At 39.8% G+C, this 72,089-nt stretch overlaps 1 protein-coding gene across 1 annotated transcript; it reads right to left on the reverse strand.

The window, feature by feature from the left end:
• Positions 1-22,582: 22,582 nt before the first annotated feature.
• On the reverse strand, positions 22,583-41,674 carry GPR83 (G protein-coupled receptor 83). The gene is made up of 4 exons (XM_021000550.2): positions 41,108-41,674; positions 33,489-33,614; positions 28,521-28,654; positions 22,583-26,259 (listed from the first exon to the last, which is right to left on the reverse strand). Exons 1-4 carry the CDS (start codon positions 41,492-41,494, stop codon positions 25,635-25,637), a joined length of 1,272 nt encoding a protein of 423 aa, XP_020856209.1. The 5' UTR covers positions 41,495-41,674; the 3' UTR covers positions 22,583-25,634.
• Positions 41,675-72,089: the final 30,415 nt, after the last annotated feature.

Consider the following 72,089-nt stretch of genomic DNA (forward strand, 5'->3'; position numbering starts at 1 on the left):
AATCCTGTCATGTTCTGCTGTGTACGTGGAAAAAGGATGGATAAGGAAGGCAATGGGAGAAATCTTTCTTGGAAAAGGACACACAAAAAAAGGAATTTTGAAAATGAATGAAGGGTAGGGGAGGAAGAGGGGAGATTTACTTGACTAACTGAGAAGAAAAAAGAAATATAATCAGATAAAATGAGGAGTGAGAAAAGAACTAATAAAATCCTAAAAGAAAGGGGTAATAAACAAGAAAAGGGAATCAGGAATGAGGGGAAGAGAGCCAATAGGAATACGGCCATCTTTAAAAAAAAAAAGGTAAACGAAGGGATATAATACTATGTTTATAGCAGAAGAGGGGGGGAAATCACAACCTCAAAAAAATTTAGAAACAGATGGAGGAAAATATAAACTGAATTTTATAACTTTAAATATAGATTGATGAAACAATCCAATAAAATGAAAAAGATGAAATGAATAAGAAAACAAAATCCTACAATCTGTTGCTAATAAAAAAAATATTTAAAAAACAAAGACATATACCAAATAAAACTGAGAGCATGGAACAATTTTACTATGCACCAAGTGAACCCAAAACAGGAGGAGTTGCCATCATGCTATCAGACAAATGGCAAAGTACATCCAGGCCTCAAGCTGTATTATAAAGCAGGAATCATTTAAAAAAAAAATCTGGCATTGGTTAAACAGTAGAGAGATAAATCAGTGGAATAGAATACTCACAAGGAAGATTCAGAAACAATAGAACTCAATAGCCCAATATTTGATAAAGTGAAAAACATAAGTTACCTAGGGAGAAATTCCCTAGTTGATAAAAACTGCTGCGAAAACTGGAAAGCAGTCGAGTAGAAATTAGGCATAGATCAATTCCTATTACCACACTCCACAATATATTCTAAATAGATTATGTAAACTTAATATTAATTATAATACTATGAAAACAATTAGAAGAGAAACAGATGATACACCTCTCTCAGCAGGGGGTAAGCAATGTATCCTTAACCAAACGTGAGATAGAAACAATTACAAAAGATGAGGTAGGTAACTTTGATTACTTGAAACTAAAAAGCTTCTGCAAAAACAACATTAATGCATCTAGTAAAAGAAGGGAAATGGGTGAATGGGAATAGACCTGTCTATCAAATACATTATTGGAGGAACTGTGAAATGGTACAATCATTTTGGAAAGCAATTTAGAATTATGCAAATAAAGTTACTAAAATGTTCATACCCTTTGAACCAGATACCCCATTACTGAATTTATACCTCAAGAAAGCCATCAATAAAAAAAAAATAGTCTCCACATCTCCAAAATATTTTTAGCACCACTTTTTGCAATGGCTAAGAATTGAAAGCAAAATAGATGCCCATCAGCTGGAGAATGGCTAAACAAATTATGATACATGAATGTAATGGAATACTACTGTGGTGTAAGAAATTAGGTATGTAAGAAATACAAAGAAGCGTGGAAACATCTATATGAATAGATACAGGGTGAAGTAAGCAGAGACAAGGAGAACAATATATACAGTAACTACAAGTAATTGGAAAGAACAACACACCCAAAAAAATAGTAAATGGAACAAAACTATAAAGATTAAATAGGACTGTAATGAAGAGATATGAAAACACATCCCCACACTACTCCTCTGTGGAGGTGGAAGGTCCACAGGTGTTACACATTTTCAGACTTTTTCAATGTATCAATCAGTTGAACTGACTTTTTTTTCTTTAAAAAAATACCTTTTGTCATATGAGATGTCTCTCAAGGAAGGGTAGGGAAAGGGGGAGAAAAACGTGGGATACTACGATGATGTAAGAAACAGAAAATACCAATAAAAATGTTTTTAAAAAAAGAATAAGGGGGTCAGGAAGAAGAGCTGCTTTATTAGATAAAATAATAATTTAAGTTTCATATTCATTGGGTTTGAAATGTGATATGAAGCCTGTTTGAATATGAATTCCAGCATGCTCAGGACCTTTAAAGGAATGGAAGCTGAACCCCACAAAATAAAGACAAATGGCACTTGCTAAAGGCAGAAGTGCATGGGTTGTGGTAGAAACTCTTCAATAACAAGTAAGTTAAAACTTATCAAGCACATGCATTACTAAGGGAAATTCCTATATCGGTATAAACATACAGCTTGATCATAAATGACTTGAAAATAGACCTTTTGAGAATAATCCTTTTTTAAAATTTTTAACTATTTAAAAAATTTTTAATTTCAAGTTCTCTTCCTCCCTTCACCCCCTCCCCACTAAGCAACATATATCAATTATACATGTGAAGTCATACAAAACATATGTTCATATTAGTCGTGTTAAAAAAATAAATAAAAATAAAGTGGAAAAAGGTATAGTTCAATCTGTACTCAGAGTTCATCAGTTCTCTTTCCGGCGGTGGTCAGCATTTTTCATCATGATACCTTTGGAACTGTCTTGGATCATTGTGTTGACTAGAGTAGCTAACTCTTTCACAATTGATCGTCATGACAATATTACTGTGTACAATGTTCTCCTGGTTCTTCTCACTTCACTTTGCAGTGGCTCATGTAAGTCTTCCCAGACGTGTCTGAAACCATCCTGCTCACCATTTTGTATAGCACAACAGTATTCCATCACAGTCATATACCACAATTTCTTCATCATTCCTCAATTGGTGGGTATTCCCTCGATTTCCAATTCTTTGTCACCACAAAAAGGACTATAAATATTTTTGTATGTATAGATCCTTTTCCTTTTTCTTTGTTCTCTTTAGGTCAAAGACCTAGGAGAGGTATTGCTAGGTCAAAGGGCATTTACAGTTTTATAATTTTTTGGACATAATTACAGATTGTTCTCCAGAATGGTTAGATAAATTCATAGCTCCACCACAGTACACTAGTATGCCTACTTTTCCACATCCCCTCTAGCATTTCTGTGAGGGAGAGTTGGGAGAAAGAGAATTTGAAACTGAAAATTAAATTGAATTTAAGAAAAAGAAATAATGCATATGATGAATTCAGAAAAACAGAGAAAGATTTGTTTGAACTGATAGAGAACAATGTAAACAGAACCTGGAAAGCAGTTCACAAAATAACCACAATGATGTAAAGAATATAACTTTCAAAGATACCGCAGTTCTAAACACAGAGAATAATCTTGACTCTACAGGACTAATGGTAAAACTTTCTTATGCCTTCTCAGTGGAGAAATGGTGGACCTAAACTACAAAATAAAGCATATGCTGTCAGATATACCAATGTTCTACCTTCTTTTGCTTAGCTATACTTCTTTGCTATGGGTTTTTTTGAGGGAGAGAGAGGAGGATAATTGGGAAGTGACAATAATATAAGAAAGAAATAAACATCAATACAACAATTGTTTGAAAAGAAAAAGAAAAAGGATTGATAACAATGGACTGATAGTTGATACTTGTCCCAAGTGGGGCCTGCTTTGATTTTGGATCACTTGATTTCCCAACTTCTAGCAGAGAGAGAGGAAGGGAAAAAAGGAAAAGGAAAGAAAAAGACTTCTAAATATGCCTACTACTCCTTCTTTCATAAAAGAACAGAACTAGAGAAAGAGAGAGAGAAGGAAAAAAAGAGAGCACTCTTACTTCTTTTCCCAACATGAAAGAAAAGATTGGTGCCAGAGAAGAGCCAAGAGATACTTAGTCCCCCTGTTTGATCAGAAGAGAAGAGTTAAAGTCAAGAGAAAGACCCAAGAAACACCATGTCTTAAAGCCCTACCTACTATAACTGTTCAAATCATGTGACAAGCTAATAGTGTCATGTTTCTTCTCACTAGAATCCATGCCTTCTCCACAGCATCTCTTTCAAAGTTGAGTGACTATCTCTTACCTTCAACATTCAGAGCTCTGCCAGAAATTTTTAATTGAGAGAGTCCTGCCTCATTAATAAACAGAAAGCCATTCCCTCTGTCTATGACCTGTTAAAGGCCAATCCCGTACCAGTCGAAGACAACTGAGCTAAAGGAACCATTCTATGCTGTCACTATTCATTTAAATAGTTACAGTCTGACTACTAATTGTAAGGGCAGCTAGATGGCACAGCACCAGATCTGAGTTCAAATGTGACTTCAGATGCATATTAGCTGTGTGATCCTGGGCAACTCTGCTCGCCTCAGTTTCCTTATTTGTAAGCCTCAATTAGAGAAGAAATGGCAAACCACTCCAACATCTTTGCCAAGAAAACCCCAAATGGGGTCACAAAGAGTTAGACATGACTTAAAAACAACTAAACAACAACAGCAAATAATTAGCATACCTTTGATGAATATCCCACATTTCTTAGTCTATCTTTGATGATAGCCTATTGGTTTTCAATGGAGTTTAAATCAGTTGAGTTCCCAGGCTATTGAAGCATGTTTTTAATCTTAATCCCTTCAATAAATTTCTTAATTTTTATTAGCATGTAACACGCTGCAAGCCCATGTCATAGTATTCTATCTCCATATGGGAACTTCTTTCTATAATGCCAGAATAATTCTGCTTCTCAGTATGGCAATATATTGATCAGAAATCATCATTCCTCCAACATGGACAAGACTTCCAGATGCACTAGAAGTAAGCCAATCCCCAAAACATCTTTAGGAAGAGAATTTTTACAGCCTGCTGAAGATTCCCAGATCTTACAGGCTCGCCTGAACTTCTGACAACAGCTTTGGTACAGCCTTGAATAAAAACAGAATTTCATCTTTTCCCAATCTTCAGTACTCCACTGTTCATACTGTCTTTCCCATGGCAAACACTTTATCTTTCCAACAACTGTTAGCAACTGTTTTGTTTTGTTGCTGGTCTTTTCACTATTATTCCAAATTCAAGAAGCCTATGCCATAGAGGAATCAAGAACAACTTCTCCAGCTGCCAAATCCCTCTGGAGATCCTCGTTTACTTTCTGAAGATTAATGAGCACTAGCTTGTAATTCTTGATGTTTGTTTGTTTTCATTTTCAACCATATTTTCTTTTTCCCTCTATGCAACCCATCCTATTTCATTAGAATGGTACGTGAAATGGTATTGTTAACCATGTTGCCTAGGCTAAGAAAGCTTATAATGTGTGGAAGTGGCTTACTGCAGTTCAATCTGCCCCCAATCCAGCAAAGACTTCATATTCACAGCTTGCATGGTGCCGCCTAAAGACTTGCCATGATGGAGGAGAAGCATGGGGGACAGGTTTTAGCTAGGACATTCTGACACAAGGCCTTAGAGCAAGAGTGAGGGCAGAACTGTAGTAGAAATACCCAGAATTTGGTAGCTAGGAATAGAGATCATGGGACTAAGAAACGCAAGCAATAGTAATGTCTGAAATGGAAATCAAGGTCAGTAGCTAGATTTGTCAGGATTAGTGTTAAATAAATTTGAGGTGATAGCAATGTTCAAAGAATGTCAGGTTAAAACCAGGAGTATAGAACCACCCCACAGGAACAAATGGGAAGCAGAGCTCAACATTTAGAGATGAAGAACATCAGGGTGTTCAGCTAGACCTGGATGAGTACAATTTGTTGCCATTGAAATTCAATGAATGCATTCAAAGCCCCTCTACATGTAGCCTCTTCCTGTCCTTAGGTTTCCCTGGTATCTCATTCAACTGGTGATCTTCCACCACCATTGTAGACCCTCATTATCTTCCATAGCAACCATGACTATGCCATGGCAGACAGAAACAAAGATAGAGAATTCCAGAGAAAAGTTGGTGCTAGGCCAATTAGTTTATATATGTAATTCAACATCAACTGAAATAATAAGGTATTATTTAATAGGATTGAATAGGGTGATTGCAAAATCCATAAGAAAGAAATTAATGGATAAAATATCAAAAGGAGTTATGAAAAAAGGAGTAAGGGAACTTGTAATATCAGGTGTCACTGCTATACAGTTATAATTATCAGAACTATATGGTACTAGATTTTTTTAAAAAGAAAGATCAATGGAACAGAATTGAACACCCAGTGTTAGAGGCAAAGATATACAATAGAATAGGGTTTCATAAATCTAAGATATCCCTGGGAAAGGAATTCATGATTCTATTATCTCTCATAGTGCCTAGAACATAATAGCAGGAGTGTTGTGCAGCTTAAATGAAATAATATATATAAAGCACCTTGCAAACCTCAAAGTGCTATGGAAATGCCAGTTATTATTATCATTATTATTAACCTGCAGTTACCAGTCTAGTATGAAGAAGACTTCATTCCCTAAGCTTTCTATTGCCCTCCTGTCGAGCTCAAGCAAAGTTATAGAACATTATAAGGGTGTCCTAATACATGCTTAACAAGGGAGTAGAGGCAGCTAGGTGGCACAGTGGATAGAGAACGGCCCTGGATTCAGGAGGACCTGAGTTCAAATACAGTCTCAGACATATAACACTTACTAGCTGTGTGACCCTGGGCAAGTCACTTAACCCCATTGCCTAGCAAGAACAAAAGAGGGAGTAGGGGGTGGAGGTGGTGTATGCACACACACTTTTAAGTTTAACCTGCATTATTGACATTTTCCCCATAATTTTCTTAAATCTAGACAATCAATAAAACAATAAATCAAGCTCAATTTCTGAAGTATAAATGCTCACATAAGAGCTCAAACGAGCTCTCCCAAACTGGTTAGAGCTGGCTCCAATATATTCTTGCATAACAGATGCTTAACAAGGCTTATTGATTGATTAATTGACTCAGTAAAAAAAATTGTTGGGAAAATTGGATAGTAATTTGGTTAAAAAAATAGAACTGTATTTCATACCTCATATCATAATAAATTCCAAATTGATCAATAATCTAAATATTTTTAAACAAAAAAGACTGCAAGAAAAAAAGATACATCTTTTACACTTAGAGAAAGAAGATTCTTTTCTAGTCAACAAATAGAATAAATTTTAGGGACAAAAGAGATACATGGAATTATAGTAAAAGGTTTTTACGTAACCAGAAATCCATCCATAATCAAAAGGGAGGGGTGTTGGGGCGAGTGGGCAATCAGAATGTGAAAACAGATTTGCCATAAATGGGTGGCATGTAGTTTATGAGCTACTATTGCTGTGTGGCACACATATCTTGCATAATATATGCATTTTTCTCATTCTTCTTATTTTGGCTTGACAAAGAGACTAGTTAATATAAATTTCTTGCAATACCTTGATTGACATTGACATTCTTGAAGAATTATCATTTACTTAAACTACATTGCAGTCAATATTAACTAACATTCAGAGTACAAAATTAATTAAACTTACCATATGGGCTCTAGAAATGTAAAGATTAATACTGAAAATTAATACTTAAAATATTTAACAATGGGGAAATGATTTATGAAATCAATCGATAAACAAATATGTATTAAATGGTTACGATGTACCAGGTACTGTGCTAAATTCTTCACATAGGAAGAAAAATCAAAATTAGTACCTGCCCTCAAGGACCTTACATACAAACCATATAAATAGGTACGTACAACATACATACAGATTAGAAATAAGGTTGCCTTAGAATGGAAGGCACCAACAGGTGAGAAGACCAGGAAACACCTTCTTCAGAAGGTGGTATTGAAGCAAGTACTGAAGAATGCTAGGAATTCTAAGAGGCAAAGGCAAAAAGGGAGACATTGGAGACAGACAAAAGTACAGAAACAAGATAGGGAGAATTAAATGTGAGGAAGACCAAGTACGCTGGTGTGACTAAACCATTAAGTGAATAGAAAGGAGTAAGGTGTAAGAAGACCAGAAAGGTAGGAAGGGTTCAAGTCATAAAAGCATTTAATGCTAAACAAAGGTCTTTAATTAATTAATCCTAGACATAATAGGGAGCCACTAGAGTTTATTGAGTTAAATTGTATACAATAAATATAAAAAAGTTTCATGTAGGAAATGACAATTGTGAAAACACTGAGGGATCTATCTATTCATGAGGTATCTGGAGGAAAGAGTGGTATAGAAGACACAGAAAAAAATTTCAGACCTTACTACTATTACTACTACTACTACTACTACTACTACTATTACTAACTACTACTACTACGACTACTACTACTACGACTACTACTACTACTACTACTACTACTACTACTGCTACTACCACCACCACCACCATCACTACTACTATACTACTACTACTACTACTATACTACTACTACTACTACTACTACTGGAATTTATATTGTACTTTTAAGATTAACAAAGCACTCTACAAATATTATCTTGTTTAATCCTCACAAATAATCCTGGGAGGTAGATGCTATTATTATTGCCATTTTTCAGATGAAGAAACTGAAACAGACAGAGGTCAAGTGATTTGTCCAGGGTCATGCAGCTAGGCATTTAATAAAACTTTATTGACTGACTGATATCCTTAATAAGGGCATTGGTAGGAAATAGGAAGCCTTTTGCAAATATTATTCTACAGAAAATCACATTTTTACCTTTGTAAAACTGACTGAAGGATGAAAAGAAGACAAGATGTCACTGTGATTATTTCTGTTTGGTTATATAAAAAAACATTTAATTTGGTACAACAAAACACCAACTTAAAGTTTTTCTTCTAATAAAGCATATCTCATCTCCAGATCAAAATCACTTAAGATTCCTTGAAAGATGTAACAACAGGAGTAATATTTTCTAATGATCTCCACATCATGAATATCAGGTAGTATAAGAGACAGAGATATTGAATGTATTAGGGAAAGATAGTACAAATGGACAATGCACAGAACTGAACAGGAGGAAAGTGGCCTGGATTGCCTTTAGGAAAATGCAAAACTCTTTTAATGATCCCAAACTTTTTCCAGAAACAGAGGCTCATCTTTTCAATCCCAATATTCTGCTGGTGTTGTTATGTGGCTGTGTGCCTTAGAATATAGCTATCTCTAAAGAACTGAAAGTTAATTCACCCCTAAGGAAGATGGAGAAGTGTGTATTGGACAAATATATAACAAACAAGAAATGCTGAAGAACAGGAGTAAAGAATGACATCATGATTGAAAAATAAGATGAGTTAGTCGTGGGTCAAAGGCTATTGGTAACAGGTGAACAATTCAAATGCCCTTTGGCATCCTCACAATAAAAGAGGAAATCAAGAAAATCAATTTCCAGAACATTGGATAGACCCCATAGTAAACTTTTGGAGGGACATCAACTAGGAGGCATTAATAGGTTGCTATCTGTGTGATTGGAAGGAATATCCACCATAGCCAATATAGAAATGTGTTTTCATTAGCTATCCATGTTTGTAGTGGGTTTTGTTTTTCCTGTGTTTTCAGTGAGTGGGGAAACTGGGCAGATAAGAAGTCAGATCTTAGCTGATTAAAATTTGGAAACTCTGATCAACACAAGGGCCAATCATAATTTCTGAAGACTTATGATGAAACGTGCCACCTCCTTGTGACAGAGAGGTGATGAACTCAGAGTGCCAATAAAGACATATTATTTTTTCTCATTGGTCACTGAGAAATTCTGTTTTGCTTGACTACACATGTTTGTAACAGCACTTTGTTTGTCTTACTTTCTCAGTGGGAAATGAAGGTGGGAAAGGGAAGTGGGAGGGAGAGAAGGTTGATCTTTATTTGGAAATGAAATAAAATTTAATTTAAAAAAGGAAAGAAGATCCACACGTAGGAGTTGAAAGATCGATTTGACTTGGAGTATTTAAGAAATTGGCAGGCAGGTAGCAAAGAAGTGGAGGAAGCTGGGTATAAACTAATGCTTTGGGGGTTCAGGCTCTGTCCTTGCACTCTCATTAGTTAATTGGGTCCAGTAGAATAGCTTGCCATGGGAAGTAACATCTTTAAGAGGGAAATAAAACAAACCCAGCAACTGGCTGAGTTGGGCCCAATGAGAAACAGTAAAGAAACCTCTTGCCGTCATTTCCCCATACATGTTTTGTAAAGAACATCTGGCTTCAGGTTGATTCTCATGACTCATTATTCCTGTTTCAGGAGTAAACTTAGGTTTCCAGGAAATCTCAAGCATTTAGAAGTTATTTTGGTGAATTTAATTGCTCTAATCTAGGATTTCCTGTTTTACTAATGGGAAGGAAAAGCTTGTGGTGGGTCCTGAGCTAATGCTGCATCCTCCATTAGAGGGAAGTAGAGAGATGAGTGAGCTATTTTAGATAATTCTAGCTCAATGCATGCTTTTTACCTGAAGTTTCCAAATAATTGAAGCAAATGGAGGTGATGATGTCTCAACCTTTTTCTTAGTCACTCAGGCTGAAAAGTCTGTTTTTTGCTTTTGATTCCCCCTCTCTCATATCCTTTACATATAATTATACTACTCCCATCACCAACTTAGCTAAGCAGTTTCTCAACTATAACTCTGCAATCAATCATCTCTGGGATATTCCCCAATGCCTGAGCTGTTTTTTCAGACTCTCACCAGAGGTGTTATTGGGATACAATATTCAAGCTATGTCCACACATGGTGAAATGTGTATATTGTCCTTATCTGAATAATTTGATCAAGGTAGATGGCTAAATCAACTTTTTTGGGGGGTGTGGGGTAGTATAGATCAACATTTTCCCTCTTCAGACTGGCTTTCTTCCTCAGTAGTTTTGTTGAATTGTTTTTCAGTCACTTCCAAGTCTTCATGACCCCATTCGGGGTTTTCTTCGCAAAGATGGAGTGCCTTGCCATTTCCTTCTCCAGGTCATTTTACACATGAAAAACTGAGGCAAATAGGGTTAAGTGATCTGTCCAGGATCACACAGCTAGTGTGTGTCTGAAGCTGGATTTGAACTCTTCCTGACTCCAGACCCAGCACTCTATCCACAGCACCACTTTAGTTCAATTAGCTACATTAGAGTTACGTAGCATCTATCACCATCTGTCATGAAGATACGATGATGCCTTCCACAAAGCAATCTTCCTGACAGTCAAGAACCAAGTTCTAGGGAGAAGAATCATCTAAAAGGCTCTGTGACTAAACCTGCAAAATATGTAAAGAGCTCAGGTCTTCTCTCAGCTATGTTCCATATCATAAAGTCATAGATTTGGAGCCAGAATGGACCTTAGAAGTCAACTAGTCCAACTCAAAGAAACTGAGGCTCAAAGCATCTCCCCAAGGTAGCAGAAGTAGAAATGGCAAAGCCAGGACTTGAACCCAGGCCTTCTGATGTCAAACTGAAGGATCTGTCCATTGCACTGTTCTGCCTCTGTCTTTTGTCCTAGCTCCAGAGCATTACAGTATACAACCATAGGCCATACAAAAATACCCAGAAAAACAAACATAATGAGCTTCCGCACTGCCATTCCCAGAAGTGTATTTAGGGACTAGGGACAACTAGGGACACCTTCAACAAAACCCTTGCCCTGGGAGAACTGAAACCATCTCTAGTAAATTCCCTCTTCTCTGCTCAACATCTGAAAAATCCCCATATATTTTCACCAATCCAATCCATTGCTCCAGTCTCTGAGAATGAAGTAGCCATTCTCCTTGCCTCACCTCACCTTTTTGCTGGTGCCCTCTGTCATGTATGTCTCCTTCTGTCTCCTCTAGGAAGAGTTACTCCATCATCTGTTCCTTCTTTCTTTCTCATCTTCAATCTCTGCTTCTTTATTGTCTTTTTCCATGCTTCTTACAAACACCGATTTCTCCCATCCTTAAAAATCTTCAGTTGACCTTACTGTCCCCTCAAGCTACTGTCCTATATCTCTCTTCTCTTTCAGAGATAAACTATAAAAAGCTTTCCCCAAAGATTGCCTCCACTTACCTCTCTGTCACCTCTCAGTTTCTTGTGATGTCTTCCACTCGACTGAAACTGCTCTCTCCAAGGTTGCTGATGATCTCTTAACTGCTAAATCTAATGACCTTTTCTTCTCAGTCTTTATACTCCTTGGTCCACTATAACTCACTGGCCCCAGCCATGCTCACCCAGGCCAGTCATCTTCTTGGTATCTCTACTGCCCCTAACCCATATAGAACCCTTCACCTCCACAGCCCATGTCCTAAAGAGTTTAATTCACTCAGCTTTGAACTCTGGTGCTGATCCACATGCTTCTCACTTTTCTATCTAGGCAGCCCAAGCCATTGCTTTCTACCTCAGCCACTTCCTTGACATCCACCCAGTCACCATGCATGTTCCACCCCACTTTTCTCCCACTTCTTCATCTGAGAGCTATAATAAAATCAAGGCTGCCATTGCTATGGAAGGAGTATGTCAGTTACTTCCCCATGTCCTCACTCACCATCTCTATGCCTTTTCAAACCAAAACTCCCATTACAGCCTTCTTGATGGATGCACTGAAATGGAATTCCAATTGACAATAAAGTTTTGTTGTTTCATTCTTTGACAAGCTGTTGCAGAAAGGGCAACATTTTTTTTTTCTTGGAATGTATTTTTTAGGAAGTGATAGTGAGCAATTAAATGTATTTTAACTTCAGAGTATTGGATGGTATTGAAAACACTTTCTGAAAATGAAGCTATGGATATTTGTGGGTAGTAGGAATGAGGTGGAATGGAATGGAGTGGAATGGAAACTGTTTTCCTGGAATATCCAAAAAGTACTGTTGCAAATAGCCTGGAGGAAGGGTGGGGGAGATTCAGTCTTCATTGTCCATGGTCCCATAACTAGAAATTTTTGCTCCAGAGGCAAATACCATAAACTACACTTGGGGCTGGGGTGAAAAGAGTCTATGTTGGGGAGGGGAGAATAGGGAGCATGATTAAGAGTGTGAAGCAGGGCAGGGCATGAGAAAGAGAGATTACTCCAGGCTGACATCTTTTCATTCAATTCAATTCCAGGGTCACACAGCTAGTATGTGTCTGAGGCTGGATTTGAACTCTTCCTGACTCCAGACCCAGCACTCTATCCACAGCACCACTTCAGTTCAGTTAGCTACATTAGAGTTACATAGCATCTATCACCATCTGTCATGAAGATGCGATGACACCTACACCATGCTAAGTGCTGGGGATACAAAAAGAGACAAAAGACAGTTCCTACTCTCAAGGAGCTTACAATCCAACAATTGTAATAATTACAACCTAATCGTTTTAAGAGATGATTCTTTTTATGTAGATACTACTCTCTGTTGTTTCTCCCTTACTGAAAGAGGCAAATGCTAACAGCAATGTTGAAGTTCCACATTCTCTAACTCCAGTGCTTGTAGGGCTAACCTCAGATTGCCCTGCCCCAGTTGCAGCTGCGCTCATCAGCTCCAATGACTGTAATCATCTCTACACAGAAGACTGCCAAGTCTAACACCCAGCCTCATCTCTCACATGAATTCCAATCCCATTTCACTGGAACTGTTCTCATTTGTTTCCCTGGCACTACCCTTTCAGTAGATAACAACTGAGGCTACTTATCTCCTTCACTCTAACCAAAGGGCATCATGGCACAATGGAAATGTCTCAGGATTTGAAGTCAGAGGCCCTGAGTTCAAATCCTGACTCTGCCTGTATGACCTTAGGCAAATCACACTTTACCTTTCTGGGCCTCAATTCCATCTATAAAATGGAGAGGTTGGACTTGATAACATCTAAAATCCCTTCCAGCTCTCCATGAGCCTATGATCCCACTAAGAGATGGCTGAAAATGGTGCTGGGGAATTTCAATTGAAAACATTCAATTAAATGCAGATGGACGCTGATGGATGCAGCCTAGTATAGAGGGCAGAGTATTGCACTGGCAGTGAGAAAATACAGAGTTTGAATCTCAAATTAACGACTTATTAGTATGTGAACTTGAGCATGAGACAACCATTTTAGGCCTCAGTTTCCTCATTTACAAAATTAGGAGGCAGGAATTAATGACCTTCAATGGCCATTGCAGGCCTTAATCTGTGATCCATATTCCTAGGTGGCTAAGTGGCTAGAGCACTGAGCCTGGAGACAAGAAAACCTGAGTTCAAATCTGACCTCAGACACTTATTAGCTGGGTGACCCTGGGTAAGTCATTAACCTCTGTCTTCTGCCTCAGTTTTTTCAACTATTAAATGGGGGTAATAATAGCATCTACTTCTAAGGGTTGTTGTGAGGCTCAATGAGACAATGTGATTTGCCAGGCTTGCTCACAATAGACAATTTAGGGGGAAATTAGGGCATTTTGTCTGGCTTCTAGACCTGTGCACAAGTGCTGATGTAGGTGGGAAAGACCTGGGAATTGGGGGAAATATGGCATCACAATGTGTTGATTTATATTGTTTATCTGTGTTTATTTGTTACAAAGGAGAAATCTATGGGAAACTGGGAGTCATTTTGAGGTGACATGAGGTTATTTCAAAAATGCATTGATAAAACTATTTTTTAATTTATTTATTTTAATTTGGTTTTCAACATTCACTTTTATGAGATTTAGAGTTCCAAATTTTTTTCTTCCTCCTCCCTCCCCAAGATGGCACGCAATCTGATATAGACTATACATGTACCATCATATTAAACATATTTCCACATTAGTCATGCTGTGAAAGAAGAATCAGAACAAAAGGGAAAACCATAAGAAAGAAGAGAGAGAGACAGAGAGAAAGGGGGAGAGAATAGTATGCTTCTATCTGCATTCAGCCTCTGTAGTTCTTTCTCTGGATGTGGATAGCATTTTCTAACATGAGTCTTTTGGAATTGCCTTAGATCATTGTATTGCTGAGAAGAGCTAAGTCTATCAAAGTTGATCATCGCACAATGTTGTTGTTACTATGTACAATGTTCTGGTTCCACTCACTTCATTTTGCATCAGTTTATATAAGCCTCTCTAGGTTTTTCTGAAGTCCTCCTGCTCATCATTTTTATGGAACAATAGTATTCCATTACATTGATATGCTACAACTTGTTGAGCCATTCCCCAGTTGATGGGTATCCCCTCAATTTCCAATTCTTTGCCACCACAAGAAGAGCTGCTATAAAGAATTTTGTACATTTGGGTCCTTTTCCTATTTTTATGATCTCTTTGGGATACAGACCTAGTAACAGTATTGCTGGTTCAAAGGGTATGCCCATTTTAATAGCCCTTTGGGCATAGTTCCAAATTGCTCTCCAAAATGGTTGGATCAGTTCATAACTCCACCAACAATGTATTACTGTTCTAATTTTCCCACATCTCCAACATTTATCATTTTCCTCTTCTGTCATACTAGCCAATCTGATAGGTAAAGATGGTATCTCAGAGTTGTTTTAATTTGAATTTCTCTAATCAATAGTAATTTAGAGCATTTTTTCATATGACTATAGATGGCTTTAATATCTTCATCTGAAAACTGCCTGTTCATATCCTTTGACCATTTATCAACTAGAGAATGGCTTGTATTCTTGTAAGCTTGGCTCAGTTCTCTCTATATTTTAGAAATGAGGCCTTTATCAGAAATACTGGCAATAAAAATTGCTTCCCAGCTTTCTGCTTTCCTTCTAATCTTGATTGCATTGACTTCATCTGTGCAAAAACTTTTTAATTTAATGTAATCAAAATTATGCATTTTGCATTTCATAATGTTCTCTATCTCTTGTTTGATCAAAGAGCTGACAAGAAAACTATTCCTTGCTCTTCTAATTTGTTTATGGCATCATCCTTTATATCTAAACATGTACCCATTTTGACCTTATCTTGGTATACAATCTAAGATGTTGGTCTATGCCTAGTTTCTAACATGCAATTTTTCAGTTTTCCCAGCAGTTTTTGTCAAATAGTGAGTTCTTATCATGGAAGCTGGAATCTTTGGGTTTATCAAACAGTAAATTACTATAGTCACTGACTACTATGTCTTGTGTACCTAATCTATTCTACTGATCAACCTCTCCATTTCTTAGCCAGTATCAAATAGTTTCAATGATTTCTGCTTTATAATACAGTTTTAGATCTGTTATGTCTAGGTCACCTTCGTTTGCACTTTTAAAATTAATTCATTTGATATTCTTGACCTGTTCTTCCAGATAAATTTTGTTATTATTTTTTCTACCTCTATAAAAAATTGTTTCATAGTTTGATTAGTATGGCACTGAATAAGTAAATTAATTTAGGTAGAATTGTCATTTTTATTATATTAGCTTGGCCCACCCATGAGCAACTGATATTTTTCCAATTATTTAGATCTAACTTTATTTGTGTGAAGCATTTCATAATTATGTTCATATAGCTTCTAGGTTTGTCTTTGCAGATAGACTCCCAAATATTTGTGTTATCTACAGTGATTTTAAATGGAATTTCACTTTCTATCTCTTGCTGCTGGGCTTAAGAAATTTTTTAAAGGAGAAAAGTCTGTATCAGCAGAGTGGCAATGAAGGAGGCCTGTTCCGAGATAAGCAAGGTGGGCTGTCTCCTAGATTGCTGGGTAAACTTTTTTGTGAGCCCAGAGACGAGCAGGGCCCTTAGCACAAGGCAGTCTTGGAAATCAAGGTGCCCTGAGTCTGGCCTGACATTTGAGCTATAATGCCACAATGATAGGTGAATTCTGAAAGTCTCCCCTCTGCTGAACTGGCACCTGGTAGAGAGGATTCTCCTGTGGAAAGAGGTGAAATAATCAGATTGATTCTGTCTCTTTTATTTATCCTATTTATAGTTAATTGATTGTGTCATATAACTGCTTAAGTCAGGGTTCTTTGTTTCTGAACTTAGTTCAGAAATTCAGCGGGCCTGTAATGAGTTAAGTTTAGAAATCCAGTCCTCCTCTTAATCACTGTTCTATTCTTGTGTCAAGGAAATCTTTTACCCTTGAAGGAGGCGGGTGAACACTAGGGAGTCTGGTCTAGTATCTTGACACCACCAACCTATCCTTCAAGAGTATCTGGTGTGTTATCCAAAGAAGGCTGGTTTGCTATCTCTGTCCTTGCAGATGCAGCTGGATTCAAACAGTGAACATTTCTTAGTCACAAGAGAAAAGGAAAGGGTTGTTACTAGCCTTCATTCCTAATTTCCATCCAATCATAATTTATTTCATCTATGATACTAGCCTTCAGATTTTCTATACTCCTCAAAACTAAAAGAGAGCTGCGTCCTCATTTGGGTTCTTAGCTTTGCTAAGGAAGCTGGGATTTTATTTGATAAATTCATGCTTTACTAATAAATTGATGGTGCTTGGAACTTTGTGCCTCAGTCTACCTTAATTATAACTGTTACGGAGGACTAGCAATGCCACTTGCTGGGAGCTGCCAAAAACTGGAGGCAAAGACAATTTGAGAAGCTGCTTGGTGCAGAATTTGACAAGCGGGGAGGAAAGAGCCCCAGAGAGTTGTAGGAGTTATGTAGAGAGGTGCTTCCTTTAGGGAGCCTTGGAGATCCCCAGCAGATGCTACATGCTGAGGGCCTACCCTAATCATTCCCTGCTGGAAGACCTAGCTAGTGCTTATTTGTAAGTGGCTAAAGCTATCTAGTCCTCAGTCAAGGGATTTCTTCTTGGTAGGTGTAGATATTTTCCAGATGAGCTCTGTTCTGGGCACCACACTAGGCAGCTGGATATAGTGGGTAAAGAGATGGCCAGGTACAGCCACAAAGACCTGGGTAAACCAAAGGTGCCAACCTGAAGTGGTAGAGGGAATTTCCTCACCTGGGAGTTCCTATAGAAATAAAATCTCAGGTCTAGCCTGTATTTCTATCTGAGCATCACATTTTAGGAAGGACATTGACAGGCAAGAAAGCGTCCTGAAGGGGAAACCAGATGGTGAAGGATCTCAAGCTCATGCAATATGAAGGCCTGGTTGAAGCTATCTCAAATGCAACATGTCCAAATCAGAAGTTATTATCTCTCCTCCCAAAAGCCTCCCTGCTTCCAACAATGTTTTGTTGTTCAACAGTGTTTAAATCTTCATGACCCCATTTGGGGTTTTCTTGGCAAAGATACTGGACTGGTTTACCATTTCCTTCTCCAGCTCATTTTACAGGTGAGAAATTGAGGCAAACAGGGTTAAGTGACTTGTCCAGGATCACACAGCTAGGAAGTGTCTGAGGCCAGATTTGAACTCAGATCCTCCTGTCTTCAGGCCTGGCACTCGATCCGCCATGCCATATAGCTGTCCCCACTTCCAAACTGCCCCACTGTTGTTAAGGCCATCACTATCCTATTAGTCACTCAGGCCCACAACCTCAGTGTCATCCTCCACTCCTCTCCATTCCACTCCACTCCTCTCAGTCACCCCAACTATCCCAGCCATTGTCAGATGTTGTTGTTTAGACCTTTATAACATCTTTCAGATGCATCCCCTTCTTACCACTCACACAGCCTAGTTCAGGCTTTTATTACCTTTCATCTGGGTAACTGCAATACTCTTCTAACTGGTCTTCTTGTGTAAAGTCTCCACACTGCAGCCCATTCTCCACTTAACTGCCAAAGTGACCTTTCTAAAGCATAGTTCTGACCAGGTTGCTCCCATCCCTGCTCCATGAATTCCAATGGATTTCCTCCAAGATCTGATTAAAAAGTCCTCTATTTTGCACTTAAAGGTCCTCCTAACCTGGCCCACTCCTACCTTTCCAACCTCGCACTTTACTCTTTTCCACACACTCTGCCATCCAGCTATACTGGTTTATTCCAGTTGCTTGAACTCTATCCCCCATCTCCATGCCTTTGCTCTAGCTGCCACCCATGCCTAGAAAACTCTGCCACTTTGCCTCTACCTCTTGGTTTCCTTCAAGATTCAGCTTATGGCCCAGTTTCTTTCCTGGTTTCCATAACTTCTAATGCCTTCCCTTTCTAGTCGCCTTTGATTTGCTCTGGTTGCCGATGATTTGCATAGTGGATCTTTTGCATGTACCTAGTTATCTGGCTATGGCTTTCTTCCATTAAAGTATGCCCTTCTTGAGGGCAAAAGTTGTTTTTTTGGTTGGTTTAGTGTGGTGTAAGTTTTGCCTTTCTTTGTATCCTCTGTCCTTTGCACAGTGCCTGGCATGTAGTACTTTACAAATGTTTGTTGACTGACTGATTGAAGGAACTATAAATGCCTATGCTGGAGAAGAGACTATATGGTGAAATTCATTATAGCTGTCTTCAAGTATTTGGAGGATTGGCATATGAGAAAGAGATTAAATTTGTTCTGTTTAACTCCAGAACATAGAACCAGGAGCAAAGATTAAAAGTTGAAAAGAGACAGATTTGGACTCAATATAAAGAAGAGCTTTCTGACAATTAGTGTTCTCCCAAAGTGGAATGGATTGCCCTTCAATGGAGGTCTTTGAGTAAAGGCTGGATGACTACTTGTTTACTATGTTGTAGTCCACTTGTCAAGAAAGGATTGGACTAGATGAGCTCTGAGGTCCCTTCCAGGGAGTGGATTCTGCAGAAGTGAAAAATCTCAAACACAATCCGTCAGAGATTTTTGCCCAGTAGGCAGAGTTTTCTTCAGCGTTCTCTCACCTGCCTTTTCAGTGCCTCTGCCCGTGTACTTTGCCCAAGGTAATAAGTGGTAGCTTAAATTCACAAAGGTCTCCAGTGGTCACACATCTTCTCTGCCCACCATTCAGCATTCCACCTCCCCAAGCCTGTTCTCCTAGAGCAATGCCCCATTCTCTGGAACTAATCTCTTACTCCTTTCATAACTCTTAGCAAAACTTATCTCTCCAGTGTGCCATTCTTAATGGCCCTGGTGTTATCTGGCTATACTTTTTGAAAAGCAATTCCAAAAAAACTCAACATAATGATGCCTTACTTTGTTACTCCTCTACATTAACATTTCCATTTCATAGGGGCCTCTAGAGACCTAGCACTTTAACTCAAAGAAATTTATCTGTAATAGTAGATTTTCAGGTACTTAGGAAAGAGCTACTGTGAGATTAATGTAAAGGCAGGATTTGGAGGTAATGATAGGAGGATAGAGGGAAAGAAAGGCAAGACAATCTTCTCAGGGCGCTTTAAATTATACCACAGGACTAGCAGTCACCTTTTTGCCTACGGGGTAAGGCCTGCCCTGCTGCTGCAAAGAGATGGGAAAAAATAATAAATGAAATAACCAATGCTTGTATTTTTCACATTTCTTTCCATGTCTCATTCCAAAACTCCCTGTGGGCTGGGCTGTGGCCTATCACATCAATCAATCCTTTTGTGAAATTACTCAGAACCAATTTGCTGAACCAATTTGTCTTCAGTGGAAGTTAAGAAATGCAAGAACCAACTTGAGCAGAAATAAAAGGAAAACAAAATAATATCCAAATACCTACAACATGTTGCTGATTGATTACAGAGGGTAGAAATTATTGCTGAAGGACAGGTCCTACTTCTTCCTAAATCTGAGTAACAGAAAATTTCATGTTAGAAACCCAAGTACATATTTCAGATTCAGAAGTCTAAAGGGGAAGAGAAACACATGATCATGGGATTTAAAGTTGAAAGGGACTTTAAAGCTCATCTAATCCAACCCATTCTATTTTTACAGAAAAGGAAACTGAGACCCAAAGGCTTGTCCAGGATCTCATGGGTAGTAAGTGGCAAAGCTAGAATTTGATCCCAAGTCTTCTGACTCCAAATGAGCTCTAGCTCCTTGCTGGGCTTCACGGTTTGTTGTTGTTGTTGATGGTGGTGGTGGTGATGATGATGATGATGATGATGATGATGATGATGATGATGATGATGTTTTAAGAATCAGAATAGCAATGGCAAAAAACTGGAAATTGAGGGGATGTCCATCAATTAAAGAATGGCTAAACAACTTATGGTATATGATTGTGATGAAATAGTACTGTGCTGCAAGAAATAATGAGTTGGTCGATTTTAGAAAAACATATAAAAGCATGCATGAAATAATGAAAAGTGAAATGAGTAGAACCAAGAGAACATTGTATACAGTAACAGCAATATTATTCAAAGAATAACTATGAATAACCAGGTTATTCTGATTATTATAAATATTAAATCATCTACAAAGGATCTATGAAGGAAGATGCTATCCACCTCTGGAGAAAGAACTGATAAATAGAAGTATGTATAATATGGTTTTACATATATTTCTAAATATGTGTCAAATGGTGTCCTTCTTTAGTGCGGGGTGGGGGAGATAGTTCAGAACTTAAAATGTAACAAAAAAATTAATTTAATTAATTTTTTAAAAATAACCATAATAACAGAACTAAAGAAAGTGAGAATTGGAAGCTACTTCAGCAGCCATCTAATCCAATCCACACGCAGAAGGAATTTCCACTACAACACATCCAACGTGTGGTTGTCCAGCCTCTGCATAAAGATTTCCAAGGGCGCAGCTAGGTGGCGCAGTGGATAGAGCACCAGCCCTGAAGTCAGGAGGACCTGAGTTCAAATATGGCCTCAGACCAAAGACTTGACACTTACTAGCTGTGTGACCCGGGCAAGTCACTTAACTCCAATTGCCTAAAAAAATAATAATAAAATGAAATTTAAAAAAAAAAGATTTCCAGGCAGGAAGATCCCACCATCTTTCAAAACACCTCAATTCATTTTGAGGCAGCACTAATTGTCAGGCAGGTGTGTCATGGGGTATTCAGGGAGGAATAGCATCTCTGGTGTGAGGGCTTGTGAAGCCCTTTTCAGGACTGCTCATCCACCTTCAGTGTCCAACTGACCACCCACCTCTCACCTGTGGCTCCACAAAACTATAACATGCCCAGGAGCCACATCCCCGTAAACCCCCTCAGCAGACAGGACAAACCAGATTGAGGGTAACCAATGGTCCTCTAACCCAGGCGATGAGTTAAGGGGATGTCTACACCAAGCATGTAAAGACTTATTCTTGCAGAATGGACAGATGAGAATAATTTGTTCCAATGGCCATGAAGGCATCTGAAATAGGTGCTGTGGAGTACTTAGCACTTGGTCTGATATCAAAGTCGCCTAGGTCATCCACTGATTTCTCAGGTTGTCCTTGTCATCCTGACCTTTGTCCTGCCACTGGACTTCCATGACTGTGGAGGAGAGAGAGAGGCTAACAACTTTCTGCCACTCTGCCTCACTTAAATCCAATTCACAGGCAAGTCAAAACATCACCCCATGATGTCATTAGTCCTCTTCAAAAATGAAGGACAAACAATATTTGTTAGGCCTGTTTTTACTGATATCAAATCTAAATCTTCCTTTTTTGTAACTTCTGTCTTTTTGCTTCAGTTTCTGCCCTTTGGGGCCAAACAGGAAAAACCCTTTAAATACTTGAAGATAGCTATCATTTCCAGTACCCCCACACATACATACAAGTCTCCTCTTCTCCAGGTGAAAAATCACTAGTTTCTTCAACCAATCCCCATAGAACATGGAGTCATGGCCCTGCCTTCACCATCCTGCTTGCCTTCTTCTGGATAATCTCCAGTTTATCATTCCTTCTTAAAAGGCAGTGCCCCAAACTAAAAACACTACTTCATATACAGTCTGTGGAGTACAGAGTATGGAAATCTATCATATTCTTATTCCTTGAAGTTTTCTGTGCCTCCCAGTGCAGCCCAAGATTACATTAGCTTTTTTGGCTGCCCTGTCCCACCACTGTCTTTCTTTGAGTTTGCAGTCTAATAAAACCACCAGATATTTTTCAGACAAAATGCTATCTATTCATGCCTCCCCCATCCTATACTTGTATCTAATTTCTTTTTGTTTTCCTCTACAAAATTCAAGGCCAAGACTAGCTGGTTCCTTTCAGCTCTGACATTTTAAGCCATCCCAATATTCCCTGTGAGGATTATCTGTCAATATTACATTGTAGAACACACAATGACACCATGGCCAGTGCATCTCAAATAAGTTTTATTGTGATTCAAGTGACTGAGTTTAAATTACATTTTACAATAGTCATGTAGCACTTCTGTGGGAAACTCAATTTCTGCTGAGATCACATTTACAGACATTAAATGGGTAGCTTTTGCTTGGCCAAAATGGGGACCCACAGAGAATTCAGGCTCCTTTTCCAGGAGCAAGGTTTCTCTGCAAAGACTCATCTATACACATGTGCCAACATGCGTGTAATCCCCCACAACAAACTGGTCGCACACAACATAATTTCAATCAACACCTCACTTTTCTCAATGGCACTGTGAGCCTTTCTAGGCTAAATGGTATGTCCTTTCACCAACATGTAGAAGTCTTTTTCTTTTCCATGCTGTTACTATGCTACCACAGGTACCCTCACACTTAAAAGAAAAGGAGGGGGCAGGAATCAAGATCCACAATAGGGCAAATTCAATCTAATAGAACAAGTATTTATTATGTACCTTCTTTGTCCCAGGCACTGAACTAAGTGCTAAGCATACAATAACAACAATGAAACTGTTCCTGCCCTCAAGAAGCTTGTGTTCTTCTTGGGGGGCAGGGGCAACATCGATCGATCAATCTGCAAACATGTATGTAGTACCTACCATACGTCAGGCATTGTACTAGATCCTAGGGATACAAAGACAAAATGAACTAAACCCTGCCCTCCAGGGCAGGAGCTTCCACTTTATCAGAGGAGACAGCGTGTTTGCAGATAAATATATTCAAAATTCACAAAACAAGTACAAGGTAATTTCAGCAGAGACACACCAGCCACTGGGGGGTAGGGGATCGGAAAACGGTTAGGAATAGAGCAAGATGTATAGCAACTTCCCCTCCAGGACCAAGGTGCCTGGGGGGACAAGAGAAGATATCATCATTACTGAAAAAGATGAGCAGGGATGCTTTTGTAGGGAACCAGATTTCTATGAATGTCAGGGTTTGGAGGGATCACTGGAGGAAGAGGTTGAAAATGAAGGGAAGTTTGTTAGTGATAGAAGTGGGACTCCAAAGCGCAAAATGGAAGGGCAAGCTAGAACTGGATTGTATGTGTAAGGCATAGGGAAGAGGTGGATGGTAATAAGTGAATAGGGAGTGGTGGCAAGGAAGGGCATAGTTTTCAATTAGGCAGCTGGGGATTCTTCATTGTCGGGATTTCAAGAGTGAGGGGTGGGATTTTGCTAGCCTTAGAGAACATAACTATCATTTTGGTGTGGCTACCACCTTCAAGAATCCTATGAATGGCAGAGGGTGAGTCATATACAGAGTTAAGTAAACACAAAGAATACACAAAATAAATGCAAAGTAATTTGAGGCGAAGGAGAGAGCAGTTAACAGCTGGAGAGTTCAGGAAACACCTACTGTAGGAGGACATGACTTATGAGCACCTAGATTTTCAGTCTCTCCTCTGCTCCACATTTTGGAGAACTCCCCCCTGCAGCACAAAGAAAACTGTCACATCGAACACCAGATGCAGCAACCCAACCAATGACAGTCTCAAAGCTGGAATACCTCAGGTTGTTTTGGCCTCCTTGACTTAGAAGGTTCTGTCTTCTGTCAAGCGCCATAGAAATCACTTCTTCCTACTCTTTGGAAGTCTGATTTGTTCTGTAAAACTTGGACTCCGTCAAAAGGCCTAGGACCTAGAAGGCCACAGTTCCCCATCCCTGTTTTATCCTTTGAGCTGGTTCAGTTTCACTAACAAAAAGGACTATTCAACCAGAGACTGCTTTTCTGGCCCCGTCCCATTACGCTTTTAACTCCACTGTAGGGCAAGAAATCAATCTGATAGTAGCCACAGTTTATGTGGATTAATCCCCCACAACAAACTGGTTGCACACAACATAATCCCAATCAACACTTCACTTTTCTCAATGACACTGTGAGCCTCTCTAGGCTAAATGGTATGTCCTGAACATGCTAAACCAAGATGCTTCTGAAAACTGGGTCCTTGAGAAGGTTGGTGAGAGCACACATATTTTTAAGTGGCACGTGAGACACTGCAATCCTTGACTGGCACTGCTGTGTGAGCTCATTCAAAAATCCGCTGAAGTAACAATTTTACCATAGCACTGGATAAAAATGCTAGATAAAGGCCAAGCAGCAATAATCTGGCTAGACAGTTAAGGAGATAATGGAATTTTTCTCTTTGTAGTTTCTCAGAAACTGTATTCCTTTTTCTCCTTTGAAAGTAGAACATTTCTCAACCCCTTTTCCTTCCTATGAGGCTGCTAGAAAGAAGATGTTTTTCCTCCTATTTGTGTCTTATTACTCACACTCATTACTCTTTTCCACTGACTGAAGAGAAAGACATTTGAGTTGGTTAGAGACTTCTCCATCTCGGTTGCTATGAGATGATGCTGGTAACCACCACACAGTGCAAATCTCTTCACCTGGGTCTGCTCTTCCTCCTCTTTTCATCTACCCTGATAGAAAAGGCCCCTGGGAGAAGGGAACAGAGCAATCACTTCTGGATATGTTCTCTCCTATCTTCTTCCCCCACAATTTAGGTGAGAATTAAGTAAGGACATCCTTTATCTTCCTTCCCTTCTCTTTGCAACAGATGCAACTAGGCACCACTCACTCCACCAAAGTTGTTAGTGAATAAATAAAAACTATTAATGTTGTCTGCTTAGACTCACTGACATGGCTACACAAAGACATCTGTCCTGCTCAGTCAATCCAGGATTTCCCTCCAAGGTTCCAAGTAGCCAGTCTTCCCACACAAGCATCCATCTCATAGATACTGTTCATGTACTTGCCAGATGGCCTGAAAGTTCAAACACCAAATCGGGTTTGGTTGGAGAGCCACTGGAAATGTGTACAGGAGATGGTACATACAAATATATATTTAGATGAGATGGGACTTGGTGCTTAGCTAACACTCTCCAGGAAGTACCTACCTAAATTGGCCCCTATTTTTATCCACATTGGGGGGTCTGAGGCAAAGGGTCAGCGTAGCTTTCTGCATCTCTTCTTAGTCTTCTCATGCACCCCCGGGGACTCCTATTTCATCATTGCATTGGCCTCATTTAACTCACTGCCACAATAGGCTCTACAGAGGAGATATCTGTCTTAGCTGAATGAACATTGGAGGCAGTTGGGAGGTTGTGAGAACCCTGTACCCTCTTGCAGTTGCCACTTTCTGGCCAAGCCACCCGGTAAGAGGGCACAGTAGAAGGAAGTATATGTTCTCGAGGTCTGGGTGCCTTTTTGCATATGCTCAGCAAAGCCTTCAGCTCAGACCTGAAATTCTCATTGAGCCAGCAGTAGATGAAGGGGTTATAACAGGTGCTGCTCATGGCGAACCAATGGAAGGCAAAGTAAAGGGCATTATTGCTCCGGATGGTCTTGCTGGAGAGGAGGAGCACATAGCAGTTCAAGGGGAACCAGCAGACGGCAAAGAGCACCACAACCAGCATCAGCATCTTGATGGTCTTCTTCTTTTTGCGCCGTAGGGCATAGTACTGCTCTGTGGTCACATCGCCAATGGCATTGCGCAGCCACAGCTTCTTGGCCACGCGGGTATAGGCCACAGAGATGATGAGAAGAGGTGAAATGTAAAGCAAAACAAAGGTGGCCAGGTCCAGGTACTTCCAGAAGAGGTCTGCTGGGTCTGGGAAGTCTGGGAGGCACAGGCTGCGGACAACATCTTCGCTGTTGGATGGAGGGGGGGGGAAGGAAGTGAGGAAAAAAGACCATCAGAGAGAACAGAGAACAGCCTGAGAAGAATCAACAAATGAAAGCCAAGAAATTATCTACCCTGTTGTATTTCACTCTTCTGCAAGGAAAATGAGCCAACAGGAAAAGAAATGATGGTCCCTCTGAGTCAATGACAAAGTTGGGACTGGAAGGCCTAGGTTTCCTGGTATTATCAGTAATTCTGCTCTTTATCTGGGGTCTTGAAGGAAACTTAGTAATAATCTAGCCGTAGTCTAACCTTTCATTTGACAAGATGAGTACACTGAGACCCAAAGAGAAATAGCTTGAAATTCCATAGGAAGTAAGTAGTACAGGTGGCATTTGAACACAGAACCTCTGAGACTAACTCCAGTAGTCTTTGCAGAACATCACACTATTACCCTTCTCAGTATACCAGCATGCTCCTCCAGATGACTTGATAGCCTTATCAAATATCCTGGTCTCCCACCTTGGTGCAAACCCAAGGAAAGGTCCCTTTCCACATTGGGAACTGCAAAATAAAAAGGTCTGCTTTTATTTTGGGGTAATACTTTCAATTAATTCTGGCATGTTTTCATGGAAATGATTACATTTTATAAAGAATTTGAATCTGGGTCTCAGTTTGCTCAGCTATCAAACAAAGGGATTGGGGCTAAAAAAAAATCTCAGGATCCTTTTTTTCAGTTTTTATTTCTATAATTCCACTACTGCAGGTTTACTCTTTCCTATGACACATCCTGCATTATTGCAAGCATATTTGGGACAGGATGGTGAGAGTGTGGCATTGGGATATGTGAGTATCTGTGCAATTTTAAGACCTGAGCCTGGTTGTTCTGGTTCTGATACTAGGATATGTGATCATGTGCCCCCTAGTGACAGAAGCCTATCACTACCATTTGGCCTGTCCTGTGCTGAATGAAAACTGGTAAATCATACAAAAACTGAGCAAGATGGGAGGATTAAGAAAGGTTAGGAAGAAAAGAAGAGGAGATGGAGTGATAAAGAAAAATAGAATGGGAAAAGGAAAAGGACATGCTAGAAGGAGGATAAATAAGATGGATAAGCAAAAGCTGAAGCACTGGCTGGGGATGTCATAGAGGGGGAAAAAATATAAAAGATAGAGTGCTTTAAGGTTGACAAAGAAATGTACGTATGTCGCCCCATCTGATCCTTGAAACATGCAATCATCAATTTAGAGATGGAAGGGCCCTCATTTTACAAATTGACAATGAGGAAAATGAGGCATAGAGAAATGAGATTTGAATTTCGATCCTCTGACTCCAAAGAAATCACTCTTTCCACTCCACCACACAGTATCAGCTGCACTAGATGGTCCCTGAGGTCTCTTCAAACTTTCAGTTTATATGATTCTATAATTCTTATCCAATATATACATACATGTATATATAGATGTATTTGTACATACATATATATTGGAAAGGCATAATATACATATTTATATTTACATGTGTATACAGCACAGTAAGGTGGCACAGTGAATAAAGTGCCTGGTTTGGAAGCAGGAAGAGTCATCTTCCTGAGTTCAAATCTAGCCTCAGACATTTACCAGCTATGTGACCCTGGCCAAGTCACTTAACCCTGTTTGCTTCAGTTTCCTCATCTGTAAAATGAGTTGGAAAAGGAATGGCAAACCACTCCAGTATCTTTCCAAAAAAAATGGGTCGTGAATAGTCAGAAGTAACTGAAACAACCGAACAACACATATTTATGTGTGTGTATGTATGTATACATACTTATATGTTGTGCCTTTCCAATTAGAATGTAAATTCCTTGAGGACAGAGAACATTTCACTTTTGTCTTAGTATCCTCAGCACTTAGCACGATCGGTAAAGCATGGTAGGTAATTAATACATAAATGCTTGTAGATTAATTGGTTAATTATCCTTTGGTGAGTGGAAAGAGCACTGAACTGAGCCCCAGCTGCACCACTACCTTCTTTCAATGACCCTGAACAGGTTGCTTCCTTTCTCTGGGGCTCAATTCCTTAATATGTAAAAAAGAGGGGCTTACTCTCTAGGGGATCTCCAAGTCCCCTTCCAGCTGTTGCTTTCTACACTTTGTATTTCCATAGTCCCAATATTCCACAGTCTTGGCCAAGAAGCAAGTTTTCTGCAACCAAGTTACTAATGTGGCACTGTGTGCTTGGTGAGTGTCACACACTTTGTATCTCTTCAAGCTCAATCAGGAGTCTCCCCAATTAACACTAGGGTCTTACCTGTATTTGAAGGTAAACAGTTTTTGGTAGATAGCATGTGGGAGAGAAAAGCAGGTAGCCATGATCCAGATGATTGCAATAGAGATGAGCCCTTTTGTAGGGGAGATTCGGGGTTTCAAAGGATGCATGATAACCTACAAAGGAAGTAAATCAGAATCACAAGCTCACAGAATGACAAGAACAGAATCTCAGCATGGGAGAGTCCTCAGAGGACATCAAATTCAACTCATTCCTGGGAATGAAACTCCTGTATGAGATTCCCAATAACTGCTCATCTAGCCTCCCTTGAAAGCCTTCAGTGATGGGGAGCCCATTCCACCGTGGTAGAGCTCCAGCTGCTAAGTCTTTCTTTACGGAAGCTAAATCTGTCTCTGCTACTTCCACCCATGGTTCCAGTTCTGCCCTCAGGAGCCACAAAGAACAAGTATAGTACCTCATTCATTTCAAGTACTTGAAGCCTACAATCCATTTCTCCCTAAACTATTTTCTCTTCTCCAGGCTAAACATCCACAGCTTTTCCAACCAATCCTCATACAGCAGTCCTCAAGGCCCAAGAGGTCCTCACTGAAGAGTCAGCAAGAACAAGGAATCCAGGTCAAGCACATCTCTTATCCTTGCTTATCTCTCTCTACGGGTGCTGCTACTTAGTTAATTCAAAATGCAGCCTTCCTTTTCACTGGACGCATCAGCTTCTGTTGGGGACCTCAGCACTACAGTATCCCACAGGCTGTGCCCTGTAGCAGGTTTGAAGGTCTTCTACCTACCATGCTCAGGAATAGCTATAGGGCTGGGGAGGTGTGGAATGTTTTGTCCAATATTGACAGGCAAACCACAAGGGAAATAGTATTTTTCCTCTTCCCTTCTAGTCCAGTCTCTCTTTTGTTTGTTGGAGCAAGGAAGCAGAGTTTAATGCCCTTTGGTCCAGAACTTTATTTGCAAGTTTTTTGAGGGGTAAGGGAACAGCAGTGTTTGAGAGAGGTATGCCTTCATTCACTCTTCCAGGAAGCCAAATCACTTCTCCCCTTGCCCCACAGGTTTGCTTCCTCTTGGGCACACATTGCATGGAGAGGACAACTCCATAGAGACAGAATTACGGTTCCACATCTGTGGGCATGAGAATGTCCCAGAACAAATACCACTGAGTGCTCATGCCCTGGCTGCCTGCCCCATTCTTAGGAATCTTTGGGCAGATGAAGCAGACCAGGCTTAATTCAAAGGGCCCTGGGAAGCTTCTTTTTGGAAATCTTAAGTCCTTTACACTGCACTGGAATGTACTTCCTTCTCCCCTCTTTCTCACAGACTCCCTCTCTTTCTTCAAGATATAGTTCAAGCATCATCTTCTGTCCCAAGCTCTTTCTTGATCCCCTACCCAAAGGCTAGTGCCCTCCCAAACTACCTTACATTTAATTACTTTGTATTCTATTCATATTTGTCCTGCATCTACTTAGATATGGATCTCTTGTCTCTCCTCATTAGGATGTAAGCTTCTGATGAGCAGGGACTGCCTCATCCTTTGTCTGCATCCCCAGTGCCTAGCACATTGCCCAGTCTATAATACATGACTTGTCAAGACTTGTTAGTTGGTTGGGAGCCTAATAGAATCTGAAGGAAGCTCCTTTCATAAATCATAGGAGCGCAGTATTAAGAGCTGGAAAGTTCTCAGAGATTATCCAATCCACCCTCCTTCATGTTACAGATAAGGAAATGAAGCTCTGTAGAGGTTAAGTAATTGGGTAGAAATCACCCAGGGTATAAGTGGCCAAGACAGAATTCAAACTCGGCAACTGATGTCAAGTCCAGGGCTCTTTCCACCCATGCACAGATCCCATTCATCCTCAGTAAATGCTCCCCTACATACCAAAGTCAGGGAGAGGAAGACAGTGGGGAATGCAAAGATTTCAGATGCCACTAATGAGCTTGAAAGGGGGAAATGACCCAGAAGACAGTAAAGCTGTAAATCCTTGCAGGTTCCTCTGAAACACTAGAAATCAGAGCACTCTGGTAAGCAGAGATTATTTCCACCAGAAAGGATTTCACCGAACTTTGCAAAGGGCAGAAATTTCACTGTCCTGAAAAGGGCAGACCTTTGGGGGAAAATAACAACAAACACCAGCAACACTGAAGGAACCTTGATTTTCATGGGATCTCTCACTTTCAAGTCACTATCAGAAGGCCAGCTAGACACTGACGAATCCTTAGTCTCCTTAGGAAGCAGATGATTTTTAAAACAAAAAATGAATCAGTTCTCACAACACCCCCCCCCACTGGACAGTCATAAGTGGGGCTATTACTGAAGAGATTTTTCCCAATGATGCCATAGGGACAATCAGTGGAAAGAGGACTAGATTTAGAATCAAAGGACCTCAGTGCTAATTCCATTTCTGACAGTTATTACTTGAGTGACCTTGGATAAGTTATTTCATGTTTCTCATCTACGAAATGCAAGGGATTAGACTAGGTGACCTCTAAGAAATCTTCCAGTTCTGATCCTATGACCCTATGATTTTGTCAGGACCTAAACCAGAACTCAGGTCTTTCCCATAATCCCTACTTTGGGATCTAATGACTTACTCATTTAAAGGATCCTCTAACACATTAATCAAGAGGACTTTAATCACCCTCCATGGGAAGCTGCATTAGCTCCAGTCAATTGAAAGTTCACACTGAACAATAAAAAGATGATTATAATGCACAAGAGCCTTAGATATTGTTTTACGTTTCCTCCTTTGTCCCCCCTTTCCTGCCATTCCCTTCTCCATGCTCCATACAAATAGGCATTTGGGACAACTAGCTGAGATGTAGACTGAAATTGTTGCCATTATCCACTTATTTATGTTGGTTAATCTGGAGAAGAAGGATCCAAAATTGGGAATGCTAAAATATCTTCCTTTTGTGACTCAGATCTCTCACTCTTTGAGGAAGAGTTTTATTGTGTGAAGGCATGATGGGTATAAGGGAGGAGAGGTCTGGTCTTTTCTTATGAACTCAACTAAAAGTACATTTTCTGATCTTGGCAAAATTCTGAGCGTGTTTTGCTTTCTTGATGATTCCCATATAGACGCTGATTAATGCAATGACTGGAATTATTTCCTGGGTCTTGTGGACCCACCATGATGCTTCCCTCTCTGCCTGCCAACTATCTCATATTTCATTTTGCTTTCTTCTTTTGGGAGGATAGCTAATTAGTTTCTCGGAGACACTTCTGCCTCCAATTGAGACCACCTCATCACAGTAAACTCCTGATATGGGGGGACTGTGGGAATCTTATAATCGTGGCACACGACCCCTACTCTCCATGCCTTTGGCCAAGCTAATCCTCCATGCCTGAAATGCTCTCCCTGATCATATCTGCCTCTTAGAAACCTTATTTTCCTCCAAAGCTCAGCTCAAGTATCACCTTGTACACTGAGCCTTCCCTGAAGACCTCAGCTTCTGGTGTCTCCCCAGCCTACCCCTCAGAAAAGAATTATCTTTCACTTCTTTTGTACTTATATATGTACATCTTTCCCCTTGTAGAAGGTAAGTTCTTGGAGAGTAGGGACTCCTTCACTGTTTTGCTTTTGCATATGTGTCTCCAGCATGTAGCACAGTGGCTGGCACACAGTAGGTGCTTAATAAATTCTTGTTGTTTGATGACTCATTGATCAAAGAACTATTTTTGCTTCTGGTTTTTTTTATTTTAAACCTTGTAGTCCCAGTCCTGATTTTACAAATGAGGACATGATTAAACTATTTGTCTGAAGTCATCTAACTAGTAAGTGGCAGAGCTGGAATTTAAACTCAGGTCTTCTATGTGAACTAAGTCAAACATCCTTCCCCCAAAATAGGAATGGCTCCAAAATGGAAAGCTCTTGTGGTCCAGACAGAACTAGCATTTTTACAGATAAAGGAAAGCCATAGCCAATCCAGTACCTAGCCAAGATTATGACTTACCTCAATTAAGAATGTCACCTTAATCTAGAATTGTGCATTTGTCTAAAACCTTGCACTGCCTCCAACAGTTCACTGATCCAGAACCCTAGTATAAGCTGAACTCTACCACTAATATAGCTAACACAATGATGTTCCTTGCTTCAATCTAGAGCAAGTTGCTCCCACAACTCTTACCTTTGAGTCAATCTAGAACTCCACTGCAATTTACACTTTTGTACTGATTCAGTTCTGAGAAAAGTGTGGTATAGTCAATACAGTTATGACATTGGAGCCCAAAAGACATGAGTTCAAATTTTGTCTCTGATACATACTAGTTATGCAACCATGGGCAATAAATGAACCTCTTAGTGTCCAGGAAACTCTTAAAGATGCCAATTTAGAAAGTGGAAGAAGTTTCTTCACAGAAGTTTCTGAAACCAATGAAATCATAGTTCCAAGGGGAAAAATTCTAACTCACATAATCCCAGCCTAGCCCAAATCTTGAACCTACACACGATCTAGAACCTCACATCGCTTCAAGATACTTCCATTTAAAGTTCTACTTTCTAGATGCTCACACTACTCTAGAACCTCACAGCAATCCAAAACCATGCTCTAAACCTCTTCTCTAATCAGGAGGATATGGATATTGTGACTATATCTTTCATCTCCTCCAACCCTCTCTCACCATGCCGCTGATGATAGGCAAAATGATCCAGAATAAAGTTGTAAACAAGACCTCTGGATCTCATGGCTTTTGTGAATAAGCCTTTCTGACTCAGCCAGGGTGAGTAGCCTAGGCTGTGAGATTCTGAGTATCAAACAACACAGTTCTGGAGCAGCCAGAGAGTTATTGAAGGGCAGCCATTGTTCTCCCCTCCCTTCCAAGCTCTTCTTCTGTATTGATTTTCCAACACAACTATTTCACATAAATTCTTCATTACAAACATACCAGCAGCAAGTTTGTGCCATTGAAAGCCCCCTCTCAGAACCCCCAAAGTCCTTTGGCGGCAGAGGTGGGAAGGAAAATGGCTTTCCCCATAAATGGAATCTCACCTGGTGTCTATCCACAGCAATTGCTGTCAGAGTCAGGGCTGAGACGTGGAGGGAGCAATACTGGGCAAATCGACTTATGTGGCACATGCCCTTCCCAAATATCCACGTGCTGTTCACAAAGCGGACCTAGAAAGATACAAAGACCGACAGACAGAAAGACAGACAGTGTGGTGAAAAGCTTGCTAAATTTGGAGTCAGAGGACCTGGCTTCATTTCCTGGCTCTGCAATTATTTTCTGTGTGATCTTGGGCAACTAAATCTCTCTGAGTCTCTGTTTCCTTATTTATAAAAAATAAAAATAAGGAAGTATCTCTGATAAAGGCCTCATTTCTCAACTGTATGGAGAACTGAGTCAAATTTACAAAACTACAAGCCATTCCCCAATTGATAAATGGTTAAAGGATATGAACAAGCAGTTTTCAAATGAATAAATCAAAGCTATCTATAGGCATATGAAGAGGTGCTCTAGATCACTTTTGATTAGAGAAACGCAAACTAAAACAACTCTAAGGTACTACCTCACACCTATCAGATTGGCTAATTAATATGACAGAAAAGGAAAATGATGAATGCTGGAGAAGATGTGCAAAAATTGGGACACTGTTTGCAGTTGCACTGTTGGTGGAGTTGTGAACTGATCCAACCATTCTGGAGAGCAATTAGGAAGTTTGCCCAAAGGGGAACCAAACAGTGCATACCCTTTGATCCAGCAATAGCACTACTAGGTCTGTATTTCAAAGAGATCACCAAAAAGGGAAAAGGACCCACATGTGCAAAAATATTTATAGCATCCCTTTTTGTGGTGGCAAAATATGGGAAACCGAGGGGATGCTCATCAATTGGGGAATGGCTGAACAAGCTGCGGTATAGTAATGTAACAGAATACTATTGCGCAATAAGAAATGATGAACAGGAAAATTACAGGAACACCTGGAAAAACTTGTACAAACTGAGGTAAAGTGAAATAAGCAGAAGCAGGAAAACATTGTACACAGTATCAGCAACATTGTTTGCTGATCAGCTATGAATGACTCAGCTCTTTCAGCAGCACAATAATCCAAGACAGGTACAAAGGACTCACAAGGAAAAATGCTATCTTTATCCAGATAACAAACTGATAGACTCGGAATGGAGATCAAAGCCTTTTTTTCACTTTATTCTTTCTCATGATTTTTTTTCTTTTGGTCTGTTTCTTCTTTCACAACTGTGACCAATATAGAAATATTTTTACATGATAGCACATGTATAAACTATATAAAAAAGCCCCCATTTTCAGAAGAGGGGAGGGAAAGAAAAAGGGAGAAAAATTAGGAACTTGTAAAATTCTTGTAAAATTATTTTTAAAATCTTGTAAAAATGAATGCTAAAAAATGTCTTGACATGTAACTGGGGGAAAAATAAAATGTTATTAAATAAACTAATTAATTAATAAAATCAAAATAAGGAGAGTGGACTGTATAACCACCAAGAACCTTTCCAATTCTAAATTCTATAAGCCTGTGAACACAACTACAACTTTTATTTCTCACGAGCTCTCCTGATCTTGGGTTATATCAAGTTTTCTTTTCTTTTTCCTTTTAAATTAACAAGCATTTTCCCCCTCCTTCCCACCTCTTCACTTCAATTAAATAGGGGGAAGAAACACCCTTTTAACAAATATGCATAGTCAAGGAAAATGAAATGCTGCATTGTCCATTTCCAAAAATGTAGATCTCATTCTTTGTCTTAAGTCCATCACCTCTCTGTCAGGAAGTGGGTAATATGTTTCATCAATGATCCTCTGGATTGATTAGAGTTTTCTTAGGTCTTTCAACATTTTTTGTATTTACAATGTTTTGTCATTGTATAAATTTTCCTCCTGACCTGGCTCACTTCACACACTGTAGCAGTTCACAAAGGCTTTTCCAGGATTCTCTGAAACCTCCCTTCCATTATTTCTTGCAGTGAAATAGTATTCCATTATATTTATATACCATAAATAGGTAAGCCATTCTGTAAATGATGGGATCCCCTTTAATTTCTAGTTCTTTGGTACCACAAAAAGAGGTGCCATTACTATTTTTGTATATATTGATCCTTTTCCTCCTTCTTTGATTTCTTTGGCTAAGCAGTGGTATTTCTGGGTCAAAAAATAATCACAACTTAATGACTTTTGAGGCATAGTTACAAATTACTTTCCAGAAGGCTGGGCCACTTGACAACTCCATCCATGGTGCATCAATGCGCTTGTTTTACTGTAGCCCCTCCAACATTTATCATTGTCCTTTCATGTTGTCTTTGCCAATATAAGCAATGTAAGATAGAACTTCAAAGTTATTTTAATTTGCATTTCTCTAATTATTAGTTTTTTGGAGTATTTTTCATATGACTATTAATAGCTTTGATTTCTTCCTCTTCAACTGCTTGTTTGTGTCTTTTGATCATTTTTCATTGAAGACTGGCTCATTCTTATAAATGTGAATTAATTCCTTATATATCTTGGAAATGAAACCTTTATCATAAAAATTTGCTGCAAAGATTTTTCCAGTTAATTGTTTCCTTTTTTAATTTTAGCAATGGCTTTGTTTGTGCAAAAACTTTTTAATTTTATGCAATCCAAATTGTGAATTTTGTCTTCTGTGATCCTTTCTGTCCCTTGTTTGATTGCAACCCTTCTCCTCTTCATGTACGTGAAAGGTAATTTCTTCCTTGCCTCTCTAATTTACTTATGATGGGACCTTTTTTGTCTAAATCATGAATCCATTTCAAATTTATCTTGATGTATGGTATGAGAGCATAGTTATATAGTTTTTATATATAGTTTTTATAAGACTACTTTCCAAAAGTAGCTACTTTTATTAAATAGTGAGTCCTTACCCAAGTAGCTAGAATTCTAGGTTACTAGATTTGTTACGACACTACTCTGCAATACTGATCAACCACTCTAATATTTAACCATTATCAAATTATTTTGTAGTATAGTTTGGAACCTGGTATGGCTAGGTTGTCTTCCTTGTCACTAACTTTTTGTTTGTCCAGACGAATTTTGTAATTTTTTTTTTCTAATTCCACAAAGTAATCCTTTGATAGTTTGATCAGCTTGGCACTGAATGGATAAATTATAGACATTGTTAGTTTATTATATTGGTTTAGCCTATCCATGAACAATTAATATTTTTCTAATTATTTAGGTCTGTGTTTATTTCCATAAAGAATGTTTTGTAGTTTTATTCATATAGTTTCTGTATGTCTTGCTTATCAAAAGTCCACTTGGTATATGGGGGGGAAATATGCTGTTGTTTTTTAAAACCTATAGTTTTATAGATTTTTTAAAAAATAAAACCTATAGTTTTGGCACTTTTCCTTACTGATTTGGTGACCTTGGAAAAGTCAATTAGTCTCTCTGAGCCTCAGTTTTCTCATTAAAAATATGGGGATAATCATCATAATTTTACCTATTCACAAGGTTCTGGTGAGGATTGAATGAGACAAATTAGGTACTCATTTTGGAAGATCTGACCCAGAATATTATACATAGTAGACAGTTATCATGTTTGTTAAATGAATGGACTGTCCTGTGGTCTAATCATATTTTTATGCTTTCATGATTCCTCCTTTATGAAGCAGGACATGCTTTCTCAAAAAGTACCACTTTGTTGGTTCAGAGACCCTAAAGCACTTGCATTAAGTAGCATAATGAGATCTGAGCTAGAGCTGAGAGTAAACTCATCAGCTTCTGGCCTCCTTAGTCTGGTTCTTTATTGATCATTGCTTCCCAGAGTTTAAAATGGGGTATTCAGAGTTTTCTACAGCTCCCAGAAAGGTTCTGAGGTCCAAAAGGGAGATGTCAAGTGGAATGGAGGACTATGAATATGTGAGCACCACTGGGAATGAAACAAAGATTCTCCACAAGAAGGAGAGAGAGGAGATCTAGATTAAAATGTAGTTGAGAAGTATTTAAGAAAATAAATCCACAATAAAACATAAAAAATTTTTTAATTAAAAAAAAGGAGAGATTGGAGCTCAGGGGCCTTGGAGATAATTGGAAGGCAAAGGGATTCACTGACAAAAGGGAATAAGGACAAGGGAAATTTCTTCTACACAGTGAAAAAAGTACACATGAAATGGCTAGTCAACAATCTGAGGTCCCCTAGGGAATCCTGGTACTTATCATCATATAGCTGTGCAGTTCAATATAATTTAATTCAACTAACACTCATTAAGTGTCCACTATGTATCTGTCAGGTGCCATATACACAGAAAGAGAAGGAACTTACAATATAATGGCGGGGAGGGGGAAGGAGGAAAGAAAAGGATACCATGATCGGAGGGAGAGTGAGAGACATGCAAAGGAGAAGTCCAAAGTAATTCCTATAAGAAATCTGTGGTAGGAGGAGGGGAATTCAGTGAAGGATTTGTGGAGGAGGCAGCATCTTAACTGTTCCTTGAACAAAGGGGAGGACATCAGTAAACAGAGAAGGGAGTCCTTTCCTTGGCATGGAGGAGAGTGTTAAAGGGATAGAGAGAGAGAAAAATAGGCAAGATGAGAACAGGGATGGGCAGTCATCCAGTTTGGCTGGAACGGAAAAATACATCAAGGGGAGAGGTATGACATAAGGATAAATAGGGATGTTGGTGCCAAATGTTGGAGAGCTTAAATACCAGGATAAGGAGTTTATGTGAAAAAGAATCCAAGAGTAGAAAAGTTGCCCTGCATCTGTGCCTGCTCCTGCCAGACTGAGGCAAAAAAGGTGCCCATGAGCCATGCTAATAATAATAATAATGGCTAGTATTTATATAGCACCTACAATGTGCCAGGCACTGTGCTAAGCATCTTACAAATATTATCTCCTTTGATCCTCGCTACAACCCTGGGAGACAGATGCTATTATTACCCCCATTTTACAGCTGAAGAAACTAAAGCAAATAGAGGTTAAGTAATGATAGCTAACATTTATCTAGTGCCTTCTATGTGCCAGGCACTGTGCAAAGCACTTTACAATTATTATCTCATTTGGTCCTCACAACAACCCAGTGAGGTAGGTGCTATTGTGCTACCCCCACTTTACAGATGAGGAAACTGAGGCAAATAGGAGTCAAGTGACTCGCCCAAGGTCACACAGTTAGTAAGTATCTGAGGCTAGACTTGAACTTAGATCTTACTTACTCCAGGCACAGTGCTCTATCCATTGAGCCACCTAGTGGCTCCCAAGTCATGTTCCCAAATCCTAGGCAGTGGCAAAGTCCTGGGGCATCTGCATTAATAAGGGTTTGTATTGGGGCACACCCAGGAGTCATGGAGTGAATTCCAAATTCCCAAAGGATTCTGAGACTAACCTACCCACTACAGATGTTCCAGGCTGGGGACCAGCCTAAGCCCAATGTAGGTTACTCAAGTCAGTGCAGTACCTCTCAACACAAAACCACAAAAGGAGTAAAGCTTCAAACTGACTCGGGGCTCAAGGTGCAACCTGGGGGTGGGGAACGTCATAGCTTAGCAGTAGATCCCCTGGCATTTGTGCTGGGCTACAGGCGGAGGCAGGTTTATGGCACTGCTCGAGCAGGGCATTGTTTGTGCTTGCACCAGATGCTGGGAAGCCTCCCTAGTAGGAAAAAAAGAAGCACTGGCCTCATGCACTGCTTGCTCTTCAAAAGCTGTGTTAAGACACCAGTGCCCCCTTTGTCTTTCTGCCCTTTCTCATCTCTCACAGAGAAGTTTGGACAACTGTAAATGGGACTCCAACTCTTACTGCAGCTAGGAAATATGAGGGTTTGCAATAGCCAGGAGCAAAATAGTGGCTCAACTCTATGTCAGCTGAGACCAAAACTCAGGCTTGATGCAAGCCAGGGCACCTGGGTTCTAGTTGACAGTCTTCCATTCACATAGTTGAGTGATCTTAGGCCAGCCCATTCAGTTCCCTGAGTCTTGGTTTCTTTGTTTGTAAAATAAAGATAATCCTTGTACTACTCTTTCACATCAAATGAGAGAATGTATACGACAGCACTTTAAAGTCTAAATTAGTGGTCTTTTCAAATGAAGGCTGTGAAGCATAATAGAAAGAATATTATTTGGGTTGGAGTTAGGAGGCCTAGATTAGAATTTTCACTTTGATACTTGCTAGCTGTGTGACTATAGGTAAGTCCTTTAATCTCTCTGTGTTTTAGCCCCGTTTGTAAAGTGGGGATAGTAATACCAGTAATAACTACTTCCTTGGGTTGTCATGAGGAATATACTTGGTAAACTATAAATCACAATACAAACAATATTATAGTTAACATTATTAGTAAAAGGGTAGGGACCAGACCCATGATTTCACTGGTATCAGGTAACTCCACAATGAGGTAACTCCCTTGGCCAGTACAGTTTGGCACCTTCCATGCAACTTATAGCTGCATAGAGAGTCTCCTGAGGCACTGAAAGGTTGTGATTTGCCCAGAGTTACATAGGTAGTAGTATGTGTCAGAGACAAAACTTGAACCCAGGACTTTTAAGGCTGCCTCTCTCTTCACTGGGCTATGATAATATGTGGAAAGCCCTTTACAGATCTTAAAGCTCTACATAAATGTTAGCTATTACTAAAGAACTATGCAAATGTTAAGTATTATTATTCAGCAGTGATTTGTAAGACATTCAGGTGGGTGTGAATTATTCTCCCAATAGATCCGAACCACTCTGCTTGTGAGTCATAGACAGATCAGAAATGAAATGGAGTGACAGAAAGACCCTCCTTTCACACCCTCAATTGTTCCTAAGCAGCTGGTCCAAGGGCTTATCCTGGGCACCCATTCCAAGCACTTAGGATAAGAATCACATCTGTCTTCTCTATTATTTTTACCTTTCACCGCCAACCACAATCTCTATCCTGCAACTTATGGGCAAACCAGAGAGGATGAATGAGATACACTAGATGGTTTAGAAAATAAATTTAACTTTTCATTAATCTTTTCCATAACCAGACATCACCAGCTGTTTCCAATTTCCTTGATAGCCAAAGCAGCAACAGCCTTAAGAAAAGCTTTCAAATGCCTGTACATTAGACATAATAATTCAAACTGTACTCTGTCATAGCTTCAATCACCTGTCATTTCAAAGGCTTCAAATTATTGCTCGATTATCCAATAGTTCAGTACCTAACAAGATTGGAAATGAAAGCAAGCCATTCACCCACATCTGGCTGAAGATGCTCAGATCTAATTCACTCAGTGACCCCTGACACAGAACCTTTAGCTAAAAGGGGGGAGAAAATGGGGAGAAAAAAGAGGAGAGAAAAGGATAGAGAGAAGATGGAGAGAAAAAAAGAAGTAGGGAGAAAGGATAGGTGAGGAAAGGAGGAAAATAGAAAAGAAAGTGGAAAGGGAGGGGGAGAGAAAATGGAAGTAGAAGAGGGGAAAAAAGAGAAAAGTGGAGAAATGAAGGAAAATGGAAAAGAGAAAGGAGGAAGGGGAGAAAGAAAGAGGAAATAAAGGAAAGATAGAAAAAGAGGAGGAAAAGGAAAGAAAAAGAAGAGGTATAGAGAGAAGGAAGAGATGAAAGGAGAGAAAGGGAAAAGGAAAGTAAAAAAGAAGAGGAGAGGGGGAGAGGGAGAGACAGACAGACAGACAGAGACAGACAGTGAATATCTCAGTTTCCATGCTCTTACCAAAGTGAAGGGAGTATTAAGCAAGGTTATCATTATGTCAGCTACTGCCAGGTTGACAATGAACAAGCTGGTGGCTGATTGCATTCGCTGGTTCTTGATGACAACATGACAGACCAGGACATTTCCAAAGAGAGAGAAGACAATGATGAAGGAGTACGCCACAATGAGCAGAGCTTTCACCATAGGCTTCTGAGATTCTGCCCCATATCTCTTTCTGCCTACGAAGTTCTGCCAATCTGAAAATGAGTAGTTGCCCCAGGGGAAAAAACTAGACACATTGGGGATCCCAAAGTCTCCATCCAAACTTCCGTTGTTGGTCCATCTCTCAGGCCTCTCAAAGGCTTGCACCAGGCATGGGAGGGAGAACCACATCAAGGAAGTTATCATTCTGGATGAGCCGTGCCCCACTTTAGACTCCAGAATTCCTTGTCTCTAAAAGAGGCGAGCGCTGTCAATCCACGGAAGTTCAAAGAGTAAGTGATTTGACTTGTCCCAAAAACAGGAATCTTCCCAACAAGCAAAGAAAAGCAGGATGCCTGCCTTCCCTGAGCTATCCAGCCTCGTTGTTCGCTGTTCAGTCAGCACACACTGATTTTGTTTCAGCACTTTTATATCTGCTCCCACACAGGCTGTTAACGAAGGACTCTGCCTATTGGACTGTAGAACAGCTCCCTTTGTGACGCGCTCTTTCACACTGTCAAAGATTACTCCCACCAGGTTTGGATTTCTTCCTTTCTCCACTTTCCCCCACGCCTTCCACCTCTTCCCCCACCCCAACAAAATCAAAACTGTATCCTACAAGCCGATTTTCACACACACACACACACACACACACACACACAAGTTCAGTCGGTTTGTATCTAAGCCCCTTGTCATTACAGAGCAGGTGGGCAGATAGGCAAGAGAAGCAGCTGCTTGTTGGGTTTAATACAGCAGAGACTTTTAAGGAAGACCCGTGTCTGCTGGCTCAGCAGTAGTCAAGTTTCCAAATCAGAAACTTAATTTATGGGAATTGAGCTTCCTTTCTAGTCTTAACTCGGAGCCAGCTGTAATATCCAGAACTTAGGTCCTAAATGTATTTATCCACAAGCTAGTCAAGTAAATAGGGACTTCGTAGGTTAACCCAACTTTTATGCTGCCTGTACTAAGTAGAAGCTTTGTTGTATTTCTCTTAACAGCCCATGGGACAGAGAATATGTCTGCAGTTTTAAGGTCTTAGGATTCAGAGCAGGAAAGGTCCTTAAAGATCAGCTAGTCTCACTCCCTCATCTTTCAGAAAAGGAAACTGAAGTCCAGGGAATTTAAAAGATCTGTCCAAGGTTATACAGCTGTTAGTAGCTTGTCTAGGACTAAAAATCAGGTCTCTTCACAATTTAGGCATCTTTTCACTACAATTCATGTATTGCTAATGAAACATTCTCCAAAGCTTGTCTACTTTCAGGACCAAAGAATAAAAGAAAATGAGGTTTGACTGAGTATTTAACTAGTCCTGAGCTATAGTGAGCTCCCTGCCACTGTAAACATTCAACCAGATGCAGGGTGGCCATAGGATAGGGATTCTGTGGAAGGAAGGCGTGCAATGGATTCAGGATTCCAAATGAGAAGCTAGCCCAGATTTCTGTTGAAGTCCCTTCTAACTCTACAGAGCTCTGTAGTATTTGTAGACAGCTTATCCTGGCAGGTCTTGCTTTCAGCTGCTTATTGAAATGATCCCTCACTCTGGTTAAGTCTTTCAACTGATATTCTCATCATCTCCCTTTTCTCTTATTCCTTTCTATAGCTCGAGCAGCAGAAGCTGGATGAGAAGGTCTTTGAAACCAAACTACCTTTTCTTCATTCAATGCCACTAGAAGACAGTATAAACTAGAAAGATACCACATTGAAAAGAAGTAGGTTGGGACTTGACTGCTTTGTATCATCCTGAGAAGAGATACTGTCCACCCTTAGTCAGCATTCTGGTGCAACAGAAAATATTGAATTTGAAACTGTAGGAGCAAGGTTCAAATCCTAGCTCTGTCATTTAATAGCTCACCTCTATGGTCTCAGTGTTCTCACCTGTAAAATAAGGAGGTTGGATTAGTTAACCCTTCAGGGCCCTTTCAGTTCTAAATCTATGATCCTAATAATGGCTTACATTTGTTTAGCACTTTAAAACGATGTCTACAGAAGGATCACTGAATGGCAGATAATGAAGGCATTATTATCCTCATTTAATAGATGAGGAAAATGAGGCTTAGAAAGACCCATAGTCACACAACTAAGAAGTGTCAGAAGAGAAACTCAAACTTAAGTTTCTGGGTGCTTAATTCTATGCTCTTCTCACTGGTATGGTGGGGGAGGGGGGTAGTTGGGAAGAATAGATAAGCTATAAGGCTTTCAGATTTCTCAGTCAGGTCTTCCCCAGTGCCTCATATGGATATTCCAAAGTAAACCCAAAAGCTACAGAGGGGGAGGAGGAAAGGGCTATCCACAACAGGCACTTAGTAAGTTGTCGGTTGAATGAAATTTAAAGTCAAATAGGAACTATTCAATTCACTTCAACATTAGTCAAGGGATCACTAGTGGTTCTGGCTTTCCCATGAGTCTACTCACTTCCAGTAATAATAAAAGTAACAGTTGACAATCATACAGTGCATTAAGCTTTGAAAAGATCATTTGTACCTTACAACGGGGATGACAGCTATTATTGTTCCCATTTTACAAATAAAAACTCCTGAGGCCCAGGGAAGTTAAGTGATTGCCTATGGTCACACAGGCAAGGTATGTCTCAGGGGTGGGGTTCAGAACCAGACCAAGTCCAGCAGTCCCTCTACTACACAAGGCTGCCATTCCAATAAGGATAAATAAGAATCAGCTACATTCTAATTCCATTTTTGTTACTACTAACTGGATACAGATAATGTGTCCAGCACATAGCATAATGCTTGTTTCCTAGGACAGTCCACAGAGTTATTGTAGCACATTCAAATATTTCCTGGCTCTAGAGTCAGATGTTCTAGGTTCAAGTCCAGCCTTTGATGCTTACTGTCCATGTGATGCTAGGCATGCCCCAACCTCCCCTGGCCTCTGCTTCATCCTCTGTAAAATAAGGAGCCTGGACTTAGCCAGTGCTTAGCACATAGTAGGCACTTACTGAATGCTTGTTGATTTGATGTGACTTGGAATAGGTGATTTTTGATGGCCCTTCCAGTTCTGGATTTGGTCCTAGAAAAAGCCTGGGGCAGCTAGGTGGCAAAGTTGATAGAACACTGAACACAGAATCAGGAAGACCTGAGTTCTATGCTAATTAAAAAATCTGAGAGACATAGTTTCTGGGTAATTTAATAATTTTACTAATAAGGCCAGCCGGTTATTCATACAAGGATAATCATTCAGCCATCTCTCTTCGACCAAAGACCCCAGTGGCAGTGGAGACACAGTCTACACGCCCTTAGAAGAGGAGGTGTCCCTGAGGGATGCCTAATCACCTCTGATTGGTTAATACACTGGGAGGTGGGCTATGTTGCGGTACCTGACTTAGGTCACTCAAATCTTGGTCAAGGGTACATCAATTCCATATCACCTGTCTTGATAATAGGGAGAATCATCATTTTCCCAGGCCTGTCTGAGCAAACACAACTAGCAGGAATACACCCATTGGCCAAAACTTAGAATTTCTTTTACTGTCTTATTGGATCTTGGCTTGGGTAAATCTTTAAGAGAGATTTCCCACATTTGTTGGTTTCTGGATGAGGAAATAGAAAAGGGGAAAAACCTCAGTCTTAATACAATAATTAGGTATTAAATATAAAAGAGATATATTCATTTCTCACAGTTCAAATCCGGCCTCAGACACTTGCTATCTGTGTGGTCCTAGGCAAGTCACTTAACCCTGTTTGCCTCAGTTTCCTAACCTGTAAAATGAGCTGGAGAAGGAAATGGCAACCCACTCCAGTGTCTTTGTCAAGAAAACCCTAAATGGGGTCATGAAGAGGTAGGCACAACTGACTAAATGACTAAACAATCTGTGTGTTGATGCACCAACTCAAGGAACTGGCCATCCATTTGCATGTCATAGTCTGAACAAGGGGCATTTCTCATTCATTTGGCTTTTCCTGAATGAATTATTAAGCCAAACTCTTTTAAGTAATCATGGATTTTCTTTGAGGATGCCTTGTAACATTCTGGGACTTAATGTAATCAGTCCAATATATCTGCAAACTCATCCCCTGTAAGAAATCCCTCTTCCACTTGAACCCTGCATAGGATGCCCTCCAAAATAATGGTAAACATCTTTAGCAGGCACACATCTCTCTGGTTTATGCCTTGCTTAGCAACAACCAGGGGGTCACTAAACCAAATTATCTCTGTGGTTTCACTTATCAAGGAATATTGCATGAGCCTGACATATTCACGAGAGACTCCTTGTTGAGCAGAAGCATTTAAGTCTGTGTTTTGTTCTACTGCATCACAAATTTTTTTTTTGTAATCAAAAAACAATAAACACAGAAGGATGCTCCACTCTCTGCTCTGTTCAGTCAATTGTGTGACTATAACAATGTGGTATGCTCTAGCAAGTAGCTTGGGAAAGCCCACGGGTTCTTCTCTTATGCTTTCACCAAAGATACCCTCAATATGCATCTAGATCATTTGCATAAACATTTTATAAAAATGAAAAAGTAAGCAAATGGGTGGGTGCTCATTTGTGACTTTATGGCTGCCTTTCTCCAGGGTAATGACATCATCTGTGATATTTTTTTCCATTTATTCAGTATCTTCGCTTCCCTAAGATATCTTGTGAAACAATCCCGCAGGGCTTTCAAGATTATGTGGACTTCAAGAGGAATTGTCTGTCCTTGGTGGAGTCCAGCTGCACTTCTCCATCTTTTTTTCTAATGATTTCTAGTCTCTAACAATTAGAACTATTTAATGACTCATTTATTCAACAAACATTTCTTCTTTTTAAATAATGTTTATATTCAGATCCTAATGAAGAACAACAAGTAAGATACATGTTTCCATATACTTAGATCGGGGAAAAAGAGACTAGAACATGAAATTGCAAATCTCCATTTTGTACAGCATGATTTTCCTTTTAAGTATATAGCAAATTCAATATGTAACTTCCAATTTTCCTACTTGTCTGTGTTTCTTTTTGTTCCATTCTGTTCCTTTAAAAATTCTTTAATGACCAACTTCTTTTGGTTTTCTTTTTCTTTCTTGGGTGTGGAGGGGATAGGGTACAAACATTAATGCCACTTCCCTCTCTCTCCTACCTCCCCCACTCTAAATTTTAAAAAAAGAAAACTTTTATAACAAATATGTAAAATTAAGCAACACGAATTCCCAAACTAGCTCTGTCTGAAAATGTGTGTCTCATTTTGCATCTTGAGTCCGTCACTTCTCTGTCAGGAGGCAGGTAGCAATCTTCATCATTGGTCCTCTTAAGACTTGGTTTCTCACCACAATGAGCAGAGTTCACAAGTCTTTAAAAGTCAACAAGCATTTCTTAATCTCCTTCTACCTGCCATACTTGGTATAGTGGATAGTCAGCCAGAGTCAGAAAGACCTGGGTTCAGATTCCGCCTCTGACTCTTATTGGCTTTGTGACCCTGGCAAGTCACTTAACATGTTAGTGCCCCTGGATTACTCTCTAGGACTCTAAATTACAGAACACTTGCAGATTGGTGTTGGTGGAAGGAATTTCCTCACTGGGAGATCAACACCCAATGAAATCACAATTGCAATAAAAAAATAATAAGAGAATTTGCCAGATACATTGCTAGGGACTGGTGATACAAAGTTAAAACAGTCTCTCACCTCAAGGAGCTCGCCTTCTACTGGGGAAGGGAGGAGACAACACATAGGTAAGTAAATACGAAAAATACAGAAAATAAATACAAAGTGATTTGCATATGCAGAGAGAGCAACAGCAGCTTGGGGAATCAGGAAAGGCCTTTTGTAGGAGGTGGTCCTTGAGCTGAACTTTAAAGGGAGCGAGAGGCTCCAAAAATCATAGGTGAGGAAGCAGGGCATTTCAGGCATGGAAGCAGCTTGTATTAAGGCACAGACAGACACAGGAGATGTAACGTCTTATACATGGAACAAGAAGTTCCCCAATTTGGCTGGAAGGTAAAAGTGTGAAGGGGAATAGTGTATAATAAGCTGGAAAGATAGGCTAGGGCCAGATTTTGAAGGACTTCAGATGGTTAAAAAAAAAAAAAAGAATAATTTGTATTTTGTCCCAGGGACAAAAGGGTACCACTTCAGTAGAAGCATGATATGGTCAAGAGTGAGCTTCAGGAATATCATTTTTGGCAGCTATGTGGAGGATGGTTCAGAGAGGGGAAAGAAAATAGGACACCATCACAATAGGAGAGGCAAAAGGTGAAGAGGACCTGAATTAGGTTGGTTGTGGTGTGAATGAAGGAAGGGGATAGATGTAAGAGATGTTGTTCATTCATTCATGGGCCCCAAACTACTCATTGTTCTTACAAAACAAGGGATGGTAAATTGTTTGTGCCTTTCAATATTTGGTGGGTTGGAATGAGTGAGGGGTGAAAGATGAGTATATCAGAAAGAACTGCAATTCATAATATATTTATTAAGCACCTAATGGGATGAAAGTTTGGTAAAAAATGTTGTCCCTGCCCTAATGGAGCTTAATAGTACTAGTAGCCATCTAAGCCAACTTGAAGCATGCATTACCTCCACTCCCATATATATCACTAACAAGTGGTCATCCCGGCCTATTGTCAAAGACCTCCAGTGAGAGGCCATTCACAGTCTCTTCTGGCAATTTTAATTGTTAGGAAATTTCTGCTTGTGTAAAAGCCAAAACCTCTCCACTTATAGCCTTCACCCAAAATTCCCAGTTGTGCCCTTCTGGACCAAACAGAAAAAATATAAAATCCCCTTTCCACATGAAATCTCTTCAAATACTTAAAGATAATTTTCATATCTCCCTGTCTTCTCTAGGCTAAATATTCCCAGCTCCATCAACCAACTCACCAATAATGTGGTTTCCCAAACACTTGCTATCCTGGTTACTATTATTTATATATCTTCTAGCTTGTCTATATCCTTTCCAAAATATGAATAAACAACTTAATTTTGTGGCTTCAGTGTTTCCAAGGATCCTATGGCTACTCAATAATTTTTAAATAAGAATGATAGTGGCAAGTGAGAGAAACATGCACATATCTGGAAATCAACTATGTCAGTGTTTCATTACTTATAAAAAAATATGAAACAAAAAAATGAAGACATCTAAATCATTCAACAAATAAAACTTAGGCGTAGAATTATCAAATAACAATAATGAATTGAAGAACTTAATTGGTGAAGTAGATAGAGTGCTCAGCCTGCAGTCAGGAAGACTCATTGTCCTGAGTTCAAATCTGGACTCAGACACTCACTAGCTATGTGACCCTGGGCAAGTCAGTTAACCCTGTTTGCCTCTGTAGAATGAACTGGAGAAGGAAATGGCAAACCGCTCCAGTATCTTTGCCAAGAAAAACCCAAATAGGATCATGAAGAGCTGGACATGACTGAAACCACTGAACAATAACAAAGCCAGCTAGGCAACAAAGTGGATAAAGCACTGGTCCTGGAGTCAGGAAGACCTGAGTTCACATTTGAGCTCAGACACTTTAATAACTATGTGACTGAGCAGGTTACTGTACTTCTGTTTGCTGTAATTTTAATTTCCTCAACTACAAAATGGAGATTAATACCAGTTATGTTGGGTAGTTGGTCAGGGTTTTATGAGGTTCAAATGTGATATTTGTAAAGCCCCTATGGCACATAGTAGGTGCTACATAAATGCTTATTCCTTCTCACTCCCAGTCCCCCAAATTCTACTCTACTCTTTTTCCCTCTTCCCTCATAAGCAGGAGCTTACTTTCATGCTGGTTTTCAATTTCATCTCATCCATATTCTTGACAGCACTCCTATCTTATACTTTTGGCATACAAATATTTTCCTTTATATTTGCGAGGCAGCCTGGCTTGGTGGACAGTCAGACTCGGAATCAGGAAGATTTGTACTGCCTGTGTGACCCTATGCACATGACTTGACCCATGGTGTTCCAAACAGCTGTCTCAAATTATAAATTGCAGAGAAAGTGCAGACCTACATTGGTCCAGTGTTTCCTCATCTGATAGTTCCTTAGACCAATGACATCACAAATCTAAACTCTATTATTATTCATGATCATAAAAACTATTGTCTTAAAGGCTCTTAAAGGAGCTATTTCACACAACCCCTTTATTCCTCAAATGAGGAAACAGAGGCTCTAAGAGCAGGAAAATTACTTTCTCAAGGTCACACAAACAGCCTGCAGAGGTGGTCTTTTGTCCTGGATCCACTGCTTTACATTAACCTAGAACTTCTATAGTGATTAGCTTCTTAGAATATCAGAAGAGCAAGAAGGCTTGGAAGTCACCCTGTCCAATCCTCTTAATTTACTGATGAAGAGAGACTTGCTCCAAAGTCATATGTCCAGGAAGTAATAGACCTGAGACTAAAACTTAGGTTTCTTTATTCCTTGGTCAACATGTGTTGCATGTAGTGGTTACTTAATGGTTGTTGAATAATGAGCGAATCTGATTTCATCTTCACAATAACTCTGATAAACGTCATGCAGAATGGACAGAATGCTACTCTTGGAGTCAGGAGATGCTCAGATGCATGTAAGTGTGCAATCATAGAAACTTCACTGGACACTCTTGGAACCTCCTTTCATGACTTCTAAAATGAGTAGAAAGCCTGGAAATACCATACAGATGTCAGTCAACAAGCATTTATTATATGCCTCCTGTGTGCCAGACCCTACGCTAAGTAGTGGGGATACAAGAAAAAGAGGGGGAAAACTCACCCGCTTTCAAGAAACTCCCATTCTGTTATTATTAGCCCCATTCTGCAGATGAAGAATCAAATGCTTAGGAAGCATTAAGTAGCTTGTCTTCTTATTCCAAATCCAGTTCTTTTCCAAGGCATATTTTTTTAAATAGAAAGCCAGATGGCAAAGTGAATAAAGTATAGGGCCTGTAATCAGGAAGACCTGAGTTTGAATCCAACTTTCAGATACTTACAAGCTATGTGACCCTGGGCAAGTCACATGACCTCTGTCTGCCTCATTCTCCTATCTGTGAAATGAAGATAACAATAGCACCTGCCTCCCCAGGGTTGTTGTGAGGATAAATGAGATAATATTTATAAAGTGCTTTGCAAACCTTCAAGTGCTATATGTTGTTATTGTTTTTGTTCAGTCATTTTGTTTTTGTTTTTTTTTTTAGTCATGTCCAACTCTTCATGACCTCATTGGGGTTTTCTTGGCAAAAATACTAGAGTAGTTTGCCATTTCCTTTTCCAGTTCATTTTACAGATGAGGAAACTGAGGCAAACAGGGTTAAGTGACTTGCACAGAGTCACACAGCTAGTAAGTGTCTGCAGCTTTTTGTGTTGCCTGCTCCTTGTCATGTGCCCCTCCCTGGGTTGTTTGTACCCCTACTTTCAAATTTTCATGTTATTGCTATCTTCGAGAGGAATTGAAATGCAAGGGCTCAAGCCCTTTTACTAACATGAACCTACCCAGATTGTCTTTATCTCACTACAAAAGTTATCAATAAAAGCTAGCCCATCTGGAAGCTATTCGCTGATCTCCAGTGATCAGCCCATCAACGTGTTGCTACCTTAACATAGTTATTATAAACTCCTTTTCATTTTCTTTGTCCTGAGTTTGTTAATTTCAGTGAAAACCCAAACAATTTTCCTTTCAACGTTACCTTATTTGGTCCTCAAAACAGCCCTGTAGGATGGATAATGCAAGCACTATATATAGCCATTCCAGTGGACTGATCATGTCCACTGGTGTGCATTCGAGCCCATCTTTGCCTGCCTCTTCTGTGGGATTCTGATCCATGTCCTCCCATAAGTACACTGCAGGGGTCTATCCAATGTGCTGGAGGCCTTCCTTGCTCTCCTTTGACAAGGCACAGCTGCCAGCAGAGCACGCAGCCTGGTGCACTGGCTATTCGTCATGTCCTCGACATGATCAGCTCATCTTCTTTTCTGTCCACACATTTCTGAAATGATTTCTTAAATGAAATCTCCTTTACTCCACTCTTCAGCCTGCTCTGTCGACCATATCCCTTTCTGCTCGCTACCTTCTGGGTGCTTCCCCCTCTCCTTTCTTCTGGGACTTTTCCCTGGCTCACAGCCTTACAACACTAACAAAATAGATGGGCTTCTGTCTCAGGAAGAAATGTAGGGTCATTAAAGGAGCTTTGTGATTTCCTGAAGGTAATCCAGCCTGCTTGCCTCTTTCTCTTCAATTTTGGGCTCAATTCACCTTTCTGCTACATTTTCTTTTTGTTTAGTCATGTTTGACTCCTTGTAAACCCATTTTGGGGTTTTCTACAGTTGAGGAACAGACACAAACAGGGTTAAGTGACTTGCCCAAGGTCACAAGCTAGTAAGTGTCTGAGGCCAGATTTGAACTCAGGAAGAGTTCCAAGCCCAGTGCCACCTAGCTGCCTCTTTTCTGGCACCTAAAATTATTATCTCTATTTCACTGATGGCAAATTGGAGAGGCTTGGAGGTATGAAGTGACTTGCCTTTAATCAAGCAATTCAATAAACATATATTAAGCACCTATTAAATGCAAGGCACTGGTGGGGAAGGGGGAAGGGATACCAAAAAATGCAATAATCCCTGACTTCTAGGAGTTTATATCTAATGGTGGGATTATTTGTACATTTTTAATTTACCATTTGTAAATAAATAAGTGGAAGCAAAAGAGTTCCAGGATCCAGAGAGCATTAACAACCGGAGAAATCCAGAAGGGCTTCCTCTTGGAGGTGGCACCAGAGATGAGGGTTGATGGAAGCTAGTATTTCTAAAAGGCAAAAGTTAAAAAGGGAGTGCATCCCAGGCATGGCAGCCAGCCCATGGCAGGACATGGAGGGAGAAGACAGACTATCAAGTTCAAGGAGAGCCTCATAAACCATTCTGGTTAGAATGTAGATTATAGGAAGGGAAATAATCTGAAAGATATACGGAAAAATAAAAGGGGAGAAAAACGAAAATCAGTCAGTCAACAACCATTCATTTAGTGACTCTGCTGTGCCAGGCACTCTGCTAAGCCCTAGGAATACAAAGAAAGGCAAAAGACAGTCCCAGCTCTCAAGGAGCTTATGGTCTACTAGGAGAGACAACATGCAAACAACTACGGACAAACGCGCTTTGTGCAGGATAAATTGGAAATAAATCAATGATGGGAAAACACTAGCACTGAGGGGCAACAGGAAGGGCTTTTCACAGAAAACGGGATTGAAATGCCAGACTACAAAGTTTATATTTATCCTAGAGTTAATAGAAGTCCCTGAAGGTGTCTGAACAGGGAAGTGACATAGCCAGAATATTAACCTGGTAGCTACGTGTAAGAGAGGAAGAGGAGAGAAAGTGAAATCTAAAGACCAGAGAAGAGGCAATTGAAATAGCACAGGTGAGATGTGTTCAGGTTCTGAAATAGGTAGTGTGTGGTCTGGGCATGTGAACTGAGAGACAGGGAGGGAATGTAAGGGAATGCTACCAATAGTAGGTGTATGATAAATATTTGTTGAAAATGGTGGAGCTGGGTCTTGAACTCAGGTCTTAAGATTCATAATGAAGGGCATATCATGTACTATGCTATCTGCTATTCAAATAAAAGGAAGAGTGCAGTTTCCAACTTATAAATTCAATACTAAAGTACCTCTCTGAGCCAGAAGCTGGAGACACAATCTTTTTGCCTCAAGGAACTTAACAGTTGAATAGTGAAGTTGCAATGAGAGAGAGAGAGAGAGAGAGAGAGAGAGAGAGAGAGAGAGAGAGAGAGAGAGAGAGAGCAAGCACAGTACAAAATCTAAGATCACTGTCAGCCAGAAGAAGACATGGAAGGCTTCATGAAGGGAGCTACTCTTGACCTTGAAGAGAAAGTTTCAAAAGCAAAAATGAAGAGGAAGTGTGTTCCTAGTATATGGGACAGCCTATACAATGCAATACAATACAACAGGCACTTATCAAATGCCTACTATATGCAAAGCACTCTACCAAGCAATGGAAAAAAATCCCTGGCCTCAAGGAGCTTAAGTTCAGGTGAAAAGAAGGAGGGAGAAAAATAGCCCAAGAGAGACTTGGAATATAGCTCCAATTCAAGTAGAAAAGAGTTTACAGGTTGCAGGGCAGGTTTGGACAGAATACTACCTTCAGCCACCAAACTGAGCACCTACAAACAACATCAGTCTTCTTGTTTTCTACATCCTTTTATGGCTAGTCCTTGAGCTTTTTCATTACCTTGAGCCCCTAAATGAACAGTAACATATTGCTGTATGCAATCCATAGCCCGGGGTCCCCCCAAAACACTGGGGTGATATGGATGGGTCCAATCCTTAGTCCCAAAAGGGACCTCAGCTCCCATACAGGAACTCAAGGTACTAATGGCATAGCAGATATGGGATGACTCTTTTTTTCAACCCACAGAAAATGTGCCCATCAACTCTTAACCTTTTGGAAGAGAAGTGAAGTTAGCATTGGTATTGGAGCAATACTCTTTAATATTCCGGTATAATCCCTCTTTCATACAGAGTCATACACAATTCCTTCCAGACTCATAATGCCACACTATGGCTTCAGTTCCCCTCAAAAGGTAAACATATTTTGGGGGAAAAAACTGAATAGGCAATCCTCTTTCCATCAAACCTGTGCTCTCTGAGTATTTCACTGTATTTCCCACATAAGAAGGAAGTGAACAGAACCAATGGAAAAAAATTATACAATAACAATAATATTGTAAGGACAGGCAATTTTGACAGACTTAATTCTGATTGAAGGCCAACTACAAGTCCAGGAGATCGATGATGGAGTATGCTATCCACTTAACCTCATGAGGGAGAGGTAATGGACTGTACTAGAAGAATGCATCAGAATGAGACATGTATTTTTGGACATAACCGATGTGGAAATTTGTTTTTCTCAATTACACATATTTATTACAAAATTTTTTCTTTTCTTTCCTTTTAATTGTGGAGGAGAGGGAAGTGGAGAAGTAGAGAAAAGGGATAGAATTGCCAAAAAGAAAAAAAAAGAGTCAATGAAACATATTTTTGAAATGCACAGAAGAGAACAGAAGAAAGACCAGAAGGAATAAGATAAACAGAACAGCTTTGAAAGTAATGTTAAATTTATTATATACTTTAAGAGAAAAACAAGTTGGACATAATAAAGGTTGTAGTTATAGAGGCAGCTAGGTGGCATAGTAGATGGAACCCCTAACCTAGAGTCAAGAAGACCTGAGCTCAAATCTTGCCTCAGACACTTTTGAGCTGTGTAACTCTGGGCAAATCATCTAATCCCTGTTTGCCTCAGCTTTCTCATCTATAAAATGGGGATGATAATAGTACTTACCTACCAGAGTTATTGTAAGGATTAAATGACATAATACTTGTAAAGCACTTAGCACAATGCCTGGCACATAGTAAGCAATATATAAATGTTAGCTATTATTATTATTATTATTATTAATAACCCTCTCTGTCCTCCTGTGTATTTAGAACTACTCATTTTTGTTAATGTTTTGCTAAGTTCAGAATTTTTTAAATGGGGGAAGGAGGACTTGCTGTAATCAGGAAATCTCACTCTAAAAGGTCCTGAGCCCATGCTCTCACTCAGAAACTATTGAACTTGGGGTTACCTATGAGGCAACTGCCAAAGCTGAGACTCCCCTTTCAGACTGAGTGGGCACTCACATGTTTACTTCTGTCATGTGCATCCTCAGGAAACCTTTCAGTGCCCTGGTCATTATCACTCATTAAGGTGGGAAACAGCACTCTGGCTAGTTCCCTTCTTAGGCCATGTGCAAACACATGTCCACCGCTACCATGTGCTTCTGCCAAAAGTTACCTTTAAATGCTCCTATAAGGGCTGAGGGGGAAAGCATGATCAGATCTATGATGAAATACAAACACCTGGGGTCCCTTTGTCAGGTTGACATTGGAAGACCAATCCCAGAATGATCAATTATTTTCCATCGTGTTCCCTACCTGCAGTGAGGATCCCTGAGACCAGATTAATAGTGGTAGCTGTTGTTTGTCCTTCGTTCTCAAAGAGGACCAATGATGTCACTAGTATGATGTCTTGATTTGCCAATGAACTGGATTTGAGTGAGGCAGAGCTATGCAAAGTTGCTCTCTCCTTCAGAGTCAGTCATCAGAGTTCAGTGGCAAGACAAAGGTCAAGACAACTGGCCTTTCTAAATTAAAGTCTTTCCTAGGTCTCAGTTTGTCTGAGACTATGCCCATCCAATGACTAATGGCTAAGTAGGATTTGAGACAAAAGATGACCTAATTTACTATCCCAAAGACATCCATCTGGGAAGGGAAAACCCTCAGAGTTTATGGCCAAAAAAGAAAGCAATTGCCTGTCTCACTCATTCTAAGCCATCAAAAACTAAACAATGAGCCACAGAGGCTTGGACTGGGCTATTCAATGAAAGCCAGAATGATTTGGGTTTAAAAGCTTGGTCAAGTACCTCCATTTAAAACACAATGAGCTTTTTTAAAGCCTATTTTTTAGAGATATATTTCAAGAAATCAATCCTGGTCATAACTTCAAGGACCACCTGGCAATAATTTCACCATAAGGGAGTCCCTGAACCAAAAAGCTGACTATTCAGCCAATTATGACTGTTTACTAAATAAATTCTTTCAGTCCTGTGTCCTAATGTTTCCTCTCAATAAGAAAAAGAATTTCCCTTACTTTTCTTACAACTTTTTCAGACCCTCCTTTATCTCATGATATTCTATGCCCCTGGAATATCCATGTCAGGGTTTTGAAACATGTTTTAAGCCCTAAAGTGTTCTATGGCCAAATAAATCTGGGAAACATTGCTTCTTAACATAGTTAAGTATTTTGAGCTCCAGCTGGAGAGATACATCTTCCCCTAGCAAAGTCTAAGTTCTGAAAGGACACTCTTCACCCCAAAGGTGAAGGCCAGGGTAGAGAAGGGAAAGAACTCCTTTCTACATTCACCAGAAGGAACAGGTAGAGGGACTGCCTTGTCCTCAAGCCACTATCAGGTGCTACAGTGAACAGTGAGTGGAGTAGAGAGACCCTCAGTTTAGAGACCTTCAATTTACTTAACTGTAAAATAAGGATAATATGCTAATATATCCTACTGCCTAAAGGGTAATCCATATCACTGCCTAACTAGTCCCATGGAAATCACTGTCAGAGACTAAATACTGAAGCAGATGGACCATAGCTCTGAGTCAAGAGCGCAGGATGTCTTACACTGCTGCTTCCCTTCTGTAGGGCAAGTACCTCTTCTTGGATAAGATCTGTCCATCTGATAAAAACATCTTTTTTTAACGTTTCAGTTAAATTCTTCCAGAATTTGTAGATTTAAAAATAAAACAAGGTGGCACAGTAGATAGGGCACCAACCCTGGAGTCAGGAGGACCTGAGTTCAAATCTAGCCTCAAACACTTGACACTTCCTATCAGTGTGACCCTGGGCAAGTCACTTAACCCTGATTGCCTCTGTTTCCACATTTAGAAATGAGCTGGGGAAGGATAAAGCAAACCACTTCGGTATCTTTGCCAAGAAAACCCAAAAAAGGGGGTCACCGAGGGTTGGATACAACTGAAATGACTGAACTAATCAATAGAAAAGTGATAATAATAAATAATAATAGCCAACATTTATATAGTGCCTACTACATGCCAGGCATGTTATTTCATTTGATCCTCACAACAACCCAGGAGGTAGCTGCTGTTATTTTCACTTTGCAAATGAGGAAACTGAGGCAAACAATATTAAGTAACTTTCCCAGAATCACACAGCTTGTAAATGTCTGGGGCCAGATCTGAATTCAAGTTTTCATGACTCCATGTCCACCTGTCTAGTAGTTACCAAGCATGGTTTACTCAATATGACAAATATGAATATGGGGATTTCTTAGCACATCCTCACAAGACTAATCTATGGCCCTCTGAAATCACTGTTATTTCAGTCCTAGAAATGGGTTACCAACTCGTGGTCATGGGCAATTTTTCCTTCTTTAGACCTCATGTAGTACTCTGTGCCTTTCTTATGCACTCACTGTGTTTTTCACAACCCAGCAAAGAGACAAATAAGGAAATGCACCACACTCCTGTTGGAAAAGTCAGGGACTATGGAAATGGAGTGATGCATTTGCTGCCAAACATGATTTCTGAGTTGCTTGGTTTTGCTTAGCTGCTTCTCTTTGTTACATAGGAAGGATCACAGAGACAGGAAGGGAAATGAGTTTAATCTAGAAATGACTATGATATAAAAACAAACAATATCAATAAAATATTTTGTAAACAAAAAGATGGGCAGTTAGGTGGCGCAGTGGATAGAGTGCTGGGCCTGGAGTCAAGAAGACACCTTCCCGAGTTCAAATCCGGCCTCAGATACTTCCTAGTCACTTCACCCTGTTAGCCTCAGTTTCCTCATCTGTAAAATGAGCTGGAGAAGAAAATAACAAACCATTCCAGTATCTTTGCCAAGAAAACCCCAAATGGGGTCACAAAGTGTCAGACATGACGAAAAATGACTAAACAACAACGAAAAACCAAAAAGATATATATTAAGAGTAGGTAATGGAGGACTATGCCGTTCCTTGTGCTGTTTAACCCTCTTATCAGAAACTTTTATAAAGGCATATGAGATATTTTTATCCAATTTGCAGATAACACAAAACTAAGAAGGACAGTTTACACATCGGACAAGAATGAGAATGACAAAGCTCAGAAAAAAGATCATTCCATGCTCAGATATTGGGTCAAATCTCATAAGATAAAATGTAATAAGTATAAAGGTCACATTTGGATTCAATAAATCAACTTCACAAAACACCAGAGGTACAGACAGGGCTAAACAATTTCATCTGGAAGAGATATGAGACTTGAGTGAATTGCAAACTCAAGATGAATCAACAGGATGATGTAGCAGCCAAAAAAATATTAATGGAATTGTAGGATTCATAAAGAGAATAGTAATGTCTGGGGCTAAAGAAATAAGAGTTTTGCTGTCCTCTCGCTAGTGCACCTAAGCCACATCATTCAGTGCTGAGCACCACATTTGCGGAATGATGTCGGTAGGCCCGAGGGTATTCAAAGGATAGCAACCAGAACAGTGAAGAGCCTCCAGATCATGCACTATGAGGACCAGCTGAAGAAACTGGAGACATGTAACCTTGAGAAGAGACGATTTAGAGATGTGGTCACTATCTTCCAGCATTTGAAAGGCTGTCACCTAGAAGAGGAATTAGACTTACTCTCTTTGTCCCTAGAAAGCAAAACAAAAATTAGAAAGAATGAGTGGAAATTACCACCTTAAACTAATTGTTACTTAAGGAAAAACTTCCAAATAATTCAAGCTACTCAAAAGTGGAGGGAAGCAAGATGGCACAATGGATAGAGTGCGGAGCCTGGAGTCAGGAAGACATCTTATGTGTGACCCTGGGCAAGTCACCCTGTTTGCCCCAATTTCCTCATCTGGAAAATGAGATGAAGAAGGAAGTGGAGAACCAGTCTAGTATCTTTACCAAGAAAACACCAATGGGGTCATGAAGAGTCAGACATGACTGAACAACAACACCCAGAAGTGGAATGGGCTCCTTCAGTAGGTAGTAGGCTCCCATAAAGATCTTCAAAAAGATACTGAGTAAATACTTGTCAGATATATTGTAGAGGGGATTCCTAAGAAGGTCATGGGTTGTACTAGATCACGGGGAGTCAGCAAACTATGGTTAAAGCTAAACTAAACAAACTAACATTAATACTTTATTTAAAAATGTGAAAACATTCTTAGCTCAAGGGCTACACACAAACAGGTGGTGGGCAGATTTGGCCCTCAGGCCAGAATTTGTCAACCCCAGATCTCTCTCAGTTCTGAAATTTTGTGGTTCTATGAAATAATGGAAATCTATGTTCTTCAAGTCATACAGCAGTTCTCAAACCTTTTGATAGCAGGATTCCTTTAACACTTAAAAATTACTGAAGACCCGTGCCAGGGCTTTTGTTCATGTGGATTATACCTATCAATATTTTCCATGTTAGGAAATAAAGTGTCTTAATATTACTATTAAAATAGTTTTGACTCTTGGACCATCTGAAAGGGTCCCCAGGGCCCATAGAGGTCCTGGACCACATTTTGAGAATTGCTGAGATCACACCTCCAGACCTCTTTTGAGTACTTGTTATATGTCCAAGGCTATGTAGTCATTGTGGAGAAGAAAAAGAGACAAAGGTAATATAGTCCCTTGCCATGGAAGAGTTTCTAAAGCTTCTTAACTAGAACCAGAAAATGTTAGAGCTGAAAGGGAGCTAAGAGATTGTTTCCTTTAGCCAATTCCTTTTACTAATAAGAAAACCAAGGCCCTGAGAGGTACAGGATACATGTATCTTTAGGTATGCTAATAATTCCCTCAGTTTCTCAGTTTCTTGCTCAGATTTTACTATATTCCTTTTTCAATTAAATTTCCAATAGTTCTTTACCTGCCCGTTAGCTTTATCAGGATCCTGGGACTTCCCTTGCTTTTAATGACAATCCAATGAGACACCGGCTGTGCAAATATTTGCAAATCATAAAGCATGACAAGGATTCTCATCATTATAATTACTAATGTAATGGCCTGCCTTGCTCTTAAAATCTCATCTTGTATAATCAGGAAAGATGCTCCAAAGATCCATGGTGTCCTTGGGATGGGTTCTTTCTCCACTCAATAAACAGTAGATAAACTGGAGCCAGTCTATACCAGCTTGTGAGAGTCCATTGTTAAATTTTCAGTGTCCATCAATAAACATTTATTAAACTCCTACTATGGCTAAGTATTGTGTGCTCACAGTGTAAGCACTTACACCTCAGAAATCAGCAAATGCAACAAATTGAAGCTTAATTTATTGTTTTGTTTGTTATATTGACTAGAGTTATCAAAAATGCCTACTGGGCAGCTGCCCACAGAGCCACTGTCCATAATACTCCCTATTGCAGAGGAACCAGGATAAAATGGAATTGGGAAATATAATAAAAATACAATGAAATGTAAGTAATATTGACATGTGGTTTCCTAAGTCAATATGTAACCTACATGATATACCTATATGATCCTTATTTCTGGGTTTACTGGCCCTGTTTCTAGTTGAGTCTAATACCATTGGTCTAGACTTCAGAAAATGCTGGAGAAAATGTTAATAATGCAGGTTAAACTTATTAAACATTGACCACTATTCACTCCTGGATCACTATCATGTTACGCCTATATTCATTTCCTAGTCATTTGCTTTCTGGAAACAAGCAGCCTCTCTCTATTTAAAAGGTTTTCAGGTTGGTAGGACCTTGCCAGAATTTATATTCTACTAATGGAGCCAGCTGCTGGAAGCTAGGTGGCACAGTGAACTGAGTATTGGAACTGGAGTCAAGAAGACTCCTCTTCCTGAGTTCAAATCTGGCCTCAGACCTTTAATATCTATGTGACCCTGGGCAAGTCACTCAATCTTATTTACCTCAGTTCCTCATCTGTAAAATGAAGTGGAGACAGAAATGGCAAACCACTCCAGTATCTTTGCCAAGAAAACCCCAAATGGGGTTTTCAGACATGACTGAAAAGGACTGAACAATCACAAATAGTCTTTGGGAATCCAGGAATAGGATTTTCGTGGGGGAACATAGAACACACCTCCTCAAAACATTAATAATCACACTTGGTTATTGGCTCCCAGTTGGAATGGGGAGTTACTTCATTTGGTCTATTTGTTCCTCATTCATGGTAAGTTGGAAAGAGCATCAGACTTGGAATTAGAAGATTTGGGTTTGTGGCTCAGCTCTAGAACTAAACTAGCTATTCCACTAAAGTAATTTTACCTCTTGAAACCCAGTTTCTTCATCAGTATAATAGAGATAACATAATAATACACTTATCCAACTTACACGGTTGCTATAAGAAAAGAGTTTTGTGAAGGAAAGTAGCATGGTATTATGGAAGGCGGATTGTACATATCCCAAAGAGAACATATTTTCTCCCTAACCACTACCACCATCACAACCCATTTCTCTCTCAGATTCTGGATTTTATATCACTATTTTTCTAATTACCCAGGTTGGCAATTTTGGTGTTATCTCACTTACTCTCCTTTGCTGCACATATCCAGTTGACAAATCTTGTTGTTTCTACCTGCACAGCATCTCTCACATCCATCGCTTCCCTCTACTTACATGGCCACCATTCTTGTTCAAGTCTTCTTCACTTGCAAGTCTTGCCTCAAGTTTCTCTCCATACTAATGCGTCCATTTACAACATAATCCTCAAAGTTATTTTTTTAAGTGAAGGTCTAAGTCACACACACGCACACACGCACACATGCGTGCGCGCGCACACACACACACACACACACACAGAGTATAAAATTCAGTGGTTGCCTGTTAACGTTAGGATCAAATATGAATGTAATGAGTATAGTCTGGGGAACTCCCCTAGAACTGAGTCTCCAACTTGGCATTGTTGATTTGGCCCCTTGCTAAAGGACCAGAGATTCCTGGTTCATTCCCCTGGCCCCTGGCTTCTAATGGTGCATATTCCTTAGCAAAGAGTCCAAACATCGGGCCCACTGGAAGAGCCAGGTCACAGCCTAGGATCCAGGCTGGACTGGAATTACCTCTGTCCAACAGATCAGAGGGGTTCCTCTCATTACAGCAATTATATTACATTTCCCTATTTGTAACAAAGATTTTTTACAACTTGGCGTCATCTTACCTTTCTATCCTTATTAGACACTAGTTCTCTCTGCATATTCTACAGTCCAACCAAAATAGCCTTCTTGCTGTTCCTCATACACAAAACTCCACCTTCCATTGACATACTTTGGCACCAGCTCACTTAAATGCTTGAAATGCTCTTCCTTCCTTTGCCTTTTGAAATTCCCTATTTTCTAGTAACTTAGCTCAAACACCACCGTCTTCATGAGGCCCTTCCTGGTCTCTGAGAGGCCAGCACCTTTTTCTCCAAGGTTATCTTGCATCTGTTTATGTGCTTTGTATACCTATAAACAGGAAGCTAAGTGGCACAGGGCCTGGGGTCAAAAAGACTCATCTTCCTGAGTTCAAATATGGCCTCAGATACTTACTAGCTGTCTCACCACGGGCAAGTCATTTAACCTTGTGTGGTTCAGTTTCCACATCTGCAAAATGAGCTAGAGAAGGAAACGGCAAATCACTCCAGTGTCTTTTCCAAGAAAACCCAAAAAATGGGGTCATGGAGACTCAGACATGATTGAAACGACTGAATAACAGCACTAAGCATTGGCCACTGGGCTAGATACTGTGGATACAAAACCAAAACCAGCTATTATCATTAAAGTAAAAAGTGCTGGGTAGGGGCAGCTAGGTGGATCAGTGGATATAGCACCAGCCCTAGAATCAGGAGGACCTGAATTCAAATCCGGCCTCAGACATATAACCCTCACTAGCTGTGAGGCTCTGGGTAACTCACTTTATCCCAATTGCCTCACCAAAAAAAAAAAAAATGCTGTGTAAATGTGAGCTGTTACCTCCACCTCACTTACAAGGTGGTTGTGAGTAAGATGCTTTGTAAACTTCAAAGCACTATACAAATATGAGTTATTTTTGTTAGTATCAATAAATAATTATTCCCGCAAAATACGTTAAGGACCTACTATATGTAAGACATTGCAATCAGTCATTCTAATTTGTACTGTTCTGGAATGAATGTTACCAGAGTGTTGTTTCTTATAATCCCAAGTGTTGAGTCATATTTCTTAGGCACTAGTTCTAAATCTGCTCCCTTAATTGCTACCAGGCTAATTTTTTTTTATTTCCTTTTTATTCTTTTGTGTGTTTCATCTAAAATCAGATTCATGTAGAGTAGGAAAAGTGAAGGGAAAATGGTTTGTCATTCGTGTAGAGGATGGAGTGTTGATAATTGCTTAGTGATGAAGAAAAAATTCTTTAAAATAAGGCTGTTAATATTTCATCAAAAATCATTTGTACAAAACATCCTAGCATCTCTGGCCACAATTTTCATCTGCTTAACATGTAGTGTTATATTTTTTTTCAAATTCATCCATGATCCATTTTCAAAAGACCACTTGAAGACATTAATTTTTTTAGTCTGTTTCAGTCACTCCCTACAGAACAAAGAGTGTTTTCTCCACTAGTTCTTCTTTTGAAAAGCTCAAACTGTGGGAAATGGATTCTAGCAATTACAATTGAAAATTCAGCTCTGAGACAACAGGTTCAAGGAAGATTGTTACTGACACTCAAGAGAAATTCCTGGAGAAAAGAAAAACCATATAGGGTCTGGAGCTAAGTGGAATTGATAACTACTTTGGATTGCTTACTTAGATTATTCAGCATATAATTCAACTTCATAGAAATATTTATTTAGGGGACAAAAAGCATAATGAAAATAATCAAGAGAGGCAGTGTGCACAGTGGATAGACGGTAAGGAAGATCTGATTTTAAGTCATTCCTTGCTAGCTACGGTAGCTTAACTTCTCAGTGTCCTAGATAACTCTTTTTTTTTTTTGGCTAGGCAATGGGGTTAAGTGGCTTGCCTGGGGTCACACAGCTAGCAAGTGTTACATGACTGAGGCTGGACTTGAACTCAGGCCCTCCTGGCTCCAGGGCCAGTGCTCTATCCACCGTCCTAGCCACCTACCTGCCCCATCATAGACAACTCTCTAGGCCTGTAAGTTTCAGATAAGTGGCCAGTCTGCATTGGTAGAGGGAGTGTCCACACTGAGACATCCTTATACTGATGAAATCAGTTTCCCACCTCTCTCACAAAAAAAATAATAATTATAAGGAATCACATTTCCATAATCCCTACAGATATTTTCTTTTTAACAGCCCTGTGAGGCATCATAGTATAATGGAAAGACAATTTGTTCTGAAAACAGAGGCCCTGGGTTCAAATCTTGCTCTTTAACTCTTATTAGCCATGAGACTTTAGGCAAGTCTTTGAACCTTCTTGAGACAAAGTTACCAATCTGTAGGAAGAGGAGTTGGATTAAATGGCCTTTGAGGTGCCTTCCCACTCTAGATCTATAACCCTATGATCCGAGGTAGGTAGAGAAAACATGTATTAACCCCATTTTACAGATAGAGGAACTGAGGCTAAGAGAAGTAAAGAAATTTGCCTAGAGTTACATAGCTAAAAAGCGTTAGAGCCAGGAAAAGATATGAGTAAGTCGAACATGAATCTCAGTTGAGTACGACAAAGATCTAGCAAAAGAGAAAGATAATTTGTAAGCTGGCAAACTAGAGCAGCAAAATAGGGTATAAGGGAATAGCAGACCAGAAAGCCAAATGGAAAATATTTTATCTGAAATTGTGGTATAAAAATCTGGGAGAAATCCTGTAAGCATGACTAATGTGAAAATATGTTTAATAGGAATGTATATGTAGAGCCTATATCAGATTACATGCTGTCTTGGAGAAGAAGGTGGGGAGGGAGGAGGAGAAAGTTTAAAACTCAAAAGCTTATGGAAGTGAATGTTGAAAACTAAAAATAAATTAATATTTAAAAAATATTAAGTGAAATCCTATGAGGTCGAATATTTTATAACTTTTCTAAGGATGCTTAAAATGGTAAAAGAAAAAACAAACTATCTCTCTCAAGTGGTCAGTGTCCTCACAAAAAGGGAGAAATCTAGAAAATAAAAGAAAGCTTTGTAAGATACAGATGTGGTTGGACTATGGAAATATATAGACAGCTCAGCTCTAGTGTGGCATGGATAGATATCTGGTTGGGGATCTGGCTCATTCCTCTCTAAGGGAGGCTGTGATATCTGTCCTTGTGGAAAGCAAGAGGAGGGCCATGACTGGGTTTTTGCTCCTTCTCTTTTCTCTCTCCAAAAGGAGTATGGACCTAACATTTTGTCTATCTACTGCACTTCAAATATTAGTCCATGATACTTTGGGGGAACCAAAATGAATGCCATTTTCCTCGATTGTCCGCAAGGAGAGGGTAACTTGCCAGCTTAGCTCACTCCTCCCAAAACAAAACAAAAACATAAACTATGGACAGCCAATAAAACTCATTTATTTATTTATCACTAATTTATTTATAACTTTTTCAACAAAGTAGCAACCAAAAATCAGAGAAATTGCACAGATTAGGGTAGACAATCGATTACATCAGAATAAAAGAGCTCTTTACCTTGGAAACAAAATAAAGCCCAAAAAGCAACTGAAAAGATATAGATAATGATTGCAACAGAGAACAGAGAGAATGACACGCTATTCTTATCTACCACCTAATAAAATCCTGGTAGCTGTTGTCTACAGATTTCAGGTCACTCCCCTTCCTCAACAGGTTCAATATGTGGATCTCTTCAGAACATTTTTTCTCTCCTCCCTGACTTCTACCCTTATGCCAGAGGATTTCGACATATATATTGACTCTCCTTCAAACATCCTAACCATTCAGTTCCTCAACCTCCTCAATTCCTATGATCTACTCTTCTACTCTACCTCAGCCACATATAAAGATGGTCCCTTGATTTTTCGATCACCCATAAATGTACCACCTCCATTGTTCAAGAATCCTAAAATCCCCTAATCCAGCCATAATATATTGACAAAACACTACTTTGTCTGCTTCATGACCTCCAATCCCTTGACCCTTCTACTGTCTCCCAGGCCATCTCCCCTGAACTAGCCACTGTTCCTCTCATCTTGACTCCTTGGTAAGCCAATTCAACTCTACACTGTCTTTCTCTCTTGAACCCTATAGCCCTCTTATCATTATATCAATGGTGTCCTGCCAAGCCTCAGCTTTGGATCATTTCCACCCTTCACTCCTACACGTGTGCAGCTGAACAAAAGTGGAGGAAATCACACAACCATTCTGACTGGGTGCATGGTAAATTTATGTTGCATTATAAATATAGAGTTCTCCCTCTATACTACTTTACTTGGTGATCTCATCAGCTTTCATGGATTTTTACTATCTCTACCTTGACGATTCTCAAATCTACCTCAATGAAACCTCATTGCTGCTAGGCGATCCTCCTGTACCTGCCCTATCAATTCCTATTCTACTCCACATAGTAGTGCTTCCAAACATTTTCATCCTTCCTCAGACTTCCTATGGTTCCCCTGCCACTCACTCTCTCAGCTGAGAACATTATCCCATATTTTACAGAAAAATTTGAGGCCAGTCACCATGAACTCTCTCTTCTCCCCTCTTCTTTATTTCATATGATTCATTCTGCCTTCTGCCACTATTCCCTCCTTCACTCCTGGCTCATGTGATAAGGTGGCCTTCCTCTCCAAGAGGGACTAACCTCTCTAACCTGCTCAAGAAATCCTATTCCATCTCATCTCCTCCAACAAGTTGCTTCCTCTGTCATCCCCACCATATCACTTATTTTCTGTCTCTCTCTGTCTAGTGGCTCATTCCCTACTGCCTAAAAAACATGCTTATATCTTACCCATCCTGAAAAAAAACCTCTCACTTGTCCTTTTAATCTAGCTAAATGTTGTCCTATATTTCTCCTGCCCTTTGTGGTTAAACTCCTTGTAAAAGCCATCTACAATACGTGCCTCCACTCTCTCTTCCCTCATTTTCTTAACTCCTTCCAATCTGACTTCCTATCTATCATTCCACCAAAACTGCTCCCTCCAAAGTTAACAGTGATCACTTAGTTGCCAAATCCAATGTCTTTTTCTCAATCCTTATTCTCTTCAATTTCTTTTGACATCATTGATCACTTTCTCCTCTTTGATACTCTCTTCTCTCTAGGTTTCAGGATACCACTTTCTCCTGATCCTGTTTCTATCTATCTGCTACTTCTCAGTCTCCTTTGCTGTATTCTCATCAAAATCACTCCTTCTATCCATAGGATTTTGTCATGGACCCTCTTTTCTTCTCCTTCTATACTACCTCACTTGGTGATCTCATCAGCTTTCATGGATTTAATTACTATCTCTATCTTGATGATTCTCAAATCTATCTACTTGCCCCAACTTTTCTGCTGGCCTCCAATATAGCATCTCCAATTTCCTTTCAGACATCTGGATATGGATGTCTTATAGACATTTCAAACTAAACACGTCCAAAACAGAACTTACTATCATTTCCCCCTAAAATCTCCCTCCCTCCTACTTTCTCTATTACTGTAGAAGGCAACACCATTCTCCCAGTCCCTCAGGCTCACAATGTAGGAGTCATCCTCGTCTCCTCACTACCTCTCATCTCCCATGTCCAATCTGTTGCTAAGGCCTGTCAATTTCACCTTTGCAACACTTCTAGAATATGTCTCCTTCCCTCTTCTGACACTGCCACCAATTTGGTACAGGCCATCATCAACTCACACCTGGACTGTTGCAATAGCCTGCTGATAGGTCTGCCTGCATCAAGTCTCTCCCCACTCCAATCCATCCTCCGTTCAGCCACTAAAGTGATTTTCCTAAAACACAGGTCTCATCATGTCAGCCCCCTACTCAATAAACCCCAGTGGCTCCCTATCACTTCCAGGATCAAATACAAAATGCTCTATTTAACATCCAAAGCCTTTCTTAACATAGCTCCCTCCTACCTTTCCAGTTTTCTTATATCTTCTCCCTCACTGCATACTCTTCAATCTAATGACACTGGCCTCCTGGCTATTCCACAAACAAGATTCTCCATCTCTCAGCTCCAGGTATTTTTCTTGGACTATCCTCTATGCCCGGAATGTTCCCTCTCCTCATGTCCATCTACTGGCTTTAGGTCCCAACTAAAGTTTCATCTTCTACTCGAAGACTTTCTCAATTCTTCTCAATTCTAGTACCTTCTCTCTCTTAATTATTGCCTATTTACCCTATACATAGCTTATTTGTACATATTATTTGTTGTTTCCCTGTTAGATTGTGAATTTCTCAAGGGCAGGGACTGTCTTTGCCTCTTTTTGTATCCCCAGCGCTTAGCACAATGCCTGACACATTGTGGGTGCTTAATAAACGTCTATTATTTGAGGTGGAATCTGACCTTTATAGTCTTTAAGGTAGCAAGAGCTGGGAATCAAGAGACATGATAGGAACAAAATTCCCTTATTTATCTGCAGCTTTGGAACTCTAATCCACCATTCAAAACGCCTAAACTCACCTATTTGACTGATCTCTCTTAAATTCCTCCAACCATCTGAAGAAATTCCTTCACTCATTCAGATAGGTGTTTTCTCAACCAATCCAGTGTCATATCTTCTGTATACACAGCATACAGTTTCACAGGGTAGTCCCTCAGAAAAAAATCATCCACCCGGGCAGGAACGGTTGTTACAACTATTTGTTTCACCACTTTATGACAATGAGAATTCTACTCAGAGACACAAGTTGTTCTATGTGTCCTAAGTAAGAATTAGAAATTAATAAAAGGCATAAATGTGACTATACTAAAACAATAGATATTATTCTATCTTTGCCATAAGCAAACACCAAACTACATTCCTAAAGAAACCAGTTCGACAATTGCTCCACTGATTCTGGGTCAATCTAATGTAGTGCTTTGAGTGCAGTACCAAAGACAGACATAGCTGATGATCCAAGTGGGTTTAGAATGTGTCCTACCAATTCTGGGTTCCTTAAGTAATCCATGTGTTCTCTGTCATCCAGGAATTTCTCTAATCCTTTTTTTAAGCTATTTATATTTTTATCTTTTCCTTAACACTTGGGAATAATGAGTGTGAAGCAATATGGCTTTTATTTGTCCTAAACTTACCTCTCTCAGGCTTTGGGGGTTGTCTCTTCATTCTAATACTTCAGTGAAAGGGACTGTGTTCACCCAATACAAGCCATTCCCTGTCCTTTAGACATGGATCACATCCCTTTTAGACTGTGTTTTATTCATTCTAAACAGTCTTAAGCTGCATTTGGAATCAGGAATTGTAGGGCTCAATTCCTACCTCGATACACATGCTAGCTGGGCAAATCACTTAATCTTCCTTCAGTCTCATTTTCCTTGTTTGCAAAATGGAGAAAAAAATTACCTACAGTACCTAATTCACATGGTTGTTGTGAAGGTCATATGAAATAATGCATGTTAAAGTACTTTGTACACTTTGAAGCAATATAGATATCAGTTACTATCACTCAATCACCAAGCATTTATGATCTTACTACATTCCAGGTGATGGCCATCTGCAGTCATTTTGATCTTTGTCTTGCCACTGGACCCAAGCAGCTGTGGAGGAAAAAGGGAGGCTGGTGACTTTGCACAGCCCTCCCTCACTTGAATCCAATTCACTTGCATGTCATGGCATCACCTCCCTGATATCAAGGTTCTCTTACAGAACGAAGGACAAACAACAACATTCCAGGCACCATACTAGGCACTGAGGAAAAATAAAGCAGTCATTTGCCCTCGGGGAGCTTACATTCTAACTAAAATGGGTAAATTAGCAGTAAATAATTGATTATAACATGTGAAAGGAAACATAATGAAAGAAATATAAAACTAAGACATATTGAAATTTTAAATACTCTTTGGGACTGGTTTCAAACTATCTGTATGTTTGAGCACAGAGCAAGCACTTAATAAATGTTTGACAATGTAAATGTTTTTCATTCTTTCATAATTTAGCTACAGATACATAGATCTATGTTAATTAATGCATCATCTGGTACCAAAGCTCCTTTTTATAAAATCTGCCACGTTGAGAGCCAGAGAAGAGAGAAAGAGGGAAGAAAGAGGAGAGGAGGAGAGAAAAGATGGAGAAAGAAAGGGAGTAAAAGGGGGAGAGGAAGAGGGAGAAGAAGAGGGAGAGAGGGGAGGAGAGAAGGAAAGGAGGAAAAAAGATAGGAGGAGTAAGGAGGGAGGGGAAAAGGAAGAAGAAGAGGGAGAGGGTAAGAGGGGAGGGGATAGGGAAAGGAGGGAGAAAGAAAAGGAGAGTAAGAAGGGGAGGGGAAGAGAAAGAAGAAGAGGGAGAGGGAGAAAGTGGGAGAGAGGTAGTGAGACAGGGAGACAATGACAGCAAAGAGAGACAAAGACGGAGAGAGAAAAACATGACCTGTACAGGCTAGATTTCAGAGGGATCAGGTGAAGAGATAAATTAGTAGTGGCTGCACAGGTGGAGCATCGGCATGACTGAGCAGGGAAGGAAAAACCAGCACTGGCTCAAGCAGTTATACTTCTACAGATTCAGGTCCAGGAACACATCTCTCTGCCTCCTACATTATTTCTATCAGTGGGGAATTTCTGATGGTGAAATGTAATTGGAATGCATCCCCTGTTAGCGGAGATCATAGGATTATATCTCAATAAGATTTAAACCTGGATAGGACCCTAGAGATTATCTAGTCCAATGCTATCATTTTCCAGATGAAGAAACTGAAGCCCATAGAGGCAAATTGACTTAGAAGAATAAAATTCTCTTGCTGGAAGAGATCTCAGAAGCCACCTACAACCTACCAATGGTGTCCTGGAATGAACCCTGGACACAGAGTCAGGAAGACCAGAGTCTGAATCCTACCTTTGATACTTATTAGCTGTGACACACTGAAGGAATCCCTTAATTCTGAGGCTTAGTTTCCTTATCGTGTTCAGAGAACACTTTTTGGATTAGGAGGAACTGAATTCAATCAACCCTGGCTCCGTCTGGGCAGGCCCTCAGTTTCGTCACCTGTGTAATGAGGAAGTTAGACCAGATGACATTTAAGGTGCATCTCTAAATTTGTGATCCAATAGCTTAAAATGCCTTTTTGTTGTTGTCCTTGGACATCACAAACTCTTTTGTTCTAAGCTTTCAGTATTCTTACAGAAGCAGACCCTTCTTTGGAATTAACCGTCAAGTATCTGCTTTTGTTCCATGTTCCAAGCATGTCTTTATTTCCCCCATTTATTTATTTATTTATGTTTAGTTTTCTATATTCACTTCCACAAGATTTTGAGTTCCAAATTTTCTCCCCTCTCCTCATGACAGCCTGCATTCTGATTCCCCCTTCATTCCCTTCTATTCCCCTCACCCATTATCTCCTTCCCCTTCTATTTTCCTGTAGGGTAAGATAGATTTCTATACCCCTTTGCCTGTGTATCTTATTTCCCAGTTGCATACAGAAACAATTTCTAACATTCATTTCTAAAACTTTTAGCTCTAAATTCTCTCCTCTCCTCCTTCCTCATCCACCTTCATTGAGAAGGCAAGCAATTCAACATAGTCATGTGTAGTCATGCAAAACACTTCCACAATAGTCATGTTGTGAAAGATTAACTATATTTCCCTCCATCCTATCCCAGTCCCCATTTATTCTATTCTCTCAGTTGACCCTGTCCCTCCTCAAAAGTGTTTGCTTCTGATTACCCCCTTTCCCAATCTTCTCTCCCTTCCATAATCCCCCAAGCCCTCTTATTCCCTTCCCCCCTACTTTCCTGTGGGGCAAGACAGATTTCCATACCCAATTGAGTACATATGTTATTCCCTCCTTAAGCCAAATCTGATGAGTACAGTTCACTCATTCCTTCTCACCTCCCCCCTCTTCCTCTCCATTGTGAAAGCCTTTTCTTGTCTATTTTATGTGAGATAATTTATCCCATTCTACCTCTCCTTTTCTCCTTCTCTCAGTATAATCCTCTCTCACCCCTTAATTTTATTCTCTAGATATCACCACAATACTTGAATTATTTCTTTCTGGCTGCTTGCAATATTTTCTCCTTGACCTAGGAAATCTGGAATTTGGCTGCAATATTTCTGGGAGTTTTCCTTTTGGGATCTCTTTCAGGAGGTGATCGGTGGATTTTTTCCATTTCTGTTTTACCCTCTGGTTCTAGAATATCAGGGCAGTTTTCCATGATAATTTCTTGAAAGATGATGTCTAGGCTCTTTTTTTGATCATGGCTTTCAGGTACTGCAATAATTTTTAAATTATCTCTCCTGGATCTATTTTGCACATCAGTTGTTTTTCCAATAAGATACTTCACATTGTCTTCTATTTTTT

This window comes from Phascolarctos cinereus, unplaced genomic scaffold (genome assembly GCF_003287225.1).
Source record: "Phascolarctos cinereus isolate Bilbo 61053 unplaced genomic scaffold, phaCin_HiC Scaffold_726;HRSCAF=1367, whole genome shotgun sequence".
Taxonomy (NCBI): domain Eukaryota; kingdom Metazoa; phylum Chordata; class Mammalia; order Diprotodontia; family Phascolarctidae; genus Phascolarctos; species Phascolarctos cinereus.

Coding starts and splice junctions, on each gene's coding strand:
- GPR83 (XM_021000550.2), bottom strand. CDS start 41,494: ATGATAACTTCCTTGATGTGGTTCTCCCTCCCATGCCTGGTGCAAGCC. Junction 33,615..41,107: donor TTAATACTCCCTTCACTTTG/GTAAGAGCATGG, acceptor GTATCTTTCTAG/GTCCGCTTTGTGAACAGCAC. Junction 28,655..33,488: donor TTGCTGTGGATAGACACCAG/GTGAGATTCCAT, acceptor CTTCCTTTGTAG/GTTATCATGCATCCTTTGAA.